The sequence below is a fragment of the Castor canadensis genome, chromosome 17, assembly GCF_047511655.1.
Source record: "Castor canadensis chromosome 17, mCasCan1.hap1v2, whole genome shotgun sequence".
Taxonomy (NCBI): Eukaryota; Metazoa; Chordata; class Mammalia; order Rodentia; family Castoridae; genus Castor; species Castor canadensis.
Genome location: NC_133402.1, coordinates 30,656,250 through 30,728,338, shown reverse-complemented (window position 1 = coordinate 30,728,338; position 72,089 = coordinate 30,656,250).

The window sequence follows — 72,089 nt, the reverse complement described above, 5'->3', positions numbered from 1 at the left end:
CAGAGAGTATTTCTTAGGAAAATTAACTACTCTCCATCAGAGAAACAACAGCAAGATACTGAAGCTTGTCACATAGACGGTTTTCTTTTCTTTGGAGAGATTTCTTTGCTCTTTCAACTCAGGTTCGTAGGCCTAGTTGGAACACAGAAAGCCAATCTCCACATTGAAAAACCTACGTTCCCATATGTATTCCTTTGAAAAACGAAATCCATTTTCATCAGAAAACAATGTACGAGATGCTGAGCTTCTACAATACATGGTTCTCTTGGAGAGATAAATGTGTTGCTTCAACTCAGCTGAATTTGCCTCTTTGGAACAATGTGATGTCATGTGAACCTTGGAAAACGTCCGTCGCGGGAAGTAGTCCTTGCAAAACCGTACTCAATTTTCTCAGGAGACAATGGGCTAGATGCTCCTATTTCTGAAACAGACGGTTTTCTTTCAAGTTATGCATGTGTTTCTTTAAATTAGCTGGCTAGGCCTATTTTGAACAAAGAGATCTTATCTCCATATTGAGAAACTGAAGTTGCTCTAGGTATTTCATTGACAAACTACACTCAATCTGACAAGGAAACAATGTGTTAGATATTCCTTCTGGTAACATAGATGGTTTTCTTCGGAGAGAAACACGTGTTTGTTCAAATCAGCTGAAAAGGCCTCCATGATACAAAGGGAGCCTATCTCCATCCTGAAAAACCTAAGTTGCAAGAAGTATTCCTTTTAAATCTACTGACTACTCACATGGAAACAATATGCTAGATGCTGCAGCTTGTAGTTAGACGGTTTTCTTTGGAGAGACACATGTGTTTCTTCACCTCAGCTGAATTGACCTGTTTTGAACCAAGAGAGTCTACCTCCACCTTGAAAATCCTAACTTGCAGGAAGTATTTCTTTGAAAAAACTGGCAAAAGTCTCCCAGGGTGACAATGTTCTTATTCTCCAGGGTCAAACAGAGATGGTTTTCTTTCAGGAGATACATGTGTTCCTTTAAGTCATATAGAAAGGCCTATTTTGTAACAAAGAGCCCATATCCACATTGAATGACCTATGTTGCAGGAGGAATTCCTTTCCAAATCTATCTCGGTTCTCACAGGGAAGCAATGTGCTAGATGTTGCTGCATGTAACATATAATGTTTCTTGGGAGAGATCCCTTTGTCTTCAACTCAGCTGAACAGGCCAACGTAGAAAAAAGGGAGCCTATCTCCACCGTGAGAAACCATGCTGCAGGAAGTATTCCAATCAAAAACAAACTTATCTCACAGGGAAACAATGTGCTACCATTCCTGCTTCCAACAGAGATGGTGTTCTTTCGAGAGGTATGTGTGTTTCTTGAAATCTGCGGAATAGGCCTATTGGAAACAAAGTGAGCCTATGTCTACATTGAAAGACCTAAACTGCCTGAAGTACTCCTTTCAAATAGTAACTCAGCTCTCTCACAGAATCAATGTGCTACATGCTGCAGCGTCTAATCTAGATGGTTTCCTTTTAGAGATACATGTGTTTCTTCAATTCACCTGATTGTGTGTATTGGGAACAAAGTGAGCCAACCCACCCTTGGAAAACGTAAGTTGCAGGAAGTCTTTCTTTGACAAACTTACTAAATTCTCACAGGGAAACAATGCCCGAATATTCCTGCTTCCAACAGAGATGGCTTTCTTTGGAGAGATATATGTGTTTCTTCAAATGTGCTGAATAGGCCTACTTGGAACAAAGTGTGCCTATCTCTACATTGAAAATCCTCAGTTGCCCGAAGTACTCCTTTCAAGTACAAACTCAGATCTCACAGAGAAACCATGTGCTACATGCTGCAGCTTCTAATCCCGATGGTTTCCTTTTAGAAATACATGTGTTTCTTCAATTCACATGAAGGTGTGTATTGGGAACAAAGTGAGTCAACCCAACCTTGGAAAACGTAAATTGCAGGAAGTATTCCCTTGCAAAACCTATTCAATTCGAAGTTGGAAACAATATGGGGGATGCTCCTTCTTCCACAGAGATGTTTTCTTTGAGAGACACACGTGTTTCTTCAAGTTAGCTGGACAGGCCTATTTGCTTACTGACTGTAACATATAAGATTTCTTTGGAGAGATACATGTGTTTCTTCAATGCAGCTGAAAAATGCCAATGTGGAAATAAGGGAGCCTCTCTCCACCATGAAGCACCCTGTTGCAGGAAGTATTCCATTTACAAACAAACACAATCTCCCAGGGAGACAATGTGCTATTACTCATGCTTCCAGCAGAGATGGTTTTTTTGGAGAAATATATGTGTTTCTTCAAATCTGCTGAACAGGCCTATTAGGAACAAAGAGAGCCTGTGTCTACATTGAAAAAGCTAAATTGCCTGAAGTACTCCTTTCAAATATTAACTCAGCTGTCACAGGGAAACAATGAGCTGCACGGTACAGCTTCTAACATAGATGGTTTCCTTTTAGAGGTACGTGTGTTTCTTCAACTCACCTGCCTGTGTCTATCTGGAAAAAAGTGAGCCTATCCCAACCTTGAAAACCCTAAGCTGTAGGAAGTATTCCTATGCAAAGCCTTCTCAATTCTTACTGGGATACAATGTGGTGGATTCTCCTGCTTCTCACACAGATTTTTTCTGTCAAAAGACACATGTGTTTGTTCAAATTAGCCGGGGAGGCCTATTTGGAACAAACAACCCTTTGTTCCCCTTGCAAATTCTGAATGATGGGAAGAAATTCTTTTAAAATACTCATTTTTAACAGGGAAGCAATGTGCTAGATGTTGAAGATTGTAACATAGATAGTTTTCTTTGCAGAGACACTGATGTTTTTACAACTTAGCTCACAGGCCTACGTGGAAGATAGAGAGCCTATCTCCCTTTGAAAAACGTAAGTTGCCCAAAGTATTCCTTTTAAAATGAAACTCAATTCTCTGAGGGAAAGAATGTGCTATATGCTCCTGATTCTGACTCAAGTGGTTTCTTTTGACATACATGAGTTCCTTTAACTCTGCTGAAAGGGCCTATTTGGAACAAACAGCCTATCTCCACCTTGAATTTCAAAGATGCAGGAAGTACTGCTTTCAAAAACTTACTGGTTTTTACACGGGTAAACAATGAAGTACATGGCGAAGTTTGTAATCTAGTTGGTTTTCGTTTAGTGCTCCATGTGTTTCTTGAACTCATCTGAATAGGCCCATTTGGAACAAAGAGAGCCTACGTTCACTTTGAAAAATGTAATTTATAGGAAGTACTCCTATCAATAATTAACTCTCTTCTCAGAGGTATACTAGGTCCTAGATTCTATAGCTTGTATCACAGATAGTTTACTGTCAAGAGATAAATGTGTTTCTTCAACTTGCCTGAATAGGCCTATTTCAAAAAAAAGAGCTGATTTTCCCTTTGAAAAACCTAAGTCACAGGAAGTATTCCTTCAAAAACCAGCTCAATTCTCGCAGTGAAACAAGCTCCTAGATGCTGCAGTTTTGAACATAGATGGTTTTCTTTGGACAGATACATGTCTTTGTTCACCTCAGCTGAATAGACCTATTTGTTACAAAGAGAGCCTCTCTCCACCTTGAAAAACCTAAGTTGCCAAAGTGTTCATTTTCTATGTACTGAATACTCAGAGGGAAACAATGTGCTACATGTTGCAGCTTCTAGCATTGATGGTTTTCTGGAGATATAAATCTGTTTCTTCACATCAGCTGAATGGTCTTATTTGAAAAAAGGTAAACTTATCTCAACCTTGAAACATACGTTGCTGGAAAGTAGGACGTTCAGGAACATACTCCACTGTCACAGGGAAATAATGTGCTAGAAGCTCCTGCTTCTACTACAGATGATTTCCTTTCTAGAGATACATGTGTTTCTTCCAATTAGCTGAAAAGACCTAATTGAAAAAAGCGAGATTTCTCCACCTTCAAAATTCTCACTGGCAGAGAGTATTTCTTAGGAAAATTAACTACTCTCCATCAGAGAAACAACAGCAAGATACTGAAGCTTGTCACACAGACGGTTTTCTTTTCTTTGGAGAGATTTCTTTGCTCTTTCAACTCAGGTTCGTAGGCCTAGTTGGAACACAGAAAGCCAATCTCCACATTGAAAAACCTACGTTCCCATATGTATTCCTTTGAAAAACGAAATCCATTTTCATCAGAAAACAATGTACGAGATGCTGAGCTTCTACAATACATGGTTCTCTTGGAGAGATAAATGTGTTGCTTCAACTCAGCTGAATTTGCCTCTTTGGAACAATGTGATGTCATGTGAACCTTGGAAAACGTCCGTCGCGGGAAGTAGTCCTTGCAAAACCGTACTCAATTTTCTCAGGAGACAATGGGCTAGATGCTCCTATTTCTGAAACAGACGGTTTTCTTTCAAGTTATGCATGTGTTTCTTTAAATTAGCTGGCTAGGCCTATTTTGAACAAAGAGATCTTATCTCCATATTGAGAAACTGAAGTTGCTCTAGGTATTTCATTGACAAACTACACTCAATCTGACAAGGAAACAATGTGTTAGATATTCCTTCTGGTAACATAGATGGTTTTCTTCGGAGAGAAACACGTGTTTGTTCAAATCAGCTGAAAAGGCCTCCATGATACAAAGGGAGCCTATCTCCATCCTGAAAAATCTAAGTTGCAAGAAGTATTCCTTTTAAATCTACTGACTACTCACATGGAAACAATATGCTAGATGCTGCAGCTTGTAGTTAGACGGTTTTCTTTGGAGAGACACATGTGTTTCTTCACCTCAGCTGAATTGACCTGTTTTGAACCAAGAGAGTCTACCTCCACCTTGAAAATCCTAACTTGCAGGAAGTATTTCTTTGAAAAAACTGGCAAAAGTCTCCCAGGGTGACAATGTTCTTATTCTCCAGGGTCAAACAGAGATGGTTTTCTTTCAGGAGATACATGTGTTCCTTTAAGTCATATAGAAAGGCCTATTTTGTAACAAAGAGCCCATATCCACATTGAATGACCTATGTTGCAGGAGGAATTCCTTTCCAAATCTATCTCGGTTCTCACAGGGAAGCAATGTGCTAGATGTTGCTGCTTGTAACATATAATGTTTCTTGGGAGAGATCCCTTTGTCTTCAACTCAGCTGAACAGGCCAACGTAGAAAAAAGGGAGCCTATCTCCACCGTGAGAAACCATGCTGCAGGAAGTATTCCAATCAAAAACAAACTTATCTCACAGGGAAACAATGTGCTACCATTCCTGCTTCCAACAGAGATGGTGTTCTTTCGAGAGGTATGTGTGTTTCTTGAAATCTGCGGAATAGGCCTATTGGAAACAAAGTGAGCCTATGTCTACATTGAAAGACCTAAACTGCCTGAAGTACTCCTTTCAAATAGTAACTCAGCTCTCTCACAGAATCAATGTGCTACATGCTGCAGCGTCTAATCTAGATGGTTTCCTTTTAGAGATACATGTGTTTCTTCAATTCACCTGATTGTGTGTATTGGGAACAAAGTGAGCCAACCCACCCTTGGAAAACGTAAGTTGCAGGAAGTCTTTCTTTGACAAACTTACTAAATTCTCACAGGGAAACAATGCCCGAATATTCCTGCTTCCAACAGAGATGGCTTTCTTTGGAGAGATATATGTGTTTCTTCAAATGTGCTGAATAGGCCTACTTGGAACAAAGTGTGCCTATCTCTACATTGAAAATCCTCAGTTGCCCGAAGTACTCCTTTCAAGTACTAACTCAGATCTCACAGAGAAACCATGTGCTACATGCTGCAGCTTCTAATCCCGATGGTTTCCTTTTAGAAATACATGTGTTTCTTCAATTCACATGAAGGTGTGTATTGGGAACAAAGTGAGTCAACCCAACCTTGGAAAACGTAAATTGCAGGAAGTATTCCCTTGCAAAACCTATTCAATTCGAAGTTGGAAACAATATGGGGGATGCTCCTTCTTCCACAGAGATGTTTTCTTTGAGAGACACACGTGTTTCTTCAAGTTAGCTGGACAGGCCTATTTGCTTACTGACTGTAACATATAAGATTTCTTTGGAGAGATACATGTGTTTCTTCAATGCAGCTGAAAAATGCCAATGTGGAAATAAGGGAGCCTCTCTCCACCATGAAGCACCCTGTTGCAGGAAGTATTCCATTTACAAACAAACACAATCTCCCAGGGAGACAATGTGCTATTACTCATGCTTCCAGCAGAGATGGTTTTTTTGGAGAAATATATGTGTTTCTTCAAATCTGCTGAACAGGCCTATTAGGAACAAAGAGAGCCTATGTCTACATTGAAAAAGCTAAATTGCCTGAAGTACTCCTTTCAAATATTAACTCAGCTGTCACAGGGAAACAATGAGCTGCACGGTACAGCTTCTAACATAGATGGTTTCCTTTTAGAGGTACGTGTGTTTCTTCAACTCACCTGCCTGTGTCTATCTGGAAAAAAGTGAGCCTATCCCAACCTTGAAAACCCTAAGCTGTAGGAAGTATTCCTATGCAAAGCCTTCTCAATTCTTACTGGGATACAATGTGGTGGATTCTCCTGCTTCTCACACAAATGTTTTCTGTCAAAAGACACATGTGTTTGTTCAAATTAGCCGGGGAGGCCTATTTGGAACAAACAACCCTTTGTTCCCCTTGCAAATTCTGAATGGTGGGAAGAAATTCTTTTAAAATACTCATTTTTAACAGGGAAGCAATGTGCTAGATGTTGAAGATTGTAACATAGATAGTTTTCTTTGCAGAGACACTGATGTTTTTACAACTTAGCTCACAGGCCTACGTGGAAGATAGAGAGCCTATCTCCCTTTGAAAAATGTAAGTTGCCCAAAGTATTCCTTTTAAAATGAAACTCAATTCTCTGAGGGAAAGAATGTGCTATATGCTCCTGATTCTGACTCAAGTGGTTTCTTTTGAGATACATGAGTTCCTTTAACTCTGCTGAAAGGGCCTATTTGGAACAAACAGCCTATCTCCACCTTGAATTTCAAAGATGCAGGAAGTACTGCTTTCAAAAACTTACTGGTTTTTACACGGGTAAACAATGAAGTACATGGCGAAGTTTGTAATCTAGTTGGTTTTCGTTTAGTGCTCCATGTGTTTCTTGAACTCATCTGAATAGGCCCATTTGGAACAAAGAGAGCCTACGTTCACTTTGAAAAATGTAATTTATAGGAAGTACTCCTATCAATAATTAACTCTCTTCTCAGAGGTATACTAGGTCCTAGATTCTATAGCTTGTATCACAGATAGTTTACTGTCAAGAGATAAATGTGTTTCTTCAACTTGCCTGAATAGGCCTATTTCAAAAAAAAAGAGCTGATTTTCCCTTTGAAAAACCTAAGTCACAGGAAGTATTCCTTCAAAAACCAGCTCAATTCTCGCAGTGAAACAAGCTCCTAGATGCTGCAGTTTTGAACATAGATGGTTTTCTTTGGACAGATACATGTCTTTGTTCACCTCAGCTGAATAGACCTATTTGTTACAAAGAGAGCCTCTCTCCACCTTGAAAAACCTAAGTTGCCAAAGTGTTCATTTTCTATGTACTGAATACTCAGAGGGAAACAATGTGCTACATGTTGCAGCTTCTAGCATTGATGGTTTTCTGGAGATATAAATCTGTTTCTTCACATCAGCTGAATGGTCTTATTTGAAAAAAGGTAAACTTATCTCAACCTTGAAACATACGTTGCTGGAAAGTAGGACGTTCAGGAACATACTCCACTGTCACAGGGAAATAATGTGCTAGAAGCTCCTGCTTCTACTACAGATGATTTCCTTTCTAGAGATACATGTGTTTCTTCCAATTAGCTGAAAAGACCTAATTGAAAAAAGCGAGATTTCTCCACCTTCAAAATTCTCACTGGCAGAGAGTATTTCTTAGGAAAATTAACTACTCTCCATCAGAGAAACAACAGCAAGATACTGAAGCTTGTCACATAGACGGTTGTCTTTTCTTTGGAGAGATTTCTTTGCTCTTTCAACTCAGGTTCGTAGGCCTAGTTGGAACACAGAAAGCCAATCTCCACATTGAAAAACCTACGTTCCCATATGTATTCCTTTGAAAAACGAAATCCATTTTCATCAGAAAACAATGTACGAGATGCTGAGCTTCTACAATACATGGTTCTCTTGGAGAGATAAATGTGTTGCTTCAACTCAGCTGAATTTGCCTCTTTGGAACAATGTGATCTCATGTGAACCTTGGAAAACGTCCGTCGCGGGAAGTAGTCCTTGCAAAACCGTACTCAATTTTCTCAGGAGACAATGGGCTAGATGCTCCTATTTCTGAAACAGACGGTTTTCTTTCAAGTTATGCATGTGTTTCTTTAAATTAGCTGGCTAGGCCTATTTTGAACAAAGAGATCTTATCTCCATATTGAGAAACTGAAGTTGCTCTAGGTATTTCATTGACAAACTACACTCAATCTGACAAGGAAACAATGTGTTAGATATTCCTTCTGGTAACATAGATGGTTTTCTTCGGAGAGAAACACGTGTTTGTTCAAATCAGCTGAAAAGGCCTCCATGATACAAAGGGAGCCTATCTCCATCCTGAAAAACCTAAGTTGCAAGAAGTATTCCTTTTAAATCTACTGACTACTCACATGGAAACAATATGCTAGATGCTGCAGCTTGTAGTTAGATGGTTTTCTTTGGAGAGACACATGTGTTTCTTCACCTCAGCTGAATTGACCTGTTTTGAACCAAGAGAGTCTACCTCCACCTTGAAAATCCTAACTTGCAGGAAGTATTTCTTTGAAAAAACTGGCAAAAGTCTCCCAGGGTGACAATGTTCTTATTCTCCAGGGTCAAACAGAGATGGTTTTCTTTCAGGAGATACATGTGTTCCTTTAAGTCATATAGAAAGGCCTATTTTGTAACAAAGAGCCCATATCCACATTGAATGACCTATGTTGCAGGAGGAATTCCTTTCCAAATCTATCTCGGTTCTCACAGGGAAGCAATGTGCTAGATGTTGCTGCTTGTAACATATAATGTTTCTTGGGAGAGATCCCTTTGTCTTCAACTCAGCTGAACAGGCCAACGTAGAAAAAAGGGAGCCTATCTCCACCGTGAGAAACCATGCTGCAGGAAGTATTCCAATCAAAAACAAACTTATCTCACAGGGAAACAATGTGCTACCATTTCTGCTTCCAACAGAGATGGTGTTCTTTCGAGAGGTATGTGTGTTTCTTGAAATCTGCGGAATAGGCCTATTGGAAATAAAGTGAGCCTATGTCTACATTGAAAGACCTAAACTGCCTGAAGTACTCCTTTCAAATAGTAACTCAGCTCTCTCACAGAATCAATGTGCTACATGCTGCAGCGTCTAATCTAGATGGTTTCCTTTTAGAGATACATGTGTTTCTTCAATTCACCTGATTGTGTGTATTGGGAACAAAGAGAGCCAACCCACCCTTGGAAAACGTAAGTTGCAGGAAGTCTTTCTTTGACAAACTTACTAAATTCTCACAGGGAAACAATGCCCGAATATTCCTGCTTCCAACAGAGATGGCTTTCTTTGGAGAGATATATGTGTTTCTTCAAATGTGCTGAATAGGCCTACTTGGAACAAAGTGTGCCTATCTCTACATTGAAAATCCTCAGTTGCCCGAAGTACTCCTTTCAAGTACTAACTCAGATCTCACAGAGAAACCATGTGCTACATGCTGCAGCTTCTAATCCCGATGGTTTCCTTTTAGAAATACATGTGTTTCTTCAATTCACATGAAGGTGTGTATTGGGAACAAAGTGAGTCAACCCAACCTTGGAAAACGTAAATTGCAGGAAGTATTCCCTTGCAAAACCTATTCAATTCGAAGTTGGAAACAATATGGGGGATGCTCCTTCTTCCACAGAGATGTTTTCTTTGAGAGACACACGTGTTTCTTCAAGTTAGCTTGACAGGCCTATTTGCTTACTGACTGTAACATATAAGATTTCTTTGGAGAGATACATGTGTTTCTTCAATGCAGCTGAAAAATGCCAATGTGGAAATAAGGGAGCCTCTCTCCACCATGAAGCACCCTGTTGCAGGAAGTATTCCATTTACAAACAAACACAATCTCCCAGGGAGACAATGTGCTATTACTCATGCTTCCAGCAGAGATGGTTTTTTTGGAGAAATATATGTGTTTCTTCAAATCTGCTGAACAGGCCTATTAGGAACAAAGAGAGCCTATGTCTACATTGAAAAAGCTAAATTGCCTGAAGTACTCCTTTCAAATATTAACTCAGCTGTCAGAGGGAAACAATGAGCTGCACGGTACAGCTTCTAACATAGATGGTTTCCTTTTAGAGGTACGTGTGTTTCTTCAACTCACCTGCCTGTGTCTATCTGGAAAAAAGTGAGCCTATCACTACCTTGAAAACCCTAAGCTGTAGGAAGTATTCCTATGCAAAGCCTTCTCAATTCTTACTGGGATACAATGTGGTGGATTCTCCTGCTTCTCACACAGATGTTTTCTGTCAAAAGACACATGTGTTTGTTCAAATTAGCCGGGGAGGCCTATTTGGAACAAACAACCCTTTGTTCCCCTTGCAAATTCTGAATGGTGGGAAGAAATTCTTTTAAAATACTCATTTTTAACAGGGAAGCAATGTGCTAGATGTTGAAGATTGTAACATAGATAGTTTTCTTTGCAGAGACACTGATGTTTTTACAACTTAGCTCACAGGCCTACGTGGAAGATAGAGAGCCTATCTCCCTTTGAAAAACGTAAGTTGCCCAAAGTATTCCTTTTAAAATGAAACTCAATTCTCTGAGGGAAAGAATGTGCTATATGCTCCTGATTCTGACTCAAGTGGTTTCTTTTGAGATACATGAGTTCCTTTAACTCTGCTGAAAGGGCCTATTTGGAACAAACAGCCTATCTCCACCTTGAATTTCAAAGATGCAGGAAGTACTGCTTTCAAAAACTTACTGGTTTTTACACGGGTAAACAATGAAGTACATGGCGAAGTTTGTAATCTAGTTGGTTTTCGTTTAGTGCTCCATGTGTTTCTTGAACTCATCTGAATAGGCCCATTTGGAACAAAGAGAGCCTACGTTCACTTTGAAAAATGTAATTTATAGGAAGTACTCCTATCAATAATTAACTCTCTTCTCAGAGGTATACTAGGTCCTAGATTCTATAGCTTGTATCACAGATAGTTTACTGTCAAGAGATAAATGTGTTTCTTCAACTTGCCTGAATAGGCCTATTTCAAAAAAAAGAGCTGATTTTCCCTTTGAAAAACCTAAGTCACAGGAAGTATTCCTTCAAAAACCAGCTCAATTCTCGCAGTGAAACAAGCTCCTAGATGCTGCAGTTTTGAACATAGATGGTTTTCTTTGGACAGATACATGTCTTTGTTCACCTCAGCTGAATAGACCTATTTGTTACAAAGAGAGCCTCTCTCCACCTTGAAAAACCTAAGTTGCCAAAGTGTTCATTTTCTATGTACTGAATACTCAGAGGGAAACAATGTGCTACATGTTGCAGCTTCTAGCATTGATGGTTTTCTGGAGATATAAATCTGTTTCTTCACATCAGCTGAATGGTCTTATTTGAAAAAAGGTAAACTTATCTCAACCTTGAAACATACGTTGCTGGAAAGTAGGACGTTCAGGAACATACTCCACTGTCACAGGGAAATAATGTGCTAGAAGCTCCTGCTTCTACTACAGATGATTTCCTTTCTAGAGATACATGTGTTTCTTCCAATTAGCTGAAAAGACCTAATTGAAAAAAGCGAGATTTCTCCACCTTCAAAATTCTCACTGGCAGAGAGTATTTCTTAGGAAAATTAACTACTCTCCATCAGAGAAACAACAGCAAGATACTGAAGCTTGTCACACAGACGGTTTTCTTTTCTTTGGAGAGATTTCTTTGCTCTTTCAACTCAGGTTCGTAGGCCTAGTTGGAACACAGAAAGCCAATCTCCACATTGAAAAACCTACGTTCCCATATGTATTCCTTTGAAAAACGAAATCCATTTTCATCAGAAAACAATGTACGAGATGCTGAGCTTCTACAATACATGGTTCTCTTGGAGAGATAAATGTGTTGCTTCAACTCAGCTGAATTTGCCTCTTTGGAACAATGTGATCTCATGTGAACCTTGGAAAACGTCCGTCGCGGGAAGTAGTCCTTGCAAAACCGTACTCAATTTTCTCAGGAGACAATGGGCTAGATGCTCCTATTTCTGAAACAGACGGTTTTCTTTCAAGTTATGCATGTGTTTCTTTAAATTAGCTGGCTAGGCCTATTTTGAACAAAGAGATTTTATCTCCATATTGAGAAACTGAAGTTGCTCTAGGTATTTCATTGACAAACTACACTCAATCTGACAAGGAAACAATGTGTTAGATATTCCTTCTGGTAACATAGATGGTTTTCTTCGGAGAGAAACACGTGTTTGTTCAAATCAGCTGAAAAGGCCTCCATGATACAAAGGGAGCCTATCTCCATCCTGAAAAACCTAAGTTGCAAGAAGTATTCCTTTTAAATCTACTGACTACTCACATGGAAACAATATGCTAGATGCTGCAGCTTGTAGTTAGACGGTTTTCTTTGGAGAGACACATGTGTTTCTTCACCTCAGCTGAATTGACCTGTTTTGAACCAAGAGAGTCTACCTCCACCTTGAAAATCCTAACTTGCAGGAAGTATTTCTTTGAAAAAACTGGCAAAAGTCTCCCAGGGTGACAATGTTCTTATTCTCCAGGGTCAAACAGAGATGGTTTTCTTTCAGGAGATACATGTGTTCCTTTAAGTCATATAGAAAGGCCTATTTTGTAACAAAGAGCCCATATCCACATTGAATGACCTATGTTGCAGGAGGAATTCCTTTCCAAATCTATCTCGGTTCTCACAGGGAAGCAATGTGCTAGATGTTGCTGCATGTAACATATAATGTTTCTTGGGAGAGATCCCTTTGTCTTCAACTCAGCTGAACAGGCCAACGTAGAAAAAAGGGAGCCTATCTCCACCGTGAGAAACCATGCTGCAGGAAGTATTCCAATCAAAAACAAACTTATCTCACAGGGAAACAATGTGCTACCATTCCTGCTTCCAACAGAGATGGTGTTCTTTCGAGAGGTATGTGTGTTTCTTGAAATCTGCGGAATAGGCCTATTGGAAACAAAGTGAGCCTATGTCTACATTGAAAGACCTAAACTGCCTGAAGTACTCCTTTCAAATAGTAACTCAGCTCTCTCACAGAATCAATGTGCTACATGCTGCAGCGTCTAATCTAGATGGTTTCCTTTTAGAGATACATGTGTTTCTTCAATTCACCTGATTGTGTGTATTGGGAACAAAGTGAGCCAACCCACCCTTGGAAAACGTAAGTTGCAGGAAGTCTTTCTTTGACAAACTTACTAAATTCTCACAGGGAAACAATGCCCGAATATTCCTGCTTCCAACAGAGATGGCTTTCTTTGGAGAGATATATGTGTTTCTTCAAATGTGCTGAATAGGCCTACTTGGAACAAAGTGTGCCTATCTCTACATTGAAAATCCTCAGTTGCCCGAAGTACTCCTTTCAAGTACAAACTCAGATCTCACAGAGAAACCATGTGCTACATGCTGCAGCTTCTAATCCCGATGGTTTCCTTTTAGAAATACATGTGTTTCTTCAATTCACATGAAGGTGTGTATTGGGAACAAAGTGAGTCAACCCAACCTTGGAAAACGTAAATTGCAGGAAGTATTCCCTTGCAAAACCTATTCAATTCGAAGTTGGAAACAATATGGGGGATGCTCCTTCTTCCACAGAGATGTTTTCTTTGAGAGACACACGTGTTTCTTCAAGTTAGCTGGACAGGCCTATTTGCTTACTGACTGTAACATATAAGATTTCTTTGGAGAGATACATGTGTTTCTTCAATGCAGCTGAAAAATGCCAATGTGGAAATAAGGGAGCCTCTCTCCACCATGAAGCACCCTGTTGCAGGAAGTATTCCATTTACAAACAAACACAATCTCCCAGGGAGACAATGTGCTATTACTCATGCTTCCAGCAGAGATGGTTTTTTTGGAGAAATATATGTGTTTCTTCAAATCTGCTGAACAGGCCTATTAGGAACAAAGAGAGCCTATGTCTACATTGAAAAAGCTAAATTGCCTGAAGTACTCCTTTCAAATATTAACTCAGCTGTCACAGGGAAACAATGAGCTGCACGGTACAGCTTCTAACATAGATGGTTTCCTTTTAGAGGTACGTGTGTTTCTTCAACTCACCTGCCTGTGTCTATCTGGAAAAAAGTGAGCCTATCCCAACCTTGAAAACCCTAAGCTGTAGGAAGTATTCCTATGCAAACCCTTCTCAATTCTTACTGGGATACAATGTGGTGGATTCTCCTGCTTCTCACACAGATGTTTTCTGTCAAAAGACACATGTGTTTGTTCAAATTAGCCGGGGAGGCCTATTTGGAACAAACAACCCTTTGTTCCCCTTGCAAATTCTGAATGGTGGGAAGAAATTCTTTTAAAATACTCATTTTTAACAGGGAAGCAATGTGCTAGATGTTGAAGATTGTAACATAGATAGTTTTCTTTGCAGAGACACTGATGTTTTTACAACTTAGCTCACAGGCCTACGTGGAAGATAGAGAGCCTATCTCCCTTTGAAAAACGTAAGTTGCCCAAAGTATTCCTTTTAAAATGAAACTCAATTCTCTGAGGGAAAGAATGTGCTATATGCTCCTGATTCTGACTCAAGTGGTTTCTTTTGAGATACATGAGTTCCTTTAACTCTGCTGAAAGGGCCTATTTGGAACAAACAGCCTATCTCCACCTTGAATTTCAAAGATGCAGGAAGTACTGCTTTCAAAAACTTACTGGTTTTTACACGGGTAAACAATGAAGTACATGGCGAAGTTTGTAATCTAGTTGGTTTTCGTTTAGTGCTCCATGTGTTTCTTGAACTCATCTGAATAGGCCCATTTGGAACAAAGAGAGCCTACGTTCACTTTGAAAAATGTAATTTATAGGAAGTACTCCTATCAATAATTAACTCTCTTCTCAGAGGTATACTAGGTCCTAGATTCTATAGCTTGTATCACAGATAGTTTACTGTCAAGAGATAAATGTGTTTCTTCAACTTGCCTGAATAGGCCTATTTCAAAAAAAAGAGCTGATTTTCCCTTTGAAAAACCTAAGTCACAGGAAGTATTCCTTCAAAAACCAGCTCAATTCTCGCAGTGAAACAAGCTCCTAGATGCTGCAGTTTTGAACATAGATGGTTTTCTTTGGACAGATACATGTCTTTGTTCACCTCAGCTGAATAGACCTATTTGTTACAAAGAGAGCCTCTCTCCACCTTGAAAAACCTAAGTTGCCAAAGTGTTCATTTTCTATGTACTGAATACTCAGAGGGAAACAATGTGCTACATGTTGCAGCTTCTAGCATTGATGGTTTTCTGGAGATATAAATCTGTTTCTTCACATCAGCTGAATGGTCTTATTTGAAAAAAGGTAAACTTATCTCAACCTTGAAACATACGTTGCTGGAAAGTAGGACGTTCAGGAACATACTCCACTGTCACAGGGAAATAATGTGCTAGAAGCTCCTGCTTCTACTACAGATGATTTCCTTTCTAGAGATACATGTGTTTCTTCCAATTAGCTGAAAAGACCTAATTGAAAAAAGCGAGATTTCTCCACCTTCAAAATTCTCACTGGCAGAGAGTATTTCTTAGGAAAATTAACTACTCTCCATCAGAGAAACAACAGCAAGATACTGAAGCTTGTCACACAGACGGTTTTCTTTTCTTTGGAGAGATTTCTTTGCTCTTTCAACTCAGGTTCGTAGGCCTAGTTGGAACACAGAAAGCCAATCTCCACATTGAAAAACCTACATTCCCATATGTATTCCTTTGAAAAACGAAATCCATTTTCATCAGAAAACAATGTACGAGATGCTGAGCTTCTACAATACATGGTTCTCTTGGAGAGATAAATGTGTTGCTTCAACTCAGCTGAATTTGCCTCTTTGGAACAATGTGATCTCATGTGAACCTTGGAAAACGTCCGTCGCGGGAAGTAGTCCTTGCAAAACCGTACTCAATTTTCTCAGGAGACAATGGGCTAGATGCTCCTATTTCTGAAACAGACGGTTTTCTTTCAAGTTATGCATGTGTTTCTTTAAATTAGCTGGCTAGGCCTATTTTGAACAAAGAGATTTTATCTCCATATTGAGAAACTGAAGTTGCTCTAGGTATTTCATTGACAAACTACACTCAATCTGACAAGGAAACAATGTGTTAGATATTCCTTCTGGTAACATAGATGGTTTTCTTCGGAGAGAAACACGTGTTTGTTCAAATCAGCTGAAAAGGCCTCCATGATACAAAGGGAGCCTATCTCCATCCTGAAAAACCTAAGTTGCAAGAAGTATTCCTTTTAAATCTACTGACTACTCACATGGAAACAATATGCTAGATGCTGGAGCTTGTAGTTAGACGGTTTTCTTTGGAGAGACACATGTGTTTCTTCACCTCAGCTGAATTGACCTGTTTTGAACCAAGAGAGTCTACCTCCACCTTGAAAATCCTAACTTGCAGGAAGTATTTCTTTGAAAAAACTGGCAAAAGTCTCCCAGGGTGACAATGTTCTTATTCTCCAAGGTCAAACAGAGATGGTTTTCTTTCAGGAGATACATGTGTTCCTTTAAGTCATATAGAAAGGCCTATTTTGTAACAAAGAGCCCATATCCACATTGAATGACCTATGTTGCAGGAGGAATTCCTTTCCAAATCTATCTCGGTTCTCACAGGGAAGCAATGTGCTAGATGTTGCTGCTTGTAACATATAATGTTTCTTGGGAGAGATCCCTTTGTCTTCAACTCAGCTGAACAGGCCAACGTAGAAAAAAGGGAGCCTATCTCCACCGTGAGAAACCATGCTGCAGGAAGTATTCCAATCAAAAACAAACTTATCTCACAGGGAAACAATGTGCTACCATTCCTGCTTCCAACAGAGATGGTGTTCTTTCGAGAGGTATGTGTGTTTCTTGAAATCTGCGGAATAGGCCTATTGGAAACAAAGTGAGCCTATGTCTACATTGAAAGACCTAAACTGCCTGAAGTACTCCTTTCAAATAGTAACTCAGCTCTCTCACAGAATCAATGTGCTACATGCTGCAGCGTCTAATCTAGATGGTTTCCTTTTAGAGATACATGTGTTTCTTCAATTCACCTGATTGTGTGTATTGGGAACAAAGTGAGCCAACCCACCCTTGGAAAACGTAAGTTGCAGGAAGTCTTTCTTTGACAAACTTACTAAATTCTCACAGGGAAACAATGCCCGAATATTCCTGCTTCCAACAGAGATGGCTTTCTTTGGAGAGATATATGTGTTTCTTCAAATGTGCTGAATAGGCCTACTTGGAACAAAGTGTGCCTATCTCTACATTGAAAATCCTCAGTTGCCCGAAGTACTCCTTTCAAGTACTAACTCAGATCTCACAGAGAAACCATGTGCTACATGCTGCAGCTTCTAATCCCGATGGTTTCCTTTTAGAAATACATGTGTTTCTTCAATTCACATGAAGTTGTGTATTGGGAACAAAGTGAGTCAACCCAACCTTGGAAAACGTAAATTGCAGGAAGTATTCCCTTGCAAAACCTATTCAATTCGAAGTTGGAAACAATATGGGGGATGCTCCTTCTTCCACAGAGATGTTTTCTTTGAGAGACACACGTGTTTCTTCAAGTTAGCTGGACAGGCCTATTTGCTTACTGACTGTAACATATAAGATTTCTTTGGAGAGATACATGTGTTTCTTCAATGCAGCTGAAAAATGCCAATGTGGAAATAAGGGAGCCTCTCTCCACCATGAAGCACCCTGTTGCAGGAAGTATTCCATTTACAAACAAACACAATCTCCCAGGGAGACAATGTGCTATTACTCATGCTTCCAGCAGAGATGGTTTTTTTGGAGAAATATATGTGTTTCTTCAAATCTGCTGAACAGGCCTATTAGGAACAAAGAGAGCCTATGTCTACATTGAAAAAGCTAAATTGCCTGAAGTACTCCTTTCAAATATTAACTCAGCTGTCACAGGGAAACAATGAGCTGCACGGTACAGCTTCTAACATAGATGGTTTCCTTTTAGAGGTACGTGTGTTTCTTCAACTCACCTGCCTGTGTCTATCTGGAAAAAAGTGAGCCTATCCCAACCTTGAAAACCCTAAGCTGTAGGAAGTATTCCTATGCAAAGCCTTCTCAATTCTTACTGGGATACAATGTGGTGGATTCTCCTGCTTCTCACACAGATGTTTTCTGTCAAAAGACACATGTGTTTGTTCAAATTAGCCGGGGAGGCCTATTTGGAACAAACAACCCTTTGTTCCCCTTGCAAATTCTGAATGGTGGGAAGAAATTCTTTTAAAATACTCATTTTTAACAGGGAAGCAATGTGCTAGATGTTGAAGATTGTAACATAGATAGTTTTCTTTGCAGAGACACTGATGTTTTTACAACTTAGCTCACAGGCCTACGTGGAAGATAGAGAGCCTATCTCCCTTTGAAAAACGTAAGTTGCCCAAAGTATTCCTTTTAAAATGAAACTCAATTCTCTGAGGGAAAGAATGTGCTATATGCTCCTGATTCTGACTCAAGTGGTTTCTTTTGAGATACATGAGTTCCTTTAACTCTGCTGAAAGGGCCTATTTGGAACAAACAGCCTATCTCCACCTTGAATTTCAAAGATGCAGGAAGTACTGCTTTCAAAAACTTACTGGTTTTTACACGGGTAAACAATGAAGTACATGGCGAAGTTTGTAATCTAGTTGGTTTTCGTTTAGTGCTCCATGTGTTTCTTGAACTCATCTGAATAGGCCCATTTGGAACAAAGAGAGCCTACGTTCACTTTGAAAAATGTAATTTATAGGAAGTACTCCTATCAATAATTAACTCTCTTCTCAGAGGTATACTAGGTCCTAGATTCTATAGCTTGTATCACAGATAGTTTACTGTCAAGAGATAAATGTGTTTCTTCAACTTGCCTGAATAGGCCTATTTCAAAAAAAAGAGCTGATTTTCCCTTTGAAAAACCTAAGTCACAGGAAGTATTCCTTCAAAAACCAGCTCAATTCTCGCAGTGAAACAAGCTCCTAGATGCTGCAGTTTTGAACATAGATGGTTTTCTTTGGACAGATACATGTCTTTGTTCACCTCAGCTGAATAGACCTATTTGTTACAAAGAGAGCCTCTCTCCACCTTGAAAAACCTAAGTTGCCAAAGTGTTCATTTTCTATGTACTGAATACTCAGAGGGAAACAATGTGCTACATGTTGCAGCTTCTAGCATTGATGGTTTTCTGGAGATATAAATCTGTTTCTTCACATCAGCTGAATGGTCTTATTTGAAAAAAGGTAAACTTATCTCAACCTTGAAACATACGTTGCTGGAAAGTAGGACGTTCAGGAACATACTCCACTGTCACAGGGAAATAATGTGCTAGAAGCTCCTGCTTCTACTACAGATGATTTCCTTTCTAGAGATACATGTGTTTCTTCCAATTAGCTGAAAAGACCTAATTGAAAAAAGCGAGATTTCTCCACCTTCAAAATTCTCACTGGCAGAGAGTATTTCTTAGGAAAATTAACTACTCTCCATCAGAGAAACAACAGCAAGATACTGAAGCTTGTCACACAGACGGTTTTCTTTTCTTTGGAGAGATTTCTTTGCTCTTTCAACTCAGGTTCGTAGGCCTAGTTGGAACACAGAAAGCCAATCTCCACATTGAAAAACCTACATTCCCATATGTATTCCTTTGAAAAACGAAATCCATTTTCATCAGAAAACAATGTACGAGATGCTGAGCTTCTACAATACATGGTTCTCTTGGAGAGATAAATGTGTTGCTTCAACTCAGCTGAATTTGCCTCTTTGGAACAATGTGATCTCATGTGAACCTTGGAAAACGTCCGTCGCGGGAAGTAGTCCTTGCAAAACCGTACTCAATTTTCTCAGGAGACAATGGGCTAGATGCTCCTATTTCTGAAACAGACGGTTTTCTTTCAAGTTATGCATGTGTTTCTTTAAATTAGCTGGCTAGGCCTATTTTGAACAAAGAGATTTTATCTCCATATTGAGAAACTGAAGTTGCTCTAGGTATTTCATTGACAAACTACACTCAATCTGACAAGGAAACAATGTGTTAGATATTCCTTCTGGTAACATAGATGGTTTTCTTCGGAGAGAAACACGTGTTTGTTCAAATCAGCTGAAAAGGCCTCCATGATACAAAGGGAGCCTATCTCCATCCTGAAAAACCTAAGTTGCAAGAAGTATTCCTTTTAAATCTACTGACTACTCACATGGAAACAATATGCTAGATGCTGCAGCTTGTAGTTAGACGGTTTTCTTTGGAGAGACACATGTGTTTCTTCACCTCAGCTGAATTGACCTGTTTTGAACCAAGAGAGTCTACCTCCACCTTGAAAATCCTAACTTGCAGGAAGTATTTCTTTGAAAAAACTGGCAAAAGTCTCCCAGGGTGACAATGTTCTTATTCTCCAAGGTCAAACAGAGATGGTTTTCTTTCAGGAGATACATGTGTTCCTTTAAGTCATATAGAAAGGCCTATTTTGTAACAAAGAGCCCATATCCACATTGAATGACCTATGTTGCAGGAGGAATTCCTTTCCAAATCTATCTCGGTTCTCACAGGGAAGCAATGTGCTAGATGTTGCTGCTTGTAACATATAATGTTTCTTGGGAGAGATCCCTTTGTCTTCAACTCAGCTGAACAGGCCAACGTAGAAAAAAGGGAGCCTATCTCCACCGTGAGAAACCATGCTGCAGGAAGTATTCCAATCAAAAACAAACTTATCTCACAGGGAAACAATGTGCTACCATTCCTGCTTCCAACAGAGATGGTGTTCTTTCGAGAGGTATGTGTGTTTCTTGAAATCTGCGGAATAGGCCTATTGGAAACAAAGTGAGCCTATGTCTACATTGAAAGACCTAAACTGCCTGAAGTACTCCTTTCAAATAGTAACTCAGCTCTCTCACAGAATCAATGTGCTACATGCTGCAGCGTCTAATCTAGATGGTTTCCTTTTAGAGATACATGTGTTTCTTCAATTCACCTGATTGTGTGTATTGGGAACAAAGTGAGCCAACCCACCCTTGGAAAACGTAAGTTGCAGGAAGTCTTTCTTTGACAAACTTACTAAATTCTCACAGGGAAACAATGCCCGAATATTCCTGCTTCCAACAGAGATGGCTTTCTTTGGAGAGATATATGTGTTTCTTCAAATGTGCTGAATAGGCCTACTTGGAACAAAGTGTGCCTATCTCTACATTGAAAATCCTCAGTTGCCCGAAGTACTCCTTTCAAGTACTAACTCAGATCTCACAGAGAAACCATGTGCTACATGCTGCAGCTTCTAATCCCGATGGTTTCCTTTTAGAAATACATGTGTTTCTTCAATTCACATGAAGTTGTGTATTGGGAACAAAGTGAGTCAACCCAACCTTGGAAAACGTAAATTGCAGGAAGTATTCCCTTGCAAAACCTATTCAATTCGAAGTTGGAAACAATATGGGGGATGCTCCTTCTTCCACAGAGATGTTTTCTTTGAGAGACACACGTGTTTCTTCAAGTTAGCTGGACAGGCCTATTTGCTTACTGACTGTAACATATAAGATTTCTTTGGAGAGATACATGTGTTTCTTCAATGCAGCTGAAAAATGCCAATGTGGAAATAAGGGAGCCTCTCTCCACCATGAAGCACCCTGTTGCAGGAAGTATTCCATTTACAAACAAACACAATCTCCCAGGGAGACAATGTGCTATTACTCATGCTTCCAGCAGAGATGGTTTTTTTGGAGAAATATATGTGTTTCTTCAAATCTGCTGAACAGGCCTATTAGGAACAAAGAGAGCCTATGTCTACATTGAAAAAGCTAAATTGCCTGAAGTACTCCTTTCAAATATTAACTCAGCTGTCACAGGGAAACAATGAGCTGCACGGTACAGCTTCTAACATAGATGGTTTCCTTTTAGAGGTACGTGTGTTTCTTCAACTCACCTGCCTGTGTCTATCTGGAAAAAAGTGAGCCTATCCCAACCTTGAAAACCCTAAGCTGTAGGAAGTATTCCTATGCAAAGCCTTCTCAATTCTTACTGGGATACAATGTGGTGGATTCTCCTGCTTCTCACACAGATGTTTTCTGTCAAAAGACACATGTGTTTGTTCAAATTAGCCGGGGAGGCCTATTTGGAACAAACAACCCTTTGTTCCCCTTGCAAATTCTGAATGGTGGGAAGAAATTCTTTTAAAATACTCATTTTTAACAGGGAAGCAATGTGCTAGATGTTGAAGATTGTAACATAGATAGTTTTCTTTGCAGAGACACTGATGTTTTTACAACTTAGCTCACAGGCCTACGTGGAAGATAGAGAGCCTATCTCCCTTTGAAAAACGTAAGTTGCCCAAAGTATTCCTTTTAAAATGAAACTCAATTCTCTGAGGGAAAGAATGTGCTATATGCTCCTGATTCTGACTCAAGTGGTTTCTTTTGAGATACATGAGTTCCTTTAACTCTGCTGAAAGGGCCTATTTGGAACAAACAGCCTATCTCCACCTTGAATTTCAAAGATGCAGGAAGTACTGCTTTCAAAAACTTACTGGTTTTTACACGGGTAAACAATGAAGTACATGGCGAAGTTTGTAATCTAGTTGGTTTTCGTTTAGTGCTCCATGTGTTTCTTGAACTCATCTGAATAGGCCCATTTGGAACAAAGAGAGCCTACGTTCACTTTGAAAAATGTAATTTATAGGAAGTACTCCTATCAATAATTAACTCTCTTCTCAGAGGTATACTAGGTCCTAGATTCTATAGCTTGTATCACAGATAGTTTACTGTCAAGAGATAAATGTGTTTCTTCAACTTGCCTGAATAGGCCTATTTCAAAAAAAAGAGCTGATTTTCCCTTTGAAAAACCTAAGTCACAGGAAGTATTCCTTCAAAAACCAGCTCAATTCTCGCAGTGAAACAAGCTCCTAGATGCTGCAGTTTTGAACATAGATGGTTTTCTTTGGACAGATACATGTCTTTGTTCACCTCAGCTGAATAGACCTATTTGTTACAAAGAGAGCCTCTCTCCACCTTGAAAAACCTAAGTTGCCAAAGTGTTCATTTTCTATGTACTGAATACTCAGAGGGAAACAATGTGCTACATGTTGCAGCTTCTAGCATTGATGGTTTTCTGGAGATATAAATCTGTTTCTTCACATCAGCTGAATGGTCTTATTTGAAAAAAGGTAAACTTATCTCAACCTTGAAACATACGTTGCTGGAAAGTAGGACCTCCAGGAACATACTCCACTGTCACAGGGAAATAATGTGCTAGAAGCTCCTGCTTCTACTACAGATGATTTCCTTTCTAGAGATACATGTGTTTCTTCCAATTAGCTGAAAAGACCTAATTGAAAAAAGCGAGATTTCTCCACCTTCAAAATTCTCACTGGCAGAGAGTATTTCTTAGGAAAATTAACTACTCTCCATCAGAGAAACAACAGCAAGATACTGAAGCTTGTCACACAGACAGTTTTCTTTTCTTTGGAGAGATTTCTTTGCTCTTTCAACTCAGGTTCGTAGGCCTAGTTGGAACACAGAAAGCCAATCTCCACATTGAAAAACCTACGTTCCCATATGTATTCCTTTGAAAAACGAAATCCATTTTCATCAGAAAACAATGTACGAGATGCTGAGCTTCTACAATACATGGTTCTCTTGGAGAGATAAATGTGTTGCTTCAACTCAGCTGAATTTGCCTCTTTGGAACAATGTGATGTCATGTGAACCTTGGAAAACGTCCGTCGCGGGAAGTAGTCCTTGCAAAACCGTACTCAATTTTCTCAGGAGACAATGGGCTAGATGCTCCTATTTCTGAAACAGACGGTTTTCTTTCAAGTTATGCATGTGTTTCTTTAAATTAGCTGGCTAGGCCTATTTTGAACAAAGAGATCTTATCTCCATATTGAGAAACTGAAGTTGCTCTAGGTATTTCATTGACAAACTACACTCAATCTGACAAGGAAACAATGTGTTAGATATTCCTTCTGGTAACATAGATGGTTTTCTTCGGAGAGAAACACGTGTTTGTTCAAATCAGCTGAAAAGGCCTCCATGATACAAAGGGAGCCTATCTCCATCCTGAAAAACCTAAGTTGCAAGAAGTATTCCTTTTAAATCTACTGACTACTCACATGGAAACAATATGCTAGATGCTGCAGCTTGTAGTTAGACGGTTTTCTTTGGAGAGACACATGTGTTTCTTCACCTCAGCTGAATTGACCTGTTTTGAACCAAGAGAGTCTACCTCCACCTTGAAAATCCTAACTTGCAGGAAGTATTTCTTTGAAAAAACTGGCAAAAGTCTCCCAGGGTGACAATGTTCTTATTCTCCAGGGTCAAACAGAGATGGTTTTCTTTCAGGAGATACATGTGTTCCTTTAAGTCATATAGAAAGGCCTATTTTGTAACAAAGAGCCCATATCCACATTGAATGACCTATGTTGCAGGAGGAATTCCTTTCCAAATCTATCTCGATTCTCACAGGGAAGCAATGTGCTAGATGTTGCTGCTTGTAACATATAATGTTTCTTGGGAGAGATCCCTTTGTCTTCAACTCAGCTGAACAGGCCAACGTAGAAAAAAGGGAGCCTATCTCCACCGTGAGAAACCATGCTGCAGGAAGTATTCCAATCAAAAACAAACTTATCTCACAGGGAAACAATGTGCTACCATTCCTGCTTCCAACAGAGATGGTGTTCTTTCGAGAGGTATGTGTGTTTCTTGAAATCTGCGGAATAGGCCTATTGGAAACAAAGTGAGCCTATGTCTACATTGAAAGACCTAAACTGCCTGAAGTACTCCTTTCAAATAGTAACTCAGCTCTCTCACAGAATCAATGTGCTACATGCTGCAGCGTCTAATCTAGATGGTTTCCTTTTAGAGATACATGTGTTTCTTCAATTCACCTGATTGTGTGTATTGGGAACAAAGTGAGCCAACCCACCCTTGGAAAACGTAAGTTGCAGGAAGTCTTTCTTTGACAAACTTACTAAATTCTCACAGGGAAACAATGCCCGAATATTCCTGCTTCCAACAGAGATGGCTTTCTTTGGAGAGATATATGTGTTTCTTCAAATGTGCTGAATAGGCCTACTTGGAACAAAGTGTGCCTATCTCTACATTGAAAATCCTCAGTTGCCCGAAGTACTCCTTTCAAGTACTAACTCAGATCTCACAGAGAAACCATGTGCTACATGCTGCAGCTTCTAATCCCGATGGTTTCCTTTTAGAAATACATGTGTTTCTTCAATTCACATGAAGGTGTGTATTGGGAACAAAGTGAGTCAACCCAACCTTGGAAAACGTAAATTGCAGGAAGTATTCCCTTGCAAAACCTATTCAATTCGAAGTTGGAAACAATATGGGGGATGCTCCTTCTTCCACAGAGATGTTTTCTTTGAGAGACACACGTGTTTCTTCAAGTTAGCTGGACAGGCCTATTTGCTTACTGACTGTAACATATAAGATTTCTTTGGAGAGATACATGTGTTTCTTCAATGCAGCTGAAAAATGCCAATGTGGAAATAAGGGAGCCTCTCTCCACCATGAAGCACCCTGTTGCAGGAAGTATTCCATTTACAAACAAACACAATCTCCCAGGGAGACAATGTGCTATTACTCATGCTTCCAGCAGAGATGGTTTTTTTGGAGAAATATATGTGTTTCTTCAAATCTGCTGAACAGGCCTATTAGGAACAAAGAGAGCCTATGTCTACATTGAAAAAGCTAAATTGCCTGAAGTACTCCTTTCAAATATTAACTCAGCTGTCACAGGGAAACAATGAGCTGCACGGTACAGCTTCTAACATAGATGGTTTCCTTTTAGAGGTACGTGTGTTTCTTCAACTCACCTGCCTGTGTCTATCTGGAAAAAAGTGAGCCTATCCCAACCTTGAAAACCCTAAGCTGTAGGAAGTATTCCTATGCAAAGCCTTCTCAATTCTTACTGGGATACAATGTGGTGGATTCTCCTGCTTCTCACACAGATGTTTTCTGTCAAAAGACACATGTGTTTGTTCAAATTAGCCGGGGAGGCCTATTTGGAACAAACAACCCTTTGTTCCCCTTGCAAATTCTGAATGGTGGGAAGAAATTCTTTTAAAATACTCATTTTTAACAGGGAAGCAATGTGCTAGATGTTGAAGATTGTAACATAGATAGTTTTCTTTGCAGAGACACTGATGTTTTTACAACTTAGCTCACAGGCCTACGTGGAAGATAGAGAGCCTATCTCCCTTTGAAAAACGTAAGTTGCCCAAAGTATTCCTTTTAAAATGAAACTCAATTCTCTGAGGGAAAGAATGTGCTATATGCTCCTGATTCTGACTCAAGTGGTTTCTTTTGAGATACATGAGTTCCTTTAACTCTGCTGAAAGGGCCTATTTGGAACAAACAGCCTATCTCCACCTTGAATTTCAAAGATGCAGGAAGTACTGCTTTCAAAAACTTACTGGTTTTTACACGGGTAAACAATGAAGTACATGGCGAAGTTTGTAATCTAGTTGGTTTTCGTTTAGTGCTCCATGTGTTTCTTGAACTCATCTGAATAGGCCCATTTGGAACAAAGAGAGCCTACGTTCACTTTGAAAAATGTAATTTATAGGAAGTACTCCTATCAATAATTAACTCTCTTCTCAGAGGTATACTAGGTCCTAGATTCTATAGCTTGTATCACAGATAGTTTACTGTCAAGAGATAAATGTGTTTCTTCAACTTGCCTGAATAGGCCTATTTCAAAAAAAAGAGCTGATTTTCCCTTTGAAAAACCTAAGTCACAGGAAGTATTCCTTCAAAAACCAGCTCAATTCTCGCAGTGAAACAAGCTCCTAGATGCTGCAGTTTTGAACATAGATGGTTTTCTTTGGACAGATACATGTCTTTGTTCACCTCAGCTGAATAGACCTATTTGTTACAAAGAGAGCCTCTCTCCACCTTGAAAAACCTAAGTTGCCAAAGTGTTCATTTTCTATGTACTGAATACTCAGAGGGAAACAATGTGCTACATGTTGCAGCTTCTAGCATTGATGGTTTTCTGGAGATATAAATCTGTTTCTTCACATCAGCTGAATGGTCTTATTTGAAAAAAGGTAAACTTATCTCAACCTTGAAACATACGTTGCTGGAAAGTAGGACGTTCAGGAACATACTCCACTGTCACAGGGAAATAATGTGCTAGAAGCTCCTGCTTCTACTACAGATGATTTCCTTTCTAGAGATACATGTGTTTCTTCCAATTAGCTGAAAAGACCTAATTGAAAAAAGCGAGATTTCTCCACCTTCAAAATTCTCACTGGCAGAGAGTATTTCTTAGGAAAATTAACTACTCTCCATCAGAGAAACAACAGCAAGATACTGAAGCTTGTCACACAGACGGTTTTCTTTTCTTTGGAGAGATTTCTTTGCTCTTTCAACTCAGGTTCGTAGGCCTAGTTGGAACACAGAAAGCCAATCTCCACATTGAAAAACCTACATTCCCATATGTATTCCTTTGAAAAACGAAATCCATTTTCATCAGAAAACAATGTACGAGATGCTGAGCTTCTACAATACATGGTTCTCTTGGAGAGATAAATGTGTTGCTTCAACTCAGCTGAATTTGCCTCTTTGGAACAATGTGATCTCATGTGAACCTTGGAAAACGTCCGTCGCGGGAAGTAGTCCTTGCAAAACCGTACTCAATTTTCTCAGGAGACAATGGGCTAGATGCTCCTATTTCTGAAACAGACGGTTTTCTTTCAAGTTATGCATGTGTTTCTTTAAATTAGCTGGCTAGGCCTATTTTGAACAAAGAGATTTTATCTCCATATTGAGAAACTGAAGTTGCTCTAGGTATTTCATTGACAAACTACACTCAATCTGACAAGGAAACAATGTGTTAGATATTCCTTCTGGTAACATAGATGGTTTTCTTCGGAGAGAAACACGTGTTTGTTCAAATCAGCTGAAAAGGCCTCCATGATACAAAGGGAGCCTATCTCCATCCTGAAAAACCTAAGTTGCAAGAAGTATTCCTTTTAAATCTACTGACTACTCACATGGAAACAATATGCTAGATGCTGCAGCTTGTAGTTAGACGGTTTTCTTTGGAGAGACACATGTGTTTCTTCACCTCAGCTGAATTGACCTGTTTTGAACCAAGAGAGTCTACCTCCACCTTGAAAATCCTAACTTGCAGGAAGTATTTCTTTGAAAAAACTGGCAAAAGTCTCCCAGGGTGACAATGTTCTTATTCTCCAAGGTCAAACAGAGATGGTTTTCTTTCAGGAGATACATGTGTTCCTTTAAGTCATATAGAAAGGCCTATTTTGTAACAAAGAGCCCATATCCACATTGAATGACCTATGTTGCAGGAGGAATTCCTTTCCAAATCTATCTCGGTTCTCACAGGGAAGCAATGTGCTAGATGTTGCTGCTTGTAACATATAATGTTTCTTGGGAGAGATCCCTTTGTCTTCAACTCAGCTGAACAGGCCAACGTAGAAAAAAGGGAGCCTATCTCCACCGTGAGAAACCATGCTGCAGGAAGTATTCCAATCAAAAACAAACTTATCTCACAGGGAAACAATGTGCTACCATTCCTGCTTCCAACAGAGATGGTGTTCTTTCGAGAGGTATGTGTGTTTCTTGAAATCTGCGGAATAGGCCTATTGGAAACAAAGTGAGCCTATGTCTACATTGAAAGACCTAAACTGCCTGAAGTACTCCTTTCAAATAGTAACTCAGCTCTCTCACAGAATCAATGTGCTACATGCTGCAGCGTCTAATCTAGATGGTTTCCTTTTAGAGATACATGTGTTTCTTCAATTCACCTGATTGTGTGTATTGGGAACAAAGTGAGCCAACCCACCCTTGGAAAACGTAAGTTGCAGGAAGTCTTTCTTTGACAAACTTACTAAATTCTCACAGGGAAACAATGCCCGAATATTCCTGCTTCCAACAGAGATGGCTTTCTTTGGAGAGATATATGTGTTTCTTCAAATGTGCTGAATAGGCCTACTTGGAACAAAGTGTGCCTATCTCTACATTGAAAATCCTCAGTTGCCCGAAGTACTCCTTTCAAGTACTAACTCAGATCTCACAGAGAAACCATGTGCTACATGCTGCAGCTTCTAATCCCGATGGTTTCCTTTTAGAAATACATGTGTTTCTTCAATTCACATGAAGTTGTGTATTGGGAACAAAGTGAGTCAACCCAACCTTGGAAAACGTAAATTGCAGGAAGTATTCCCTTGCAAAACCTATTCAATTCGAAGTTGGAAACAATATGGGGGATGCTCCTTCTTCCACAGAGATGTTTTCTTTGAGAGACACACGTGTTTCTTCAAGTTAGCTGGACAGGCCTATTTGCTTACTGACTGTAACATATAAGATTTCTTTGGAGAGATACATGTGTTTCTTCAATGCAGCTGAAAAATGCCAATGTGGAAATAAGGGAGCCTCTCTCCACCATGAAGCACCCTGTTGCAGGAAGTATTCCATTTACAAACAAACACAATCTCCCAGGGAGACAATGTGCTATTACTCATGCTTCCAGCAGAGATGGTTTTTTTGGAGAAATATATGTGTTTCTTCAAATCTGCTGAACAGGCCTATTAGGAACAAAGAGAGCCTATGTCTACATTGAAAAAGCTAAATTGCCTGAAGTACTCCTTTCAAATATTAACTCAGCTGTCACAGGGAAACAATGAGCTGCACGGTACAGCTTCTAACATAGATGGTTTCCTTTTAGAGGTACGTGTGTTTCTTCAACTCACCTGCCTGTGTCTATCTGGAAAAAAGTGAGCCTATCCCAACCTTGAAAACCCTAAGCTGTAGGAAGTATTCCTATGCAAAGCCTTCTCAATTCTTACTGGGATACAATGTGGTGGATTCTCCTGCTTCTCACACAGATGTTTTCTGTCAAAAGACACATGTGTTTGTTCAAATTAGCCGGGGAGGCCTATTTGGAACAAACAACCCTTTGTTCCCCTTGCAAATTCTGAATGGTGGGAAGAAATTCTTTTAAAATACTCATTTTTAACAGGGAAGCAATGTGCTAGATGTTGAAGATTGTAACATAGATAGTTTTCTTTGCAGAGACACTGATGTTTTTACAACTTAGCTCACAGGCCTACGTGGAAGATAGAGAGCCTATCTCCCTTTGAAAAACGTAAGTTGCCCAAAGTATTCCTTTTAAAATGAAACTCAATTCTCTGAGGGAAAGAATGTGCTATATGCTCCTGATTCTGACTCAAGTGGTTTCTTTTGAGATACATGAGTTCCTTTAACTCTGCTGAAAGGGCCTATTTGGAACAAACAGCCTATCTCCACCTTGAATTTCAAAGATGCAGGAAGTACTGCTTTCAAAAACTTACTGGTTTTTACACGGGTAAACAATGAAGTACATGGCGAAGTTTGTAATCTAGTTGGTTTTCGTTTAGTGCTCCATGTGTTTCTTGAACTCATCTGAATAGGCCCATTTGGAACAAAGAGAGCCTACGTTCACTTTGAAAAATGTAATTTATAGGAAGTACTCCTATCAATAATTAACTCTCTTCTCAGAGGTATACTAGGTCCTAGATTCTATAGCTTGTATCACAGATAGTTTACTGTCAAGAGATAAATGTGTTTCTTCAACTTGCCTGAATAGGCCTATTTCAAAAAAAAGAGCTGATTTTCCCTTTGAAAAACCTAAGTCACAGGAAGTATTCCTTCAAAAACCAGCTCAATTCTCGCAGTGAAACAAGCTCCTAGATGCTGCAGTTTTGAACATAGATGGTTTTCTTTGGACAGATACATGTCTTTGTTCACCTCAGCTGAATAGACCTATTTGTTACAAAGAGAGCCTCTCTCCACCTTGAAAAACCTAAGTTGCCAAAGTGTTCATTTTCTATGTACTGAATACTCAGAGGGAAACAATGTGCTACATGTTGCAGCTTCTAGCATTGATGGTTTTCTGGAGATATAAATCTGTTTCTTCACATCAGCTGAATGGTCTTATTTGAAAAAAGGTAAACTTATCTCAACCTTGAAACATACGTTGCTGGAAAGTAGGACGTTCAGGAACATACTCCACTGTCACAGGGAAATAATGTGCTAGAAGCTCCTGCTTCTACTACAGATGATTTCCTTTCTAGAGATACATGTGTTTCTTCCAATTAGCTGAAAAGACCTAATTGAAAAAAGCGAGATTTCTCCACCTTCAAAATTCTCACTGGCAGAGAGTATTTCTTAGGAAAATTAACTACTCTCCATCAGAGAAACAACAGCAAGATACTGAAGCTTGTCACACAGACGGTTTTCTTTTCTTTGGAGAGATTTCTTTGCTCTTTCAACTCAGGTTCGTAGGCCTAGTTGGAACACAGAAAGCCAATCTCCACATTGAAAAACCTACATTCCCATATGTATTCCTTTGAAAAACGAAATCCATTTTCATCAGAAAACAATGTACGAGATGCTGAGCTTCTACAATACATGGTTCTCTTGGAGAGATAAATGTGTTGCTTCAACTCAGCTGAATTTGCCTCTTTGGAACAATGTGATCTCATGTGAACCTTGGAAAACGTCCGTCGCGGGAAGTAGTCCTTGCAAAACCGTACTCAATTTTCTCAGGAGACAATGGGCTAGATGCTCCTATTTCTGAAACAGACGGTTTTCTTTCAAGTTATGCATGTGTTTCTTTAAATTAGCTGGCTAGGCCTATTTTGAACAAAGAGATTTTATCTCCATATTGAGAAACTGAAGTTGCTCTAGGTATTTCATTGACAAACTACACTCAATCTGACAAGGAAACAATGTGTTAGATATTCCTTCTGGTAACATAGATGGTTTTCTTCGGAGAGAAACACGTGTTTGTTCAAATCAGCTGAAAAGGCCTCCATGATACAAAGGGAGCCTATCTCCATCCTGAAAAACCTAAGTTGCAAGAAGTATTCCTTTTAAATCTACTGACTACTCACATGGAAACAATATGCTAGATGCTGCAGCTTGTAGTTAGACGGTTTTCTTTGGAGAGACACATGTGTTTCTTCACCTCAGCTGAATTGACCTGTTTTGAACCAAGAGAGTCTACCTCCACCTTGAAAATCCTAACTTGCAGGAAGTATTTCTTTGAAAAAACTGGCAAAAGTCTCCCAGGGTGACAATGTTCTTATTCTCCAAGGTCAAACAGAGATGGTTTTCTTTCAGGAGATACATGTGTTCCTTTAAGTCATATAGAAAGGCCTATTTTGTAACAAAGAGCCCATATCCACATTGAATGACCTATGTTGCAGGAGGAATTCCTTTCCAAATCTATCTCGGTTCTCACAGGGAAGCAATGTGCTAGATGTTGCTGCTTGTAACATATAATGTTTCTTGGGAGAGATCCCTTTGTCTTCAACTCAGCTGAACAGGCCAACGTAGAAAAAAGGGAGCCTATCTCCACCGTGAGAAACCATGCTGCAGGAAGTATTCCAATCAAAAACAAACTTATCTCACAGGGAAACAATGTGCTACCATTCCTGCTTCCAACAGAGATGGTGTTCTTTCGAGAGGTATGTGTGTTTCTTGAAATCTGCGGAATAGGCCTATTGGAAACAAAGTGAGCCTATGTCTACATTGAAAGACCTAAACTGCCTGAAGTACTCCTTTCAAATAGTAACTCAGCTCTCTCACAGAATCAATGTGCTACATGCTGCAGCGTCTAATCTAGATGGTTTCCTTTTAGAGATACATGTGTTTCTTCAATTCACCTGATTGTGTGTATTGGGAACAAAGTGAGCCAACCCACCCTTGGAAAACGTAAGTTGCAGGAAGTCTTTCTTTGACAAACTTACTAAATTCTCACAGGGAAACAATGCCCGAATATTCCTGCTTCCAACAGAGATGGCTTTCTTTGGAGAGATATATGTGTTTCTTCAAATGTGCTGAATAGGCCTACTTGGAACAAAGTGTGCCTATCTCTACATTGAAAATCCTCAGTTGCCCGAAGTACTCCTTTCAAGTACTAACTCAGATCTCACAGAGAAACCATGTGCTACATGCTGCAGCTTCTAATCCCGATGGTTTCCTTTTAGAAATACATGTGTTTCTTCAATTCACATGAAGTTGTGTATTGGGAACAAAGTGAGTCAACCCAACCTTGGAAAACGTAAATTGCAGGAAGTATTCCCTTGCAAAACCTATTCAATTCGAAGTTGGAAACAATATGGGGGATGCTCCTTCTTCCACAGAGATGTTTTCTTTGAGAGACACACGTGTTTCTTCAAGTTAGCTGGACAGGCCTATTTGCTTACTGACTGTAACATATAAGATTTCTTTGGAGAGATACATGTGTTTCTTCAATGCAGCTGAAAAATGCCAATGTGGAAATAAGGGAGCCTCTCTCCACCATGAAGCACCCTGTTGCAGGAAGTATTCCATTTACAAACAAACACAATCTCCCAGGGAGACAATGTGCTATTACTCATGCTTCCAGCAGAGATGGTTTTTTTGGAGAAATATATGTGTTTCTTCAAATCTGCTGAACAGGCCTATTAGGAACAAAGAGAGCCTATGTCTACATTGAAAAAGCTAAATTGCCTGAAGTACTCCTTTCAAATATTAACTCAGCTGTCACAGGGAAACAATGAGCTGCACGGTACAGCTTCTAACATAGATGGTTTCCTTTTAGAGGTACGTGTGTTTCTTCAACTCACCTGCCTGTGTCTATCTGGAAAAAAGTGAGCCTATCCCAACCTTGAAAACCCTAAACTGTAGGAAGTATTCCTATGCAAAGCCTTCTCAATTCTTACTGGGATACAATGTGGTGGATTCTCCTGCTTCTCACACAGATGTTTTCTGTCAAAAGACACATGTGTTTGTTCAAATTAGCCGGGGAGGCCTATTTGGAACAAACAACCCTTTGTTCCCCTTGCAAATTCTGAATGGTGGGAAGAAATTCTTTTAAAATACTCATTTTTAACAGGGAAGCAATGTGCTAGATGTTGAAGATTGTAACATAGATAGTTTTCTTTGCAGAGACACTGATGTTTTTACAACTTAGCTCACAGGCCTACGTGGAAGATAGAGAGCCTATCTCCCTTTGAAAAACGTAAGTTGCCCAAAGTATTCCTTTTAAAATGAAACTCAATTCTCTGAGGGAAAGAATGTGCTATATGCTCCTGATTCTGACTCAAGTGGTTTCTTTTGAGATACATGAGTTCCTTTAACTCTGCTGAAAGGGCCTATTTGGAACAAACAGCCTATCTCCACCTTGAATTTCAAAGATGCAGGAAGTACTGCTTTCAAAAACTTACTGGTTTTTACACGGGTAAACAATGAAGTACATGGCGAAGTTTGTAATCTAGTTGGTTTTCGTTTAGTGCTCCATGTGTTTCTTGAACTCATCTGAATAGGCCCATTTGGAACAAAGAGAGCCTACGTTCACTTTGAAAAATGTAATTTATAGGAAGTACTCCTATCAATAATTAACTCTCTTCTCAGAGGTATACTAGGTCCTAGATTCTATAGCTTGTATCACAGATAGTTTACTGTCAAGAGATAAATGTGTTTCTTCAACTTGCCTGAATAGGCCTATTTCAAAAAAAAGAGCTGATTTTCCCTTTGAAAAACCTAAGTCACAGGAAGTATTCCTTCAAAAACCAGCTCAATTCTCGCAGTGAAACAAGCTCCTAGATGCTGCAGTTTTGAACATAGATGGTTTTCTTTGGACAGATACATGTCTTTGTTCACCTCAGCTGAATAGACCTATTTGTTACAAAGAGAGCCTCTCTCCACCTTGAAAAACCTAAGTTGCCAAAGTGTTCATTTTCTATGTACTGAATACTCAGAGGGAAACAATGTGCTACATGTTGCAGCTTCTAGCATTGATGGTTTTCTGGAGATATAAATCTGTTTCTTCACATCAGCTGAATGGTCTTATTTGAAAAAAGGTAAACTTATCTCAACCTTGAAACATACGTTGCTGGAAAGTAGGACGTCCAGGAACATACTCCACTGTCACAGGGAAATAATGTGCTAGAAGCTCCTGCTTCTACTACAGATGATTTCCTTTCTAGAGATACATGTGTTTCTTCCAATTAGCTGAAAAGACCTAATTGAAAAAAGCGAGATTTCTCCACCTTCAAAATTCTCACTGGCAGAGAGTATTTCTTAGGAAAATTAACTACTCTCCATCAGAGAAACAACAGCAAGATACTGAAGCTTGTCATACAGACAGTTTTCTTTTCTTTGGAGAGATTTCTTTGCTCTTTCAACTCAGGTTCGTAGGCCTAGTTGGAACACAGAAAGCCAATCTCCACATTGAAAAACCTACGTTCCCATATGTATTCCTTTGAAAAACGAAATCCATTTTCATCAGAAAACAATGTACGAGATGCTGAGCTTCTACAATACATGGTTCTCTTGGAGAGATAAATGTGTTGCTTCAACTCAGCTGAATTTGCCTCTTTGGAACAATGTGATGTCATGTGAACCTTGGAAAACGTCCGTCGCGGGAAGTAGTCCTTGCAAAACCGTACTCAATTTTCTCAGGAGACAATGGGCTAGATGCTCCTATTTCTGAAACAGACGGTTTTCTTTCAAGTTATGCATGTGTTTCTTTAAATTAGCTGGCTAGGCCTATTTTGAACAAAGAGATCTTATCTCCATATTGAGAAACTGAAGTTGCTCTAGGTATTTCATTGACAAACTACACTCAATCTGACAAGGAAACAATGTGTTAGATATTCCTTCTGGTAACATAGATGGTTTTCTTCGGAGAGAAACACGTGTTTGTTCAAATCAGCTGAAAAGGCCTCCATGATACAAAGGGAGCCTATCTCCATCCTGAAAAACCTAAGTTGCAAGAAGTATTCCTTTTAAATCTACTGACTACTCACATGGAAACAATATGCTAGATGCTGCAGCTTGTAGTTAGACGGTTTTCTTTGGAGAGACACATGTGTTTCTTCACCTCAGCTGAATTGACCTGTTTTGAACCAAGAGAGTCTACCTCCACCTTGAAAATCCCAACTTGCAGGAAGTATTTCTTTGAAAAAACTGGCAAAAGTCTCCCAGGGTGACAATGTTCTTATTCTCCAGGGTCAAACAGAGATGGTTTTCTTTCAGGAGATACATGTGTTCCTTTAAGTCATATAGAAAGGCCTATTTTGTAACAAAGAGCCCATATCCACATTGAATGACCTATGTTGCAGGAGGAATTCCTTTCCAAATCTATCTCGATTCTCACAGGGAAGCAATGTGCTAGATGTTGCTGCTTGTAACATATAATGTTTCTTGGGAGAGATCCCTTTGTCTTCAACTCAGCTGAACAGGCCAACGTAGAAAAAAGGGAGCCTATCTCCACCGTGAGAAACCATGCTGCAGGAAGTATTCCAATCAAAAACAAACTTATCTCACAGGGAAACAATGTGCTACCATTCCTGCTTCCAACAGAGATGGTGTTCTTTCGAGAGGTATGTGTGTTTCTTGAAATCTGCGGAATAGGCCTATTGGAAACAAAGTGAGCCTATGTCTACATTGAAAGACCTAAACTGCCTGAAGTACTCCTTTCAAATAGTAACTCAGCTCTCTCACAGAATCAATGTGCTACATGCTGCAGCGTCTAATCTAGATGGTTTCCTTTTAGAGATACATGTGTTTCTTCAATTCACCTGATTGTGTGTATTGGGAACAAAGTGAGCCAACCCACCCTTGGAAAACGTAAGTTGCAGGAAGTCTTTCTTTGACAAACTTACTAAATTCTCACAGGGAAACAATGCCCGAATATTCCTGCTTCCAACAGAGATGGCTTTCTTTGGAGAGATATATGTGTTTCTTCAAATGTGCTGAATAGGCCTACTTGGAACAAAGTGTGCCTATCTCTACATTGAAAATCCTCAGTTGCCCGAAGTACTCCTTTCAAGTACTAACTCAGATCTCACAGAGAAACCATGTGCTACATGCTGCAGCTTCTAATCCCGATGGTTTCCTTTTAGAAATACATGTGTTTCTTCAATTCACATGAAGGTGTGTATTGGGAACAAAGTGAGTCAACCCAACCTTGGAAAACGTAAATTGCAGGAAGTATTCCCTTGCAAAACCTATTCAATTCGAAGTTGGAAACAATATGGGGGATGCTCCTTCTTCCACAGAGATGTTTTCTTTGAGAGACACACGTGTTTCTTCAAGTTAGCTGGACAGGCCTATTTGCTTACTGACTGTAACATATAAGATTTCTTTGGAGAGATACATGTGTTTCTTCAATGCAGCTGAAAAATGCCAATGTGGAAATAAGGGAGCCTCTCTCCACCATGAAGCACCCTGTTGCAGGAAGTATTCCATTTACAAACAAACACAATCTCCCAGGGAGACAATGTGCTATTACTCATGCTTCCAGCAGAGATGGTTTTTTTGGAGAAATATATGTGTTTCTTCAAATCTGCTGAACAGGCCTATTAGGAACAAAGAGAGCCTATGTCTACATTGAAAAAGCTAAATTGCCTGAAGTACTCCTTTCAAATATTAACTCAGCTGTCACAGGGAAACAATGAGCTGCACGGTACAGCTTCTAACATAGATGGTTTCCTTTTAGAGGTACGTGTGTTTCTTCAACTCACCTGCCTGTGTCTATCTGGAAAAAAGTGAGCCTATCCCAACCTTGAAAACCCTAAGCTGTAGGAAGTATTCCTATGCAAAGCCTTCTCAATTCTTACTGGGATACAATGTGTTGGATTCTCCTGCTTCTCACACAGATGTTTTCTGTCAAAAGACACATGTGTTTGTTCAAATTAGCCGGGGAGGCCTATTTGGAACAAACAACCCTTTGTTCCCCTTGCAAATTCTGAATGGTGGGAAGAAATTCTTTTAAAATACTCATTTTTAACAGGGAAGCAATGTGCTAGATGTTGAAGATTGTAACATAGATAGTTTTCTTTGCAGAGACACTGATGTTTTTACAACTTAGCTCACAGGCCTACGTGGAAGATAGAGAGCCTATCTCCCTTTGAAAAACGTAAGTTGCCCAAAGTATTCCTTTTAAAATGAAACTCAATTCTCTGAGGGAAAGAATGTGCTATATGCTCCTGATTCTGACTCAAGTGGTTTCTTTTGAGATACATGAGTTCCTTTAACTCTGCTGAAAGGGCCTATTTGGAACAAACAGCCTATCTCCACCTTGAATTTCAAAGATGCAGGAAGTACTGCTTTCAAAAACTTACTGGTTTTTACACGGGTAAACAATGAAGTACATGGCGAAGTTTGTAATCTAGTTGGTTTTCGTTTAGTGCTCCATGTGTTTCTTGAACTCATCTGAATAGGCCCATTTGGAACAAAGAGAGCCTACGTTCACTTTGAAAAATGTAATTTATAGGAAGTACTCCTATCAATAATTAACTCTCTTCTCAGAGGTATACTAGGTCCTAGATTCTATAGCTTGTATCACAGATAGTTTACTGTCAAGAGATAAATGTGTTTCTTCAACTTGCCTGAATAGGCCTATTTCAAAAAAAAGAGCTGATTTTCCCTTTGAAAAACCTAAGTCACAGGAAGTATTCCTTCAAAAACCAGCTCAATTCTCGCAGTGAAACAAGCTCCTAGATGCTGCAGTTTTGAACATAGATGGTTTTCTTTGGACAGATACATGTCTTTGTTCACCTCAGCTGAATAGACCTATTTGTTACAAAGAGAGCCTCTCTCCACCTTGAAAAACCTAAGTTGCCAAAGTGTTCATTTTCTATGTACTGAATACTCAGAGGGAAACAATGTGCTACATGTTGCAGCTTCTAGCATTGATGGTTTTCTGGAGATATAAATCTGTTTCTTCACATCAGCTGAATGGTCTTATTTGAAAAAAGGTAAACTTATCTCAACCTTGAAACATACGTTGCTGGAAAGTAGGACGTTCAGGAACATACTCCACTGTCACAGGGAAATAATGTGCTAGAAGCTCCTGCTTCTACTACAGATGATTTCCTTTCTAGAGATACATGTGTTTCTTCCAATTAGCTGAAAAGACCTAATTGAAAAAAGCGAGATTTCTCCACCTTCAAAATTCTCACTGGCAGAGAGTATTTCTTAGGAAAATTAACTACTCTCCATCAGAGAAACAACAGCAAGATACTGAAGCTTGTCACACAGACGGTTGTCTTTTCTTTGGAGAGATTTCTTTGCTCTTTCAACTCAGGTTCGTAGGCCTAGTTGGAACACAGAAAGCCAATCTCCACATTGAAAAACCTACATTCCCATATGTATTCCTTTGAAAAACGAAATCCATTTTCATCAGAAAACAATGTACGAGATGCTGAGCTTCTACAATACATGGTTCTCTTGGAGAGATAAATGTGTTGCTTCAACTCAGCTGAATTTGCCTCTTTGGAACAATGTGATCTCATGTGAACCTTGGAAAACGTCCGTCGCGGGAAGTAGTCCTTGCAAAACCGTACTCAATTTTCTCAGGAGACAATGGGCTAGATGCTCCTATTTCTGAAACAGACGGTTTTCTTTCAAGTTATGCATGTGTTTCTTTAAATTAGCTGGCTAGGCCTATTTTGAACAAAGAGATTTTATCTCCATATTGAGAAACTGAAGTTGCTCTAGGTATTTCATTGACAAACTACACTCAATCTGACAAGGAAACAATGTGTTAGATATTCCTTCTGGTAACATAGATGGTTTTCTTCGGAGAGAAACACGTGTTTGTTCAAATCAGCTGAAAAGGCCTCCATGATACAAAGGGAGCCTATCTCCATCCTGAAAAACCTAAGTTGCAAGAAGTATTCCTTTTAAATCTACTGACTACTCACATGGAAACAATATGCTAGATGCTGCAGCTTGTAGTTAGACGGTTTTCTTTGGAGAGACACATGTGTTTCTTCACCTCAGCTGAATTGACCTGTTTTGAACCAAGAGAGTCTACCTCCACCTTGAAAATCCTAACTTGCAGGAAGTATTTCTTTGAAAAAACTGGCAAAAGTCTCCCAGGGTGACAATGTTCTTATTCTCCAAGGTCAAACAGAGATGGTTTTCTTTCAGGAGATACATGTGTTCCTTTAAGTCATATAGAAAGGCCTATTTTGTAACAAAGAGCCCATATCCACATTGAATGACCTATGTTGCAGGAGGAATTCCTTTCCAAATCTATCTCGGTTCTCACAGGGAAGCAATGTGCTAGATGTTGCTGCTTGTAACATATAATGTTTCTTGGGAGAGATCCCTTTGTCTTCAACTCAGCTGAACAGGCCAACGTAGAAAAAAGGGAGCCTATCTCCACCGTGAGAAACCATGCTGCAGGAAGTATTCCAATCAAAAACAAACTTATCTCACAGGGAAACAATGTGCTACCATTCCTGCTTCCAACAGAGATGGTGTTCTTTCGAGAGGTATGTGTGTTTCTTGAAATCTGCGGAATAGGCCTATTGGAAACAAAGTGAGCCTATGTCTACATTGAAAGACCTAAACTGCCTGAAGTACTCCTTTCAAATAGTAACTCAGCTCTCTCACAGAATCAATGTGCTACATGCTGCAGCGTCTAATCTAGATGGTTTCCTTTTAGAGATACATGTGTTTCTTCAATTCACCTGATTGTGTGTATTGGGAACAAAGTGAGCCAACCCACCCTTGGAAAACGTAAGTTGCAGGAAGTCTTTCTTTGACAAACTTACTAAATTCTCACAGGGAAACAATGCCCGAATATTCCTGCTTCCAACAGAGATGGCTTTCTTTGGAGAGATATATGTGTTTCTTCAAATGTGCTGAATAGGCCTACTTGGAACAAAGTGTGCCTATCTCTACATTGAAAATCCTCAGTTGCCCGAAGTACTCCTTTCAAGTACTAACTCAGATCTCACAGAGAAACCATGTGCTACATGCTGCAGCTTCTAATCCCGATGGTTTCCTTTTAGAAATACATGTGTTTCTTCAATTCACATGAAGGTGTGTATTGGGAACAAAGTGAGTCAACCCAACCTTGGAAAACGTAAATTGCAGGAAGTATTCCCTTGCAAAACCTATTCAATTCGAAGTTGGAAACAATATGGGGGATGCTCCTTCTTCCACAGAGATGTTTTCTTTGAGAGACACACGTGTTTCTTCAAGTTAGCTGGACAGGCCTATTTGCTTACTGACTGTAACATATAAGATTTCTTTGGAGAGATACATGTGTTTCTTCAATGCAGCTGAAAAATGCCAATGTGGAAATAAGGGAGCCTCTCTCCACCATGAAGCACCCTGTTGCAGGAAGTATTCCATTTACAAACAAACACAATCTCCCAGGGAGACAATGTGCTATTACTCATGCTTCCAGCAGAGATGGTTTTTTTGGAGAAATATATGTGTTTCTTCAAATCTGCTGAACAGGCCTATTAGGAACAAAGAGAGCCTATGTCTACATTGAAAAAGCTAAATTGCCTGAAGTACTCCTTTCAAATATTAACTCAGCTGTCACAGGGAAACAATGAGCTGCACGGTACAGCTTCTAACATAGATGGTTTCCTTTTAGAGGTACGTGTGTTTCTTCAACTCACCTGCCTGTGTCTATCTGGAAAAAAGTGAGCCTATCCCAACCTTGAAAACCCTAAACTGTAGGAAGTATTCCTATGCAAAGCCTTCTCAATTCTTACTGGGATACAATGTGGTGGATTCTCCTGCTTCTCACACAGATGTTTTCTGTCAAAAGACACATGTGTTTGTTCAAATTAGCCGGGGAGGCCTATTTGGAACAAACAACCCTTTGTTCCCCTTGCAAATTCTGAATGGTGGGAAGAAATTCTTTTAAAATACTCATTTTTAACAGGGAAGCAATGTGCTAGATGTTGAAGATTGTAACATAGATAGTTTTCTTTGCAGAGACACTGATGTTTTTACAACTTAGCTCACAGGCCTACGTGGAAGATAGAGAGCCTATCTCCCTTTGAAAAACGTAAGTTGCCCAAAGTATTCCTTTTAAAATGAAACTCAATTCTCTGAGGGAAAGAATGTGCTATATGCTCCTGATTCTGACTCAAGTGGTTTCTTTTGAGATACATGAGTTCCTTTAACTCTGCTGAAAGGGCCTATTTGGAACAAACAGCCTATCTCCACCTTGAATTTCAAAGATGCAGGAAGTACTGCTTTCAAAAACTTACTGGTTTTTACACGGGTAAACAATGAAGTACATGGCGAAGTTTGTAATCTAGTTGGTTTTCGTTTAGTGCTCCATGTGTTTCTTGAACTCATCTGAATAGGCCCATTTGGAACAAAGAGAGCCTACGTTCACTTTGAAAAATGTAATTTATAGGAAGTACTCCTATCAATAATTAACTCTCTTCTCAGAGGTATACTAGGTCCTAGATTCTATAGCTTGTATCACAGATAGTTTACTGTCAAGAGATAAATGTGTTTCTTCAACTTGCCTGAATAGGCCTATTTCAAAAAAAAGAGCTGATTTTCCCTTTGAAAAACCTAAGTCACAGGAAGTATTCCTTCAAAAACCAGCTCAATTCTCGCAGTGAAACAAGCTCCTAGATGCTGCAGTTTTGAACATAGATGGTTTTCTTTGGACAGATACATGTCTTTGTTCACCTCAGCTGAATAGACCTATTTGTTACAAAGAGAGCCTCTCTCCACCTTGAAAAACCTAAGTTGCCAAAGTGTTCATTTTCTATGTACTGAATACTCAGAGGGAAACAATGTGCTACATGTTGCAGCTTCTAGCATTGATGGTTTTCTGGAGATATAAATCTGTTTCTTCACATCAGCTGAATGGTCTTATTTGAAAAAAGGTAAACTTATCTCAACCTTGAAACATACGTTGCTGGAAAGTAGGACGTTCAGGAACATACTCCACTGTCACAGGGAAATAATGTGCTAGAAGCTCCTGCTTCTACTACAGATGATTTCCTTTCTAGAGATACATGTGTTTCTTCCAATTAGCTGAAAAGACCTAATTGAAAAAAGCGAGATTTCTCCACCTTCAAAATTCTCACTGGCAGAGAGTATTTCTTAGGAAAATTAACTACTCTCCATCAGAGAAACAACAGCAAGATACTGAAGCTTGTCACACAGACAGTTTTCTTTTCTTTGGAGAGATTTCTTTGCTCTTTCAACTCAGGTTCGTAGGCCTAGTTGGAACACAGAAAGCCAATCTCCACATTGAAAAACCTACGTTCCCATATGTATTCCTTTGAAAAACGAAATCCATTTTCATCAGAAAACAATGTACGAGATGCTGAGCTTCTACAATACATGGTTCTCTTGGAGAGATAAATGTGTTGCTTCAACTCAGCTGAATTTGCCTCTTTGGAACAATGTGATGTCATGTGAACCTTGGAAAACGTCCGTCGCGGGAAGTAGTCCTTGCAAAACCGTACTCAATTTTCTCAGGAGACAATGGGCTAGATGCTCCTATTTCTGAAACAGACGGTTTTCTTTCAAGTTATGCATGTGTTTCTTTAAATTAGCTGGCTAGGCCTATTTTGAACAAAGAGATCTTATCTCCATATTGAGAAACTGAAGTTGCTCTAGGTATTTCATTGACAAACTACACTCAATCTGACAAGGAAACAATGTGTTAGATATTCCTTCTGGTAACATAGATGGTTTTCTTCGGAGAGAAACACGTGTTTGTTCAAATCAGCTGAAAAGGCCTCCATGATACAAAGGGAGCCTATCTCCATCCTGAAAAACCTAAGTTGCAAGAAGTATTCCTTTTAAATCTACTGACTACTCACATGGAAACAATATGCTAGATGCTGCAGCTTGTAGTTAGACGGTTTTCTTTGGAGAGACACATGTGTTTCTTCACCTCAGCTGAATTGATCTGTTTTGAACCAAGAGAGTCTACCTCCACCTTGAAAATCCTAACTTGCAGGAAGTATTTCTTTGAAAAAACTGGCAAAAGTCTCCCAGGGTGACAATGTTCTTATTCTCCAGGGTCAAACAGAGATGGTTTTCTTTCAGGAGATACATGTGTTCCTTTAAGTCATATAGAAAGGCCTATTTTGTAACAAAGAGCCCATATCCACATTGAATGACCTATGTTGCAGGAGGAATTCCTTTCCAAATCTATCTCGATTCTCACAGGGAAGCAATGTGCTAGATGTTGCTGCTTGTAACATATAATGTTTCTTGGGAGAGATCCCTTTGTCTTCAACTCAGCTGAACAGGCCAACGTAGAAAAAAGGGAGCCTATCTCCACCGTGAGAAACCATGCTGCAGGAAGTATTCCAATCAAAAACAAACTTATCTCACAGGGAAACAATGTGCTACCATTCCTGCTTCCAACAGAGATGGTGTTCTTTCGAGAGGTATGTGTGTTTCTTGAAATCTGCGGAATAGGCCTATTGGAAACAAAGTGAGCCTATGTCTACATTGAAAGACCTAAACTGCCTGAAGTACTCCTTTCAAATAGTAACTCAGCTCTCTCACAGAATCAATGTGCTACATGCTGCAGCGTCTAATCTAGATGGTTTCCTTTTAGAGATACATGTGTTTCTTCAATTCACCTGATTGTGTGTATTGGGAACAAAGTGAGCCAACCCACCCTTGGAAAACGTAAGTTGCAGGAAGTCTTTCTTTGACAAACTTACTAAATTCTCACAGGGAAACAATGCCCGAATATTCCTGCTTCCAACAGAGATGGCTTTCTTTGGAGAGATATATGTGTTTCTTCAAATGTGCTGAATAGGCCTACTTGGAACAAAGTGTGCCTATCTCTACATTGAAAATCCTCAGTTGCCCGAAGTACTCCTTTCAAGTACTAACTCAGATCTCACAGAGAAACCATGTGCTACATGCTGCAGCTTCTAATCCCGATGGTTTCCTTTTAGAAATACATGTGTTTCTTCAATTCACATGAAGGTGTGTATTGGGAACAAAGTGAGTCAACCCAACCTTGGAAAACGTAAATTGCAGGAAGTATTCCCTTGCAAAACCTATTCAATTCGAAGTTGGAAACAATATGGGGGATGCTCCTTCTTCCACAGAGATGTTTTCTTTGAGAGACACACGTGTTTCTTCAAGTTAGCTGGACAGGCCTATTTGCTTACTGACTGTAACATATAAGATTTCTTTGGAGAGATACATGTGTTTCTTCAATGCAGCTGAAAAATGCCAATGTGGAAATAAGGGAGCCTCTCTCCACCATGAAGCACCCTGTTGCAGGAAGTATTCCATTTACAAACAAACACAATCTCCCAGGGAGACAATGTGCTATTACTCATGCTTCCAGCAGAGATGGTTTTTTTGGAGAAATATATGTGTTTCTTCAAATCTGCTGAACAGGCCTATTAGGAACAAAGAGAGCCTATGTCTACATTGAAAAAGCTAAATTGCCTGAAGTACTCCTTTCAAATATTAACTCAGCTGTCACAGGGAAACAATGAGCTGCACGGTACAGCTTCTAACATAGATGGTTTCCTTTTAGAGGTACGTGTGTTTCTTCAACTCACCTGCCTGTGTCTATCTGGAAAAAAGTGAGCCTATCCCAACCTTGAAAACCCTAAGCTGTAGGAAGTATTCCTATGCAAAGCCTTCTCAATTCTTACTGGGATACAATGTGTTGGATTCTCCTGCTTCTCACACAGATGTTTTCTGTCAAAAGACACATGTGTTTGTTCAAATTAGCCGGGGAGGCCTATTTGGAACAAACAACCCTTTGTTCCCCTTGCAAATTCTGAATGGTGGGAAGAAATTCTTTTAAAATACTCATTTTTAACAGGGAAGCAATGTGCTAGATGTTGAAGATTGTAACATAGATAGTTTTCTTTGCAGAGACACTGATGTTTTTACAACTTAGCTCACAGGCCTACGTGGAAGATAGAGAGCCTATCTCCCTTTGAAAAACGTAAGTTGCCCAAAGTATTCCTTTTAAAATGAAACTCAATTCTCTGAGGGAAAGAATGTGCTATATGCTCCTGATTCTGACTCAAGTGGTTTCTTTTGAGATACATGAGTTCCTTTAACTCTGCTGAAAGGGCCTATTTGGAACAAACAGCCTATCTCCACCTTGAATTTCAAAGATGCAGGAAGTACTGCTTTCAAAAACTTACTGGTTTTTACACGGGTAAACAATGAAGTACATGGCGAAGTTTGTAATCTAGTTGGTTTTCGTTTAGTGCTCCATGTGTTTCTTGAACTCATCTGAATAGGCCCATTTGGAACAAAGAGAGCCTACGTTCACTTTGAAAAATGTAATTTATAGGAAGTACTCCTATCAATAATTAACTCTCTTCTCAGAGGTATACTAGGTCCTAGATTCTATAGCTTGTATCACAGATAGTTTACAGTCAAGAGATAAATGTGTTTCTTCAACTTGCCTGAATAGGCCTATTTCAAAAAAAAGAGCTGATTTTCCCTTTGAAAAACCTAAGTCACAGGAAGTATTCCTTCAAAAACCAGCTCAATTCTCGCAGTGAAACAAGCTCCTAGATGCTGCAGTTTTGAACATAGATGGTTTTCTTTGGACAGATACATGTCTTTGTTCACCTCAGCTGAATAGACCTATTTGTTACAAAGAGAGCCTCTCTCCACCTTGAAAAACCTAAGTTGCCAAAGTGTTCATTTTCTATGTACTGAATACTCAGAGGGAAACAATGTGCTACATGTTGCAGCTTCTAGCATTGATGGTTTTCTGGAGATATAAATCTGTTTCTTCACATCAGCTGAATGGTCTTATTTGAAAAAAGGTAAACTTATCTCAACCTTGAAACATACGTTGCTGGAAAGTAGGACGTTCAGGAACATACTCCACTGTCACAGGGAAATAATGTGCTAGAAGCTCCTGCTTCTACTACAGATGATTTCCTTTCTAGAGATACATGTGTTTCTTCCAATTAGCTGAAAAGACCTAATTGAAAAAAGCGAGATTTCTCCACCTTCAAAATTCTCACTGGCAGAGAGTATTTCTTAGGAAAATTAACTACTCTCCATCAGAGAAACAACAGCAAGATACTGAAGCTTGTCACACAGACAGTTTTCTTTTCTTTGGAGAGATTTCTTTGCTCTTTCAACTCAGTTTCGTAGGCCTAGTTGGAACACAGAAAGCCAATCTCCACATTGAAAAACCTACGTTCCCATATGTATTCCTTTGAAAAACGAAATCCATTTTCATCAGAAAACAATGTACGAGATGCTGAGCTTCTACAATACATGGTTCTCTTGGAGAGATAAATGTGTTGCTTCAACTCAGCTGAATTTGCCTCTTTGGAACAATGTGATGTCATGTGAACCTTGGAAAACGTCCGTCGCGGGAAGTAGTCCTTGCAAAACCGTACTCAATTTTCTCAGGAGACAATGGGCTAGATGCTCCTATTTCTGAAACAGACGGTTTTCTTTCAAGTTATGCATGTGTTTCTTTAAATTAGCTGGCTAGGCCTATTTTGAACAAAGAGATCTTATCTCCATATTGAGAAACTGAAGTTGCTCTAGGTATTTCATTGACAAACTACACTCAATCTGACAAGGAAACAATGTGTTAGATATTCCTTCTGGTAACATAGATGGTTTTCTTCGGAGAGAAACACGTGTTTGTTCAAATCAGCTGAAAAGGCCTCCATGATACAAAGGGAGCCTATCTCCATCCTGAAAAACCTAAGTTGCAAGAAGTATTCCTTTTAAATCTACTGACTACTCACATGGAAACAATATGCTAGATGCTGCAGCTTGTAGTTAGACGGTTTTCTTTGGAGAGACACATGTGTTTCTTCACCTCAGCTGAATTGACCTGTTTTGAACCAAGAGAGTCTACCTCCACCTTGAAAATCCTAACTTGCAGGAAGTATTTCTTTGAAAAAACTGGCAAAAGTCTCCCAGGGTGACAATGTTCTTATTCTCCAGGGTCAAACAGAGATGGTTTTCTTTCAGGAGATACATGTGTTCCTTTAAGTCATATAGAAAGGCCTATTTTGTAACAAAGAGCCCATATCCACATTGAATGACCTATGTTGCAGGAGGAATTCCTTTCCAAATCTATCTCGATTCTCACAGGGAAGCAATGTGCTAGATGTTGCTGCTTGTAACATATAATGTTTCTTGGGAGAGATCCCTTTGTCTTCAACTCAGCTGAACAGGCCAACGTAGAAAAAAGGGAGCCTATCTCCACCGTGAGAAACCATGCTGCAGGAAGTATTCCAATCAAAAACAAACTTATCTCACGGGGAAACAATGTGCTACCATTCCTGCTTCCAACAGAGATGGTGTTCTTTCGAGAGGTATGTGTGTTTCTTGAAATCTGCGGAATAGGCCTATTGGAAACAAAGTGAGCCTATGTCTACATTGAAAGACCTAAACTGCCTGAAGTACTCCTTTCAAATAGTAACTCAGCTCTCTCACAGAATCAATGTGCTACATGCTGCAGCGTCTAATCTAGATGGTTTCCTTTTAGAGATACATGTGTTTCTTCAATTCACCTGATTGTGTGTATTGGGAACAAAGTGAGCCAACCCACCCTTGGAAAACGTAAGTTGCAGGAAGTCTTTCTTTGACAAACTTACTAAATTCTCACAGGGAAACAATGCCCGAATATTCCTGCTTCCAACAGAGATGGCTTTCTTTGGAGAGATATATGTGTTTCTTCAAATGTGCTGAATAGGCCTACTTGGAACAAAGTGTGCCTATCTCTACATTGAAAATCCTCAGTTGCCCGAAGTACTCCTTTCAAGTACTAACTCAGATCTCACAGAGAAACCATGTGCTACATGCTGCAGCTTCTAATCCCGATGGTTTCCTTTTAGAAATACATGTGTTTCTTCAATTCACATGAAGGTGTGTATTGGGAACAAAGTGAGTCAACCCAACCTTGGAAAACGTAAATTGCAGGAAGTATTCCCTTGCAAAACCTATTCAATTCGAAGTTGGAAACAATATGGGGGATGCTCCTTCTTCCACAGAGATGTTTTCTTTGAGAGACACACGTGTTTCTTCAAGTTAGCTGGACAGGCCTATTTGCTTACTGACTGTAACATATAAGATTTCTTTGGAGAGATACATGTGTTTCTTCAATGCAGCTGAAAAATGCCAATGTGGAAATAAGGGAGCCTCTCTCCACCATGAAGCACCCTGTTGCAGGAAGTATTCCATTTACAAACAAACACAATCTCCCAGGGAGACAATGTGCTATTACTCATGCTTCCAGCAGAGATGGTTTTTTTGGAGAAATATATGTGTTTCTTCAAATCTGCTGAACAGGCCTATTAGGAACAAAGAGAGCCTATGTCTACATTGAAAAAGCTAAATTGCCTGAAGTACTCCTTTCAAATATTAACTCAGCTGTCACAGGGAAACAATGAGCTGCACGGTACAGCTTCTAACATAGATGGTTTCCTTTTAGAGGTACGTGTGTTTCTTCAACTCACCTGCCTGTGTCTATCTGGAAAAAAGTGAGCCTATCCCAACCTTGAAAACCCTAAGCTGTAGGAAGTATTCCTATGCAAAGCCTTCTCAATTCTTACTGGGATACAATGTGTTGGATTCTCCTGCTTCTCACACAGATGTTTTCTGTCAAAAGACACATGTGTTTGTTCAAATTAGCCGGGGAGGCCTATTTGGAACAAACAACCCTTTGTTCCCCTTGCAAATTCTGAATGGTGGGAAGAAATTCTTTTAAAATACTCATTTTTAACAGGGAAGCAATGTGCTAGATGTTGAAGATTGTAACATAGATAGTTTTCTTTGCAGAGACACTGATGTTTTTACAACTTAGCTCACAGGCCTACGTGGAAGATAGAGAGCCTATCTCCCTTTGAAAAACGTAAGTTGCCCAAAGTATTCCTTTTAAAATGAAACTCAATTCTCTGAGGGAAAGAATGTGCTATATGCTCCTGATTCTGACTCAAGTGGTTTCTTTTGAGATACATGAGTTCCTTTAACTCTGCTGAAAGGGCCTATTTGGAACAAACAGCCTATCTCCACCTTGAATTTCAAAGATGCAGGAAGTACTGCTTTCAAAAACTTACTGGTTTTTACACGGGTAAACAATGAAGTACATGGCGAAGTTTGTAATCTAGTTGGTTTTCGTTTAGTGCTCCATGTGTTTCTTGAACTCATCTGAATAGGCCCATTTGGAACAAAGAGAGCCTACTTTCACTTTGAAAAATGTAATTTATAGGAAGTACTCCTATCAATAATTAACTCTCTTCTCAGAGGTATACTAGGTCCTAGATTCTATAGCTTGTATCACAGATAGTTTACTGTCAAGAGATAAATGTGTTTCTTCAACTTGCCTGAATAGGCCTATTTCAAAAAAAAGAGCTGATTTTCCCTTTGAAAAACCTAAGTCACAGGAAGTATTCCTTCAAAAACCAGCTCAATTCTCGCAGTGAAACAAGCTCCTAGATGCTGCAGTTTTGAACATAGATGGTTTTCTTTGGACAGATACATGTCTTTGTTCACCTCAGCTGAATAGACCTATTTGTTACAAAGAGAGCCTCTCTCCACCTTGAAAAACCTAAGTTGCCAAAGTGTTCATTTTCTATGTACTGAATACTCAGAGGGAAACAATGTGCTACATGTTGCAGCTTCTAGCATTGATGGTTTTCTGGAGATATAAATCTGTTTCTTCACATCAGCTGAATGGTCTTATTTGAAAAAAGGTAAACTTATCTCAACCTTGAAACATACGTTGCTGGAAAGTAGGACGTTCAGGAACATACTCCACTGTCACAGGGAAATAATGTGCTAGAAGCTCCTGCTTCTACTACAGATGATTTCCTTTCTAGAGATACATGTGTTTCTTCCAATTAGCTGAAAAGACCTAATTGAAAAAAGCGAGATTTCTCCACCTTCAAAATTCTCACTGGCAGAGAGTATTTCTTAGGAAAATTAACTACTCTCCATCAGAGAAACAACAGCAAGATACTGAAGCTTGTCACACAGACAGTTTTCTTTTCTTTGGAGAGATTTCTTTGCTCTTTCAACTCAGGTTCGTAGGCCTAGTTGGAACACAGAAAGCCAATCTCCACATTGAAAAACCTACGTTCCCATATGTATTCCTTTGAAAAACGAAATCCATTTTCATCAGAAAACAATGTACGAGATGCTGAGCTTCTACAATACATGGTTCTCTTGGAGAGATAAATGTGTTGCTTCAACTCAGCTGAATTTGCCTCTTTGGAACAATGTGATGTCATGTGAACCTTGGAAAACGTCCGTCGCGGGAAGTAGTCCTTGCAAAACCGTACTCAATTTTCTCAGGAGACAATGGGCTAGATGCTCCTATTTCTGAAACAGACGGTTTTCTTTCAAGTTATGCATGTGTTTCTTTAAATTAGCTGGCTAGGCCTATTTTGAACAAAGAGATCTTAAATCCATATTGAGAAACTGAAGTTGCTCTAGGTATTTCATTGACAAACTACACTCAATCTGACAAGGAAACAATGTGTTAGATATTCCTTCTGGTAACATAGATGGTTTTCTTCGGAGAGAAACACGTGTTTGTTCAAATCAGCTGAAAAGGCCTCCATGATACAAAGGGAGCCTATCTCCATCCTGAAAAACCTAAGTTGCAAGAAGTATTCCTTTTAAATCTACTGACTACTCACATGGAAACAATATGCTAGATGCTGCAGCTTGTAGTTAGACGGTTTTCTTTGGAGAGACACATGTGTTTCTTCACCTCAGCTGAATTGACCTGTTTTGAACCAAGAGAGTCTACCTCCACCTTGAAAATCCTAACTTGCAGGAAGTATTTCTTTGAAAAAACTGGCAAAAGTCTCCCAGGGTGACAATGTTCTTATTCTCCAGGGTCAAACAGAGATGGTTTTCTTTCAGGAGATACATGTGTTCCTTTAAGTCATATAGAAAGGCCTATTTTGTAACAAAGAGCCCATATCCACATTGAATGACCTATGTTGCAGGAGGAATTCCTTTCCAAATCTATCTCGATTCTCACAGGGAAGCAATGTGCTAGATGTTGCTGCTTGTAACATATAATGTTTCTTGGGAGAGATCCCTTTGTCTTCAACTCAGCTGAACAGGCCAACGTAGAAAAAAGGGAGCCTATCTCCACCGTGAGAAACCATGCTGCAGGAAGTATTCCAATCAAAAACAAACTTATCTCACGGGGAAACAATGTGCTACCATTCCTGCTTCCAACAGAGATGGTGTTCTTTCGAGAGGTATGTGTGTTTCTTGAAATCTGCGGAATAGGCCTATTGGAAACAAAGTGAGCCTATGTCTACATTGAAAGACCTAAACTGCCTGAAGTACTCCTTTCAAATAGTAACTCAGCTCTCTCACAGAATCAATGTGCTACATGCTGCAGCGTCTAATCTAGATGGTTTCCTTTTAGAGATACATGTGTTTCTTCAATTCACCTGATTGTGTGTATTGGGAACAAAGTGAGCCAACCCACCCTTGGAAAACGTAAGTTGCAGGAAGTCTTTCTTTGACAAACTTACTAAATTCTCACAGGGAAACAATGCCCGAATATTCCTGCTTCCAACAGAGATGGCTTTCTTTGGAGAGATATATGTGTTTCTTCAAATGTGCTGAATAGGCCTACTTGGAACAAAGTGTGCCTATCTCTACATTGAAAATCCTCAGTTGCCCGAAGTACTCCTTTCAAGTACTAACTCAGATCTCACAGAGAAACCATGTGCTACATGCTGCAGCTTCTAATCCCGATGGTTTCCTTTTAGAAATACATGTGTTTCTTCAATTCACATGAAGGTGTGTATTGGGAACAAAGTGAGTCAACCCAACCTTGGAAAACGTAAATTGCAGGAAGTATTCCCTTGCAAAACCTATTCAATTCGAAGTTGGAAACAATATGGGGGATGCTCCTTCTTCCACAGAGATGTTTTCTTTGAGAGACACACGTGTTTCTTCAAGTTAGCTGGACAGGCCTATTTGCTTACTGACTGTAACATATAAGATTTCTTTGGAGAGATACATGTGTTTCTTCAATGCAGCTGAAAAATGCCAATGTGGAAATAAGGGAGCCTCTCTCCACCATGAAGCACCCTGTTGCAGGAAGTATTCCATTTACAAACAAACACAATCTCCCAGGGAGACAATGTGCTATTACTCATGCTTCCAGCAGAGATGGTTTTTTTGGAGAAATATATGTGTTTCTTCAAATCTGCTGAACAGGCCTATTAGGAACAAAGAGAGCCTATGTCTACATTGAAAAAGCTAAATTGCCTGAAGTACTCCTTTCAAATATTAACTCAGCTGTCACAGGGAAACAATGAGCTGCACGGTACAGCTTCTAACATAGATGGTTTCCTTTTAGAGGTACGTGTGTTTCTTCAACTCACCTGCCTGTGTCTATCTGGAAAAAAGTGAGCCTATCCCAACCTTGAAAACCCTAAGCTGTAGGAAGTATTCCTATGCAAAGCCTTCTCAATTCTTACTGGGATACAATGTGGTGGATTCTCCTGCTTCTCACACAGATGTTTTCTGTCAAAAGACACATGTGTTTGTTCAAATTAGCCGGGGAGGCCTATTTGGAACAAACAACCCTTTGTTCCCCTTGCAAATTCTGAATGGTGGGAAGAAATTCTTTTAAAATACTCATTTTTAACAGGGAAGCAATGTGCTAGATGTTGAAGATTGTAACATAGATAGTTTTCTTTGCAGAGACACTGATGTTTTTACAACTTAGCTCACAGGCCTACGTGGAAGATAGAGAGCCTATCTCCCTTTGAAAAACGTAAGTTGCCCAAAGTATTCCTTTTAAAATGAAACTCAATTCTCTGAGGGAAAGAATGTGCTATATGCTCCTGATTCTGACTCAAGTGGTTTCTTTTGAGATACATGAGTTCCTTTAACTCTGCTGAAAGGGCCTATTTGGAACAAACAGCCTATCTCCACCTTGAATTTCAAAGATGCAGGAAGTACTGCTTTCAAAAACTTACTGGTTTTTACACGCTTAAACAATGAAGTACATGGCGAAGTTTGTAATCTAGTTGGTTTTCGTTTAGTGCTCCATGTGTTTCTTGAACTCATCTGAATAGGCCCATTTGGAACAAAGAGAGCCTACGTTCACTTTGAAAAATGTAATTTATAGGAAGTACTCCTATCAATAATTAACTCTCTTCTCAGAGGTATACTAGGTCCTAGATTCTATAGCTTGTATCACAGATAGTTTACTGTCAAGAGATAAATGTGTTTCTTCAACTTGCCTGAATAGGCCTATTTCAAAAAAAAAGAGCTGATTTTCCCTTTGAAAAACCTAAGTCACAGGAAGTATTCCTTCAAAAACCAGCTCAATTCTCGCAGTGAAACAAGCTCCTAGATGCTGCAGTTTTGAACATAGATGGTTTTCTTTGGACAGATACATGTCTTTGTTCACCTCAGCTGAATAGACCTATTTGTTACAAAGAGAGCCTCTCTCCACCTTGAAAAACCTAAGTTGCCAAAGTGTTCATTTTCTATGTACTGAATACTCAGAGGGAAACAATGTGCTACATGTTGCAGCTTCTAGCATTGATGGTTTTCTGGAGATATAAATCTGTTTCTTCACATCAGCTGAATGGTCTTATTTGAAAAAAGGTAAACTTATCTCAACCTTGAAACATACGTTGCTGGAAAGTAGGACGTTCAGGAACATACTCCACTGTCACAGGGAAATAATGTGCTAGAAGCTCCTGCTTCTACTACAGATGATTTCCTTTCTAGAGATACATGTGTTTCTTCCAATTAGCTGAAAAGACCTAATTGAAAAAAGCGAGATTTCTCCACCTTCAAAATTCTCACTGGCAGAGAGTATTTCTTAGGAAAATTAACTACTCTCCATCAGAGAAACAACAGCAAGATACTGAAGCTTGTCACATAGACGGTTGTCTTTTCTTTGGAGAGATTTCTTTGTTCTTTCAACTCAGGTTCGTAGGCCTAGTTGGAACACAGAAAGAAAATCTCCACATTGAAAAACCTACGTTCCCATATGTATTCCTTTGAAAAACGAAATCCATTTTCATCAGAAAACAATGTACGAGATGCTGAGCTTCTACAATACATGGTTCTCTTGGAGAGATAAATGTGTTGCTTCAACTCAGCTGAATTTGCCTCTTTGGAACAATGTGATGTCATGTGAACCTTGGAAAACGTCCGTCGCGGGAAGTAGTCCTTGCAAAACCGTACTCAATTTTCTCAGGAGACAATGGGCTAGATGCTCCTATTTCTGAAACAGACGGTTTTCTTTCAAGTTATGCATGTGTTTCTTTAAATTAGCTGGCTAGGCCTATTTTGAACAAAGAGATTTTATCTCCATATTGAGAAACTGAAGTTGCTCTAGGTATTTCATTGACAAACTACACTCAATCTGACAAGGAAACAATGTGTTAGATATTCCTTCTGGTAACATAGATGGTTTTCTTCGGAGAGAAACACGTGTTTGTTCAAATCAGCTGAAAAGGCCTCCATGATACAAAGGGAGCCTATCTCCATCCTGAAAAACCTAAGTTGCAAGAAGTATTCCTTTTAAATCTACTGACTACTCACATGGAAACAATATGCTAGATGCTGCAGCTTGTAGTTAGACGGTTTTCTTTGGAGAGACACATGTGTTTCTTCACCTCAGCTGAATTGACCTGTTTTGAACCAAGAGAGTCTACCTCCACCTTGAAAATCCTAACTTGCAGGAAGTATTTCTTTGAAAAAACTGGCAAAAGTCTCCCAGGGTGACAATGTTCTTATTCTCCAGGGTCAAACAGAGATGGTTTTCTTTCAGGAGATACATGTGTTCCTTTAAGTCATATAGAAAGGCCTATTTTGTAACAAAGAGCCCATATCCACATTGAATGACCTATGTTGCAGGAGGAATTCCTTTCCAAATCTATCTCGATTCTCACAGGGAAGCAATGTGCTAGATGTTGCTGCTTGTAACATATAATGTTTCTTGGGAGAGATCCCTTTGTCTTCAACTCAGCTGAACAGGCCAACGTAGAAAAAAGGGAGCCTATCTCCACCGTGAGAAACCATGCTGCAGGAAGTATTCCAATCAAAAACAAACTTATCTCACGGGGAAACAATGTGCTACCATTCCTGCTTCCAACAGAGATGGTGTTCTTTCGAGAGGTATGTGTGTTTCTTGAAATCTGCGGAATAGGCCTATTGGAAACAAAGTGAGCCTATGTCTACATTGAAAGACCTAAACTGCCTGAAGTACTCCTTTCAAATAGTAACTCAGCTCTCTCACAGAATCAATGTGCTACATGCTGCAGCGTCTAATCTAGATGGTTTCCTTTTAGAGATACATGTGTTTCTTCAATTCACCTGATTGTGTGTATTGGGAACAAAGTGAGCCAACCCACCCTTGGAAAACGTAAGTTGCAGGAAGTCTTTCTTTGACAAACTTACTAAATTCTCACAGGGAAACAATGCCCGAATATTCCTGCTTCCAACAGAGATGGCTTTCTTTGGAGAGATATATGTGTTTCTTCAAATGTGCTGAATAGGCCTACTTGGAACAAAGTGTGCCTATCTCTACATTGAAAATCCTCAGTTGCCCGAAGTACTCCTTTCAAGTACTAACTCAGATCTCACAGAGAAACCATGTGCTACATGCTGCAGCTTCTAATCCCGATGGTTTCCTTTTAGAAATACATGTGTTTCTTCAATTCACATGAAGGTGTGTATTGGGAACAAAGTGAGTCAACCCAACCTTGGAAAACGTAAATTGCAGGAAGTATTCCCTTGCAAAACCTATTCAATTCGAAGTTGGAAACAATATGGGGGATGCTCCTTCTTCCACAGAGATGTTTTCTTTGAGAGACACACGTGTTTCTTCAAGTTAGCTGGACAGGCCTATTTGCTTACTGACTGTAACATATAAGATTTCTTTGGAGAGATACATGTGTTTCTTCAATGCAGCTGAAAAATGCCAATGTGGAAATAAGGGAGCCTCTCTCCACCATGAAGCACCCTGTTGCAGGAAGTATTCCATTTACAAACAAACACAATCTCCCAGGGAGACAATGTGCTATTACTCATGCTTCCAGCAGAGATGGTTTTTTTGGAGAAATATATGTGTTTCTTCAAATCTGCTGAACAGGCCTATTAGGAACAAAGAGAGCCTATGTCTACATTGAAAAAGCTAAATTGCCTGAAGTACTCCTTTCAAATATTAACTCAGCTGTCACAGGGAAACAATGAGCTGCACGGTACAGCTTCTAACATAGATGGTTTCCTTTTAGAGGTACGTGTGTTTCTTCAACTCACCTGCCTGTGTCTATCTGGAAAAAAGTGAGCCTATCCCAACCTTGAAAACCCTAAGCTGTAGGAAGTATTCCTATGCAAAGCCTTCTCAATTCTTACTGGGATACAATGTGGTGGATTCTCCTGCTTCTCACACAGATGTTTTCTGTCAAAAGACACATGTGTTTGTTCAAATTAGCCGGGGAGGCCTATTTGGAACAAACAACCCTTTGTTCCCCTTGCAAATTCTGAATGGTGGGAAGAAATTCTTTTAAAATACTCATTTTTAACAGGGAAGCAATGTGCTAGATGTTGAAGATTGTAACATAGATAGTTTTCTTTGCAGAGACACTGATGTTTTTACAACTTAGCTCACAGGCCTACGTGGAAGATAGAGAGCCTATCTCCCTTTGAAAAACGTAAGTTGCCCAAAGTATTCCTTTTAAAATGAAACTCAATTCTCTGAGGGAAAGAATGTGCTATATGCTCCTGATTCTGACTCAAGTGGTTTCTTTTGAGATACATGAGTTCCTTTAACTCTGCTGAAAGGGCCTATTTGGAACAAACAGCCTATCTCCACCTTGAATTTCAAAGATGCAGGAAGTACTGCTTTCAAAAACTTACTGGTTTTTACACGCTTAAACAATGAAGTACATGGCGAAGTTTGTAATCTAGTTGGTTTTCGTTTAGTGCTCCATGTGTTTCTTGAACTCATCTGAATAGGCCCATTTGGAACAAAGAGAGCCTACGTTCACTTTGAAAAATGTAATTTATAGGAAGTACTCCTATCAATAATTAACTCTCTTCTCAGAGGTATACTAGGTCCTAGATTCTATAGCTTGTATCACAGATAGTTTACTGTCAAGAGATAAATGTGTTTCTTCAACTTGCCTGAATAGGCCTATTTCAAAAAAAAAGAGCTGATTTTCCCTTTGAAAAACCTAAGTCACAGGAAGTATTCCTTCAAAAACCAGCTCAATTCTCGCAGTGAAACAAGCTCCTAGATGCTGCAGTTTTGAACATAGATGGTTTTCTTTGGACAGATACATGTCTTTGTTCACCTCAGCTGAATAGACCTATTTGTTACAAAGAGAGCCTCTCTCCACCTTGAAAAACCTAAGTTGCCAAAGTGTTCATTTTCTATGTACTGAATACTCAGAGGGAAACAATGTGCTACATGTTGCAGCTTCTAGCATTGATGGTTTTCTGGAGATATAAATCTGTTTCTTCACATCAGCTGAATGGTCTTATTTGAAAAAAGGTAAACTTATCTCAACCTTGAAACATACGTTGCTGGAAAGTAGGACGTTCAGGAACATACTCCACTGTCACAGGGAAATAATGTGCTAGAAGCTCCTGCTTCTACTACAGATGATTTCCTTTCTAGAGATACATGTGTTTCTTCCAATTAGCTGAAAAGACCTAATTGAAAAAAGCGAGATTTCTCCACCTTCAAAATTCTCACTGGCAGAGAGTATTTCTTAGGAAAATTAACTACTCTCCATCAGAGAAACAACAGCAAGATACTGAAGCTTGTCACATAGACGGTTGTCTTTTCTTTGGAGAGATTTCTTTGTTCTTTCAACTCAGGTTCGTAGGCCTAGTTGGAACACAGAAAGCCAATCTCCACATTGAAAAACCTACGTTCCCATATGTATTCCTTTGAAAAACGAAATCCATTTTCATCAGAAAACAATGTACGAGATGCTGAGCTTCTACAATACATGGTTCTCTTGGAGAGATAAATGTGTTGCTTCAACTCAGCTGAATTTGCCTCTTTGGAACAATGTGATGTCATGTGAACCTTGGAAAACGTCCGTCGCGGGAAGTAGTCCTTGCAAAACCGTACTCAATTTTCTCAGGAGACAATGGGCTAGATGCTCCTATTTCTGAAACAGACGGTTTTCTTTCAAGTTATGCATGTGTTTCTTTAAATTAGCTGGCTAGGCCTATTTTGAACAAAGAGATCTTATCTCCATATTGAGAAACTGAAGTTGCTCTAGGTATTTCATTGACAAACTACACTCAATCTGACAAGGAAACAATGTGTTAGATATTCCTTCTGGTAACATAGATGGTTTTCTTCGGAGAGAAACACGTGTTTGTTCAAATCAGCTGAAAAGGCCTCCATGATACAAAGGGAGCCTATCTCCATCCTGAAAAACCGAAGTTGCAAGAAGTATTCCTTTTAAATCTACTGACTACTCACATGGAAACAATATGCTAGATGCTGCAGCTTGTAGTTAGACGGTTTTCTTTGGAGAGACACATGTGTTTCTTCACCTCAGCTGAATTGACCTGTTTGGAACCAAGAGAGTCTACCTCCACCTTGAAAATCCTAACTTGCAGGAAGTATTTCTTTGAAAAAACTGGCAAAAGTCTCCCAGGGTGACAATGTTCTTATTCTCCAGGGTCAAACAGAGATGGTTTTCTTTCAGGAGATACATGTGTTCCTTTAAGTCATATAGAAAGGCCTATTTTGTAACAAAGAGCCCATATCCACATTGAATGACCTATGTTGCAGGAGGAATTCCTTTCCAAATCTATCTCGGTTCTCACAGGGAAGCAATGTGCTAGATGTTGCTGCTTGTAACATATAATGTTTCTTGGGAGAGATCCCTTTGTCTTCAACTCAGCTGAACAGGCCAACGTAGAAAAAAGGGAGCCTATCTCCACCGTGAGAAACCATGCTGCAGGAAGTATTCCAATCAAAAACAAACTTATCTCACGGGGAAACAATGTGCTACCATTCCTGCTTCCAACAGAGATGGTGTTCTTTCGAGAGGTATGTGTGTTTCTTGAAATCTGCGGAATAGGCCTATTGGAAACAAAGTGAGCCTATGTCTACATTGAAAGACCTAAACTGCCTGAAGTACTCCTTTCAAATAGTAACTCAGCTCTCTCACAGAATCAATGTGCTACATGCTGCAGCGTCTAATCTAGATGGTTTCCTTTTAGAGATACATGTGTTTCTTCAATTCACCTGATTGTGTGTATTGGGAACAAAGTGAGCCAACCCACCCTTGGAAAACGTAAGTTGCAGGAAGTCTTTCTTTGACAAACTTACTAAATTCTCACAGGGAAACAATGCCCGAATATTCCTGCTTCCAACAGAGATGGCTTTCTTTGGAGAGATATATGTGTTTCTTCAAATGTGCTGAATAGGCCTACTTGGAACAAAGTGTGCCTATCTCTACATTGAAAATCCTCAGTTGCCCGAAGTACTCCTTTCAAGTACTAACTCAGATCTCACAGAGAAACCATGTGCTACATGCTGCAGCTTCTAATCCCGATGGTTTCCTTTTAGAAATACATGTGTTTCTTCAATTCACATGAAGGTGTGTATTGGGAACAAAGTGAGTCAACCCAACCTTGGAAAACGTAAATTGCAGGAAGTATTCCCTTGCAAAACCTATTCAATTCGAAGTTGGAAACAATATGGGGGATGCTCCTTCTTCCACAGAGATGTTTTCTTTGAGAGACACACGTGTTTCTTCAAGTTAGCTGGACAGGCCTATTTGCTTACTGACTGTAACATATAAGATTTCTTTGGAGAGATACATGTGTTTCTTCAATGCAGCTGAAAAATGCCAATGTGGAAATAAGGGAGCCTCTCTCCACCATGAAGCACCCTGTTGCAGGAAGTATTCCATTTACAAACAAACACAATCTCCCAGGGAGACAATGTGCTATTACTCATGCTTCCAGCAGAGATGGTTTTTTTGGAGAAATATATGTGTTTCTTCAAATCTGCTGAACAGGCCTATTAGGAACAAAGAGAGCCTATGTCTACATTGAAAAAGCTAAATTGCCTGAAGTACTCCTTTCAAATATTAACTCAGCTGTCTCAGGGAAACAATGAGCTGCACGGTACAGCTTCTAACATAGATGGTTTCCTTTTAGAGGTACGTGTGTTTCTTCAACTCACCTGCCTGTGTCTATCTGGAAAAAAGTGAGCCTATCCCAACCTTGAAAACCCTAAGCTGTAGGAAGTATTCCTATGCAAAGCCTTCTCAATTCTTACTGGGATACAATGTGGTGGATTCTCCTGCTTCTCACACAGATGTTTTCTGTCAAAAGACACATGTGTTTGTTCAAATTAGCCGGGGAGGCCTATTTGGAACAAACAACCCTTTGTTCCCCTTGCAAATTCTGAATGGTGGGAAGAAATTCTTTTAAAATACTCATTTTTAACAGGGAAGCAATGTGCTAGATGTTGAAGATTGTAACATAGATAGTTTTCTTTGCAGAGACACTGATGTTTTTACAACTTAGCTCACAGGCCTACGTGGAAGATAGAGAGCCTATCTCCCTTTGAAAAACGTAAGTTGCCCAAAGTATTCCTTTTAAAATGAAACTCAATTCTCTGAGGGAAAGAATGTGCTATATGCTCCTGATTCTGACTCAAGTGGTTTCTTTTGAGATACATGAGTTCCTTTAACTCTGCTGAAAGGGCCTATTTGGAACAAACAGCCTATCTCCACCTTGAATTTCAAAGATGCAGGAAGTACTGCTTTCAAAAACTTACTGGTTTTTACACGGGTAAACAATGAAGTACATGGCGAAGTTTGTAATCTAGTTGGTTTTCGTTTAGTGCTCCATGTGTTTCTTGAACTCATCTGAATAGGCCCATTTGGAACAAAGAGAGCCTACGTTCACTTTGAAAAATGTAATTTATAGGAAGTACTCCTATCAATAATTAACTCTCTTCTCAGAGGTATACTAGGTCCTAGATTCTATAGCTTGTATCACAGATAGTTTACAGTCAAGAGATAAATGTGTTTCTTCAACTTGCCTGAATAGGCCTATTTCAAAAAAAAGAGCTGATTTTCCCTTTGAAAAACCTAAGTCACAGGAAGTATTCCTTCAAAAACCAGCTCAATTCTCGCAGTGAAACAAGCTCCTAGATGCTGCAGTTTTGAACATAGATGGTTTTCTTTGGACAGATACATGTCTTTGTTCACCTCAGCTGAATAGACCTATTTGTTACAAAGAGAGCCTCTCTCCACCTTGAAAAACCTAAGTTGCCAAAGTGTTCATTTTCTATGTACTGAATACTCAGAGGGAAACAATGTGCTACATGTTGCAGCTTCTAGCATTGATGGTTTTCTGGAGATATAAATCTGTTTCTTCACATCAGCTGAATGGTCTTATTTGAAAAAAGGTAAACTTATCTCAACCTTGAAACATACGTTGCTGGAAAGTAGGACGTTCAGGAACATACTCCACTGTCACAGGGAAATAATGTGCTAGAAGCTCCTGCTTCTACTACAGATGATTTCCTTTCTAGAGATACATGTGTTTCTTCCAATTAGCTGAAAAGACCTAATTGAAAAAAGCGAGATTTCTCCACCTTCAAAATTCTCACTGGCAGAGAGTATTTCTTAGGAAAATTAACTACTCTCCATCAGAGAAACAACAGCAAGATACTGAAGCTTGTCACACAGACAGTTTTCTTTTCTTTGGAGAGATTTCTTTGCTCTTTCAACTCAGGTTCGTAGGCCTAGTTGGAACACAGAAAGCCAATCTCCACATTGAAAAACCTACGTTCCCATATGTATTCCTTTGAAAAACGAAATCCATTTTCATCAGAAAACAATGTACGAGATGCTGAGCTTCTACAATACATGGTTCTCTTGGAGAGATAAATGTGTTGCTTCAACTCAGCTGAATTTGCCTCTTTGGAACAATGTGATCTCATGTGAACCTTGGAAAACGTCCGTCGCGGGAAGTAGTCCTTGCAAAACCGTACTCAATTTTCTCAGGAGACAATGGGCTAGATGCTCCTATTTCTGAAACAGACGGTTTTCTTTCAAGTTATGCATGTGTTTCTTTAAATTAGCTGGCTAGGCCTATTTTGAACAAAGAGATCTTATCTCCATATTGAGAAACTGAAGTTGCTCTAGGTATTTCATTGACAAACTACACTCAATCTGACAAGGAAACAATGTGTTAGATATTCCTTCTGGTAACATAGATGGTTTTCTTCGGAGAGAAACACGTGTTTGTTCAAATCAGCTGAAAAGGCCTCCATGATACAAAGGGAGCCTATCTCCATCCTGAAAAACCGAAGTTGCAAGAAGTATTCCTTTTAAATCTACTGACTACTCACATGGAAACAATATGCTAGATGCTGCAGCTTGTAGTTAGACGGTTTTCTTTGGAGAGACACATGTGTTTCTTCACCTCAGCTGAATTGACCTGTTTTGAACCAAGAGAGTCTACCTCCACCTTGAAAATCCTAACTTGCAGGAAGTATTTCTTTGAAAAAACTGGCAAAAGTCTCCCAGGGTGACAATGTTCTTATTCTCCAGGGTCAAACAGAGATGGTTTTCTTTCAGGAGATACATGTGTTCCTTTAAGTCATATAGAAAGGCCTATTTTGTAACAAAGAGCCCATATCCACATTGAATGACCTATGTTGCAGGAGGAATTCCTTTCCAAATCTATCTCGGTTCTCACAGGGAAGCAATGTGCTAGATGTTGCTGCTTGTAACATATAATGTTTCTTGGGAGAGATCCCTTTGTCTTCAACTCAGCTGAACAGGCCAACGTAGAAAAAAGGGAGCCTATCTCCACCGTGAGAAACCATGCTGCAGGAAGTATTCCAATCAAAAACAAACTTATCTCACGGGGAAACAATGTGCTACCATTCCTGCTTCCAACAGAGATGGTGTTCTTTCGAGAGGTATGTGTGTTTCTTGAAATCTGCGGAATAGGCCTATTGGAAACAAAGTGAGCCTATGTCTACATTGAAAGACCTAAACTGCCTGAAGTACTCCTTTCAAATAGTAACTCAGCTCTCTCACAGAATCAATGTGCTACATGCTGCAGCGTCTAATCTAGATGGTTTCCTTTTAGAGATACATGTGTTTCTTCAATTCACCTGATTGTGTGTATTGGGAACAAAGTGAGCCAACCCACCCTTGGAAAACGTAAGTTGCAGGAAGTCTTTCTTTGACAAACTTACTAAATTCTCACAGGGAAACAATGCCCGAATATTCCTGCTTCCAACAGAGATGGCTTTCTTTGGAGAGATATATGTGTTTCTTCAAATGTGCTGAATAGGCCTACTTGGAACAAAGTGTGCCTATCTCTACATTGAAAATCCTCAGTTGCCCGAAGTACTCCTTTCAAGTACTAACTCAGATCTCACAGAGAAACCATGTGCTACATGCTGCAGCTTCTAATCCCGATGGTTTCCTTTTAGAAATACATGTGTTTCTTCAATTCACATGAAGGTGTGTATTGGGAACAAAGTGAGTCAACCCAACCTTGGAAAACGTAAATTGCAGGAAGTATTCCCTTGCAAAACCTATTCAATTCGAAGTTGGAAACAATATGGGGGATGCTCCTTCTTCCACAGAGATGTTTTCTTTGAGAGACACACGTGTTTCTTCAAGTTAGCTGGACAGGCCTATTTGCTTACTGACTGTAACATATAAGATTTCTTTGGAGAGATACATGTGTTTCTTCAATGCAGCTGAAAAATGCCAATGTGGAAATAAGGGAGCCTCTCTCCACCATGAAGCACCCTGTTGCAGGAAGTATTCCATTTACAAACAAACACAATCTCCCAGGGAGACAATGTGCTATTACTCATGCTTCCAGCAGAGATGGTTTTTTTGGAGAAATATATGTGTTTCTTCAAATCTGCTGAACAGGCCTATTAGGAACAAAGAGAGCCTATGTCTACATTGAAAAAGCTAAATTGCCTGAAGTACTCCTTTCAAATATTAACTCAGCTGTCACAGGGAAACAATGAGCTGCACGGTACAGCTTCTAACATAGATGGTTTCCTTTTAGAGGTACGTGTGTTTCTTCAACTCACCTGCCTGTGTCTATCTGGAAAAAAGTGAGCCTATCCCAACCTTGAAAACCCTAAACTGTAGGAAGTATTCCTATGCAAAGCCTTCTCAATTCTTACTGGGATACAATGTGGTGGATTCTCCTGCTTCTCACACAGATGTTTTCTGTCAAAAGACACATGTGTTTGTTCAAATTAGCCGGGGAGGCCTATTTGGAACAAACAACCCTTTGTTCCCCTTGCAAATTCTGAATGGTGGGAAGAAATTCTTTTAAAATACTCATTTTTAACAGGGAAGCAATGTGCTAGATGTTGAAGATTGTAACATAGATAGTTTTCTTTGCAGAGACACTGATGTTTTTACAACTTAGCTCACAGGCCTACGTGGAAGATAGAGAGCCTATCTCCCTTTGAAAAACGTAAGTTGCCCAAAGTATTCCTTTTAAAATGAAACTCAATTCTCTGAGGGAAAGAATGTGCTATATGCTCCTGATTCTGACTCAAGTGGTTTCTTTTGAGATACATGAGTTCCTTTAACTCTGCTGAAAGGGCCTATTTGGAACAAACAGCCTATCTCCACCTTGAATTTCAAAGATGCAGGAAGTACTGCTTTCAAAAACTTACTGGTTTTTACACGGGTAAACAATGAAGTACATGGCGAAGTTTGTAATCTAGTTGGTTTTCGTTTAGTGCTCCATGTGTTTCTTGAACTCATCTGAATAGGCCCATTTGGAACAAAGAGAGCCTACGTTCACTTTGAAAAATGTAATTTATAGGAAGTACTCCTATCAATAATTAACTCTCTTCTCAGAGGTATACTAGGTCCTAGATTCTATAGCTTGTATCACAGATAGTTTACTGTCAAGAGATAAATGTGTTTCTTCAACTTGCCTGAATAGGCCTATTTCAAAAAAAAGAGCTGATTTTCCCTTTGAAAAACCTAAGTCACAGGAAGTATTCCTTCAAAAACCAGCTCAATTCTCGCAGTGAAACAAGCTCCTAGATGCTGCAGTTTTGAACATAGATGGTTTTCTTTGGACAGATACATGTCTTTGTTCACCTCAGCTGAATAGACCTATTTGTTACAAAGAGAGCCTCTCTCCACCTTGAAAAACCTAAGTTGCCAAAGTGTTCATTTTCTATGTACTGAATACTCAGAGGGAAACAATGTGCTACATGTTGCAGCTTCTAGCATTGATGGTTTTCTGGAGATATAAATCTGTTTCTTCACATCAGCTGAATGGTCTTATTTGAAAAAAGGTAAACTTATCTCAACCTTGAAACATACGTTGCTGGAAAGTAGGACGTTCAGGAACATACTCCACTGTCACAGGGAAATAATGTGCTAGAAGCTCCTGCTTCTACTACAGATGATTTCCTTTCTAGAGATACATGTGTTTCTTCCAATTAGCTGAAAAGACCTAATTGAAAAAAGCGAGATTTCTCCACCTTCAAAATTCTCACTGGCAGAGAGTATTTCTTAGGAAAATTAACTACTCTCCATCAGAGAAACAACAGCAAGATACTGAAGCTTGTCACACAGACAGTTTTCTTTTCTTTGGAGAGATTTCTTTGCTCTTTCAACTCAGGTTCGTAGGCCTAGTTGGAACACAGAAAGCCAATCTCCACATTGAAAAACCTACGTTCCCATATGTATTCCTTTGAAAAACGAAATCCATTTTCATCAGAAAACAATGTACGAGATGCTGAGCTTCTACAATACATGGTTCTCTTGGAGAGATAAATGTGTTGCTTCAACTCAGCTGAATTTGCCTCTTTGGAACAATGTGATCTCATGTGAACCTTGGAAAACGTCCGTCGCGGGAAGTAGTCCTTGCAAAACCGTACTCAATTTTCTCAGGAGACAATGGGCTAGATGCTCCTATTTCTGAAACAGACGGTTTTCTTTCAAGTTATGCATGTGTTTCTTTAAATTAGCTGGCTAGGCCTATTTTGAACAAAGAGATCTTATCTCCATATTGAGAAACTGAAGTTGCTCTAGGTATTTCATTGACAAACTACACTCAATCTGACAAGGAAACAATGTGTTAGATATTCCTTCTGGTAACATAGATGGTTTTCTTCGGAGAGAAACACGTGTTTGTTCAAATCAGCTGAAAAGGCCTCCATGATACAAAGGGAGCCTATCTCCATCCTGAAAAACCTAAGTTGCAAGAAGTATTCCTTTTAAATCTACTGACTACTCACATGGAAACAATATGCTAGATGCTGCAGCTTGTAGTTAGACGGTTTTCTTTGGAGAGACACATGTGTTTCTTCACCTCAGCTGAATTGACCTGTTTTGAACCAAGAGAGTCTACCTCCACCTTGAAAATCCTAACTTGCAGGAAGTATTTCTTTGAAAAAACTGGCAAAAGTCTCCCAGGGTGACAATGTTCTTATTCTCCAGGGTCAAACAGAGATGGTTTTCTTTCAGGAGATACATGTGTTCCTTTAAGTCATATAGAAAGGCCTATTTTGTAACAAAGAGCCCATATCCACATTGAATGACCTATGTTGCAGGAGGAATTCCTTTCCAAATCTATCTCGGTTCTCACAGGGAAGCAATGTGCTAGATGTTGCTGCTTGTAACATATAATGTTTCTTGGGAGAGATCCCTTTGTCTTCAACTCAGCTGAACAGGCCAACGTAGAAAAAAGGGAGCCTATCTCCACCGTGAGAAACCATGCTGCAGGAAGTATTCCAATCAAAAACAAACTTATCTCACGGGGAAACAATGTGCTACCATTCCTGCTTCCAACAGAGATGGTGTTCTTTCGAGAGGTATGTGTGTTTCTTGAAATCTGCGGAATAGGCCTATTGGAAACAAAGTGAGCCTATGTCTACATTGAAAGACCTAAACTGCCTGAAGTACTCCTTTCAAATAGTAACTCAGCTCTCTCACAGAATCAATGTGCTACATGCTGCAGCGTCTAATCTAGATGGTTTCCTTTTAGAGATACATGTGTTTCTTCAATTCACCTGATTGTGTGTATTGGGAACAAAGTGAGCCAACCCACCCTTGGAAAACGTAAGTTGCAGGAAGTCTTTCTTTGACAAACTTACTAAATTCTCACAGGGAAACAATGCCCGAATATTCCTGCTTCCAACAGAGATGGCTTTCTTTGGAGAGATATATGTGTTTCTTCAAATGTGCTGAATAGGCCTACTTGGAACAAAGTGTGCCTATCTCTACATTGAAAATCCTCAGTTGCCCGAAGTACTCCTTTCAAGTACTAACTCAGATCTCACAGAGAAACCATGTGCTACATGCTGCAGCTTCTAATCCCGATGGTTTCCTTTTAGAAATACATGTGTTTCTTCAATTCACATGAAGGTGTGTATTGGGAACAAAGTGAGTCAACCCAACCTTGGAAAACGTAAATTGCAGGAAGTATTCCCTTGCAAAACCTATTCAATTCGAAGTTGGAAACAATATGGGGGATGCTCCTTCTTCCACAGAGATGTTTTCTTTGAGAGACACACGTGTTTCTTCAAGTTAGCTGGACAGGCCTATTTGCTTACTGACTGTAACATATAAGATTTCTTTGGAGAGATACATGTGTTTCTTCAATGCAGCTGAAAAATGCCAATGTGGAAATAAGGGAGCCTCTCTCCACCATGAAGCACCCTGTTGCAGGAAGTATTCCATTTACAAACAAACACAATCTCCCAGGGAGACAATGTGCTATTACTCATGCTTCCAGCAGAGATGGTTTTTTTGGAGAAATATATGTGTTTCTTCAAATCTGCTGAACAGGCCTATTAGGAACAAAGAGAGCCTATGTCTACATTGAAAAAGCTAAATTGCCTGAAGTACTCCTTTCAAATATTAACTCAGCTGTCACAGGGAAACAATGAGCTGCACGGTACAGCTTCTAACATAGATGGTTTCCTTTTAGAGGTACGTGTGTTTCTTCAACTCACCTGCCTGTGTCTATCTGGAAAAAAGTGAGCCTATCCCAACCTTGAAAACCCTAAGCTGTAGGAAGTATTCCTATGCAAAGCCTTCTCAATTCTTACTGGGATACAATGTGGTGGATTCTCCTGCTTCTCACACAGATGTTTTCTGTCAAAAGACACATGTGTTTGTTCAAATTAGCCGGGGAGGCCTATTTGGAACAAACAACCCTTTGTTCCCCTTGCAAATTCTGAATGGTGGGAAGAAATTCTTTTAAAATACTCATTTTTAACAGGGAAGCAATGTGCTAGATGTTGAAGATTGTAACATAGATAGTTTTCTTTGCAGAGACACTGATGTTTTTACAACTTAGCTCACAGGCCTACGTGGAAGATAGAGAGCCTATCTCCCTTTGAAAAACGTAAGTTGCCCAAAGTATTCCTTTTAAAATGAAACTCAATTCTCTGAGGGAAAGAATGTGCTATATGCTCCTGATTCTGACTCAAGTGGTTTCTTTTGAGATACATGAGTTCCTTTAACTCTGCTGAAAGGGCCTATTTGGAACAAACAGCCTATCTCCACCTTGAATTTCAAAGATGCAGGAAGTACTGCTTTCAAAAACTTACTGGTTTTTACACGGGTAAACAATGAAGTACATGGCGAAGTTTGTAATCTAGTTGGTTTTCGTTTAGTGCTCCATGTGTTTCTTGAACTCATCTGAATAGGCCCATTTGGAACAAAGAGGGCCTACGTTCACTTTGAAAAATGTAATTTATAGGAAGTACTCCTATCAATAATTAACTCTCTTCTCAGAGGTATACTAGGTCCTAGATTCTATAGCTTGTATCACAGATAGTTTACTGTCAAGAGATAAATGTGTTTCTTCAACTTGCCTGAATAGGCCTATTTCAAAAAAAAGAGCTGATTTTCCCTTTGAAAAACCTAAGTCACAGGAAGTATTCCTTCAAAAACCAGCTCAATTCTCGCAGTGAAACAAGCTCCTAGATGCTGCAGTTTTGAACATAGATGGTTTTCTTTGGACAGATACATGTCTTTGTTCACCTCAGCTGAATAGACCTATTTGTTACAAAGAGAGCCTCTCTCCACCTTGAAAAACCTAAGTTGCCAAAGTGTTCATTTTCTATGTACTGAATACTCAGAGGGAAACAATGTGCTACATGTTGCAGCTTCTAGCATTGATGGTTTTCTGGAGATATAAATCTGTTTCTTCACATCAGCTGAATGGTCTTATTTGAAAAAAGGTAAACTTATCTCAACCTTGAAACATACGTTGCTGGAAAGTAGGACGTTCAGGAACATACTCCACTGTCACAGGGAAATAATGTGCTAGAAGCTCCTGCTTCTACTACAGATGATTTCCTTTCTAGAGATACATGTGTTTCTTCCAATTAGCTGAAAAGACCTAATTGAAAAAAGCGAGATTTCTCCACCTTCAAAATTCTCACTGGCAGAGAGTATTTCTTAGGAAAATTAACTACTCTCCATCAGAGAAACAACAGCAAGATACTGAAGCTTGTCACACAGACAGTTTTCTTTTCTTTGGAGAGATTTCTTTGCTCTTTCAACTCAGGTTCGTAGGCCTAGTTGGAACACAGAAAGCCAATCTCCACATTGAAAAACCTACGTTCCCATATGTATTCCTTTGAAAAACGAAATCCATTTTCATCAGAAAACAATGTACGAGATGCTGAGCTTCTACAATACATGGTTCTCTTGGAGAGATAAATGTGTTGCTTCAACTCAGCTGAATTTGCCTCTTTGGAACAATGTGATCTCATGTGAACCTTGGAAAACGTCCGTCGCGGGAAGTAGTCCTTGCAAAACCGTACTCAATTTTCTCAGGAGACAATGGGCTAGATGCTCCTATTTCTGAAACAGACGGTTTTCTTTCAAGTTATGCATGTGTTTCTTTAAATTAGCTGGCTAGGCCTATTTTGAACAAAGAGATTTTATCTCCATATTGAGAAACTGAAGTTGCTCTAGGTATTTCATTGACAAACTACACTCAATCTGACAAGGAAACAATGTGTTAGATATTCCTTCTGGTAACATAGATGGTTTTCTTCGGAGAGAAACACGTGTTTGTTCAAATCAGCTGAAAAGGCCTCCATGATACAAAGGGAGCCTATCTCCATCCTGAAAAACCTAAGTTGCAAGAAGTATTCCTTTTAAATCTACTGACTACTCACATGGAAACAATATGCTAGATGCTGCAGCTTGTAGTTAGACGGTTTTCTTTGGAGAGACACATGTGTTTCTTCACCTCAGCTGAATTGACCTGTTTTGAACCAAGAGAGTCTACCTCCACCTTGAAAATCCTAACTTGCAGGAAGTATTTCTTTGAAAAAACTGGCAAAAGTCTCCCAGGGTGACAATGTTCTTATTCTCCAGGGTCAAACAGAGATGGTTTTCTTTCAGGAGATACATGTGTTCCTTTAAGTCATATAGAAAGGCCTATTTTGTAACAAAGAGCCCATATCCACATTGAATGACCTATGTTGCAGGAGGAATTCCTTTCCAAATCTATCTCGGTTCTCACAGGGAAGCAATGTGCTAGATGTTGCTGCTTGTAACATATAATGTTTCTTGGGAGAGATCCCTTTGTCTTCAACTCAGCTGAACAGGCCAACGTAGAAAAAAGGGAGCCTATCTCCACCGTGAGAAACCATGCTGCAGGAAGTATTCCAATCAAAAACAAACTTATCTCACGGGGAAACAATGTGCTACCATTCCTGCTTCCAACAGAGATGGTGTTCTTTCGAGAGGTATGTGTGTTTCTTGAAATCTGCGGAATAGGCCTATTGGAAACAAAGTGAGCCTATGTCTACATTGAAAGACCTAAACTGCCTGAAGTACTCCTTTCAAATAGTAACTCAGCTCTCTCACAGAATCAATGTGCTACATGCTGCAGCGTCTAATCTAGATGGTTTCCTTTTAGAGATACATGTGTTTCTTCAATTCACCTGATTGTGTGTATTGGGAACAAAGTGAGCCAACCCACCCTTGGAAAACGTAAGTTGCAGGAAGTCTTTCTTTGACAAACTTACTAAATTCTCACAGGGAAACAATGCCCGAATATTCCTGCTTCCAACAGAGATGGCTTTCTTTGGAGAGATATATGTGTTTCTTCAAATGTGCTGAATAGGCCTACTTGGAACAAAGTGTGCCTATCTCTACATTGAAAATCCTCAGTTGCCCGAAGTACTCCTTTCAAGTACTAACTCAGATCTCACAGAGAAACCATGTGCTACATGCTGCAGCTTCTAATCCCGATGGTTTC